The following is a 68,524-nucleotide window of genomic DNA, read 5'->3' as shown; positions in this document are numbered from 1 at the left end:
TGTTGACGTGGTGCTAGCTTATGCCCCTTTATTAGCAAGTAGAAAGTAGAATATGGTTTTTAATAATGAAAACCTTTTTTATACCTTTGAAAATCCATTAATTATTTATTTGAATTGTTTTTATGGATCAACCCTGTAAAAATCATGCTTGGAGCTTTATCTTTTGATTTTTTATTTTGATTTAACATAATGGAGTTCCATCCTACCCTTCTCAGACTCCAATATTACATTAGGTTGGTTATTAGCACAAAGCTCCTTGTCATTCTCAAATGAATGCAACTTTTCATTATTTGTGTTATCTCCTTATTGATTTAGGTTTGCGGTTCTTTACGAGTTCCATTAAATAGTATCAAAGGTTACCTCACTCATTCGATTGCTTGAAGTTTTTCTATTTCTCTTTATTTGTCGGTGCCTCTTCATTTGGACGACCAAGAGGCAATACACAATGCGAAAAATTTATCTTCTACAAGCTCACAAAGCACATCGAACTACATATTTTGTTGGAGTTATTCCTCACTGGACATCTTTTTTTTTTTTTAATCTCCCTTCACATCTTTTGGTCGCCAGTGTTTTTACCGATTTCATGTCGAATTCGATTTACATATCTCTTATTGACAAGTTGGGAGTGATGACTTCGTCCCCCTCCAACTTGAGGGGCATGTTGCGACAGATTTAGTGTGAATCATCAAGAAACTCTCTATCTTGATAGAGTTTTACAAAAACGAAATCTAGAAAGAAAAAATAGTCAAAGACAAAGAAAAACACTAAAAAGTTTTAAAGTCAAAGTTCGATACAACTAAAGGATGTTAATTCTTAGGCCATTTTATTATCGGGCGATGACCTTAATTAATAACGTCCATTTAACTACAAGGAATTAAGTTTAGGCTCTAATTTTTGGTAAAGAAATGCACTTGGCTAGCAAAACGCTAGTACGCATAGAAGCTTATTCACCCGTAAAACTGTGTAAGAAATTTTGTACTTATTTTTTGTTGTTCTAGTTATATTCTTCGTATATTCCTCATGTATGGCTATAGGAATAGATACATGTATAGTGAAGAGATGAAATATATATAGAAAACACTATATAAATTCTCTAATTTTTAATAATTATCCATAATGCAAATCTATAAAAATGAGCGCTGGTCATAAAAGGTGTCAATCCTTCTTCCATTTTATCAATTAGATACTTAGTTTTCGAAAGACTTAAGTACTTTCATATTATTCATTGTTAATAAATAAGATTTTTTTCTTAACTTTGTTTTGATCCAGTAGAGATATTGAATAGAATGCGATTTTTTTGTTTCCCACCATAGTTTAAAAAAATAAAAGTTTTCATTTTCCTTCAAATGTAAGTAAATAAATTCGAAATATATAAATGCGGTTAATCTCGCCGTGGCCCAAGCTATTATTATGAAAATTTGCTAATACAACCAGCTATCATTAAGAATTTTATATTTGGATCAAAAACAAGCAAGAGGTGAAATATCACAAAGAAAAAGCGTACCTAATAAAAATATAATTTTGGTAATTGGTACATGTTAAGACAAGTAAATAAAGGCATCAACAAATTTACTTGCAAATTTTCATGGGCAATGTTTGAATATATGTACTTCTTATCGTACTTGGTAGTTCAAACTTCGCATAAACGGATTTAAAGTTAGAGATTGTCATGCTAAACTTCATATTAAACTTTTGGATTATCAAGCTTAGTTTTATTAAAAATATCAATGTTGTGGATTGCCAGTAAAGTCTGACCTTATCAAACCAAACTTCAAATGCATATGCAGAAAATTTGCTTATACAATCAATACAAAATTTCATTTAAAATTTATAACATCATACGCGATTTGTTGCAACTTCTACTATCTACTAGAGAGGAAACCTTTTTGATGCATAAAGTGAATATGGACTCAATTATTAAGAGTGCCTTTAATTTTAAATGTCCCACCGACTAAATTATTTTGTGCAAATTTAAGGTACTCTTGATGATTGAGTCATGTTTACTTTGTGTCAAAAAGATTTCCTCTCATTTTTAAAAATTTCTTGCGTCCTAAAATACTTGTCACGATTACTTTTCACTTTAAGATGTCTTTTTTCATCATATTAATATAAAAAAAAAAAATTGCAAATTATAGTAATTTTCTTATAGTTTTTGAATAATTAAGTTTTAATTAAAATATATATTAAACTAATCCAATTTAATTTAGCTTCTAAAATTAGTTAAATTGACTCTCAAAAAGCGAAACATGACAAGTATTTTGAGAGTGAGGAAGTAATTTTTTGGCTCATGGAGATAAATTTATGATTCTCAGCCTTCTCATACTATTACTTTTTTGACTTAATACTACATCAAAGTTTAGTGGAATGCAGCTACTATAAAGTAGAGTCGATTCCTCAAATGGTCATTCAACTTAAGCAAATTATCTAATAAATTCATTTATCTATCTATTGTTCCTCGTATGGTCATTGAAGTTAATATATTTGTCTTACAAAGTAACAAGGGCTAAAAGTCACTTTAAAAATAAAAGAAAAAGGGTCAAAGTAGTCCTTAAGTTTGAATTTTCAATTAGAATAGTCCTTATTCTTTAACATAAATGTTACATCCCGTACTTTTGTACATTGGATTTGTCGTAAGTTAATCGACATAAGTTCAAGGACAAGGTTAGTTTTGAGGTTATAAATATTTATGCTATGCTTAAGTAAGTGTCGTGAAGGTTAGAGGTTAAACAAATCGAATAGTAAGTTTGATCAATATTATACCCGTACCTTCGGGCTATGATTCGAACCGCTCGCACCGGAGAATTTTGGTTATATTCAAGTATGCAAATAAAGAGATCGGTGTATAAAAAGATGAGGTCCCGAAATAGTTTAGGACTTAAAAAGTGTGACGATGGTGATTGAGAATAATATTTAGTGTATGTATAAAGAGGCTATGGACTAGAATTCTACCACATGATTATGATAATGAGCATATGAAGTGTGTTAAAAGTGGTTCATGTTTAAGGGAATTGAGATCAAAAAATTAATTATGTGTGTAATTAATTAATTAAGTGAGAGATTTATAGTGGAGGTCAAGGAATTAATTGAGATTATTGGATAATTATTAGTGTGGGCAGATTCCAAATGTGCAATGGAAATAATGGACAGCAAGGCATCTATACACGGACACGTAAAGGTGTGTAAATATGATGAGCATTAAGGGGTTCCCAAAGGATTGACACGCGTAAAGGCAAAAAGGGTCGTTTAGCTTGTCTCACACTTTGTTGTAGACTGCTCTCCAAAGGAAACCTTTGCAACATTTAGTCATTTTCATCTTAGCTACAGCAACGTGATTTCTTTTTAAGGAAGCAAAGTATATTCTTTCTCAAGGCCAATATTCGAGGTTTTTTCACTACTTCGATCTCGTTATTTCGTTTTATCTCGTTGTTGAATCCAAACTTTCTTCCAAATGAAGTAAGGTGGAAGGAGTAGCTCTTAGCATATAAGGTACTACTTCAGTACTACAACGGCAAAACAAAAAATATAGCCTCCCCAGTAACACAAATATCCTTTAGCATCACCAAAATCTGAAAAATGCTATAGCATCAGCATTGTTTGTTTTTTCCCCTTTTTTGTTGTAAACTTTAATAAACTGCAAAAATTGAAACTTATAAATCTACGTAGTCCTTATCGCTCTACCCCACAAAGATAGGGTTAACATCCTACCCTTTTTGACTTATGGAGTAGGGTTTAACATCCTACCCCTTTCAGCACCTCACTTGTGTCAATACACTATGTATGTAATATGTTGTTGTAGTGGTTATGGGTCTATAATGGTAATGCAAAGAATTTGTTAGCGAATTTAGGGTAACTTTTTTTCAATGAAGTGGAATTGGGAGAATTCTTCGCTATGTGACTCTCAAAACCGAAATTCTATTTCGTCTTTTCGATTTCTGTTCTATCGCATAATAATATAATTCGGACCACGTCAATATATATATGGTTTTTAATAATGAAAACCTTTTTTACCTTTTAAAATCAATTAATTATTTATTTGAATGATTTTTATGGGTCAACCCGGTAAAAATCATGTTTGGAGCTCTATCTTTTAATTTTTTTATTTTGATTTAACATAATGGAGTTTCACCCTACCCTTCTCGGACTCAAATATTGCACTGGGTTGGTTATTCGCACAAAGCTCCTTGTCACTCTCACATGAATGCAACTTTTCATTATTTGTGTTATCTCCTTATTGATTTAGGTTTGCGGTTATTTACGAGTTTCACTTACTTCCGATCTTATGACCTTTTGTTAAGGGTGTCAAGTGGGCCGGGCCGGGCCATTTTAAGGTGGGCCACAAGGGGTCGGGGCCGGGCCGGGCCGTAAGTTAGGGGGCCGGGCTTGGAGAGGGAAAAGGGTGTCCGCCCATCCCACCCCGGATAGGGGCTACACTCTCTGCCAACCGGATCGGGGGCGTTATAGTTAGTGGGCCGCTTTTTTTTTTTTTTTTTTTTAAAGTTCTAATACAAAAATAGACATTTACATTTACTAATAATAATAAAATTAACATTTACATCTAATGATAAAATTGCTAAATTAAAAAAAAAGTTTAGTCGTCGTCAAATTCAAAAAGCTAGCCGTTGTAAATTTAAAAAACTAGTCGTTGCTAATTTTATTTGAACCCCTAAATTTATGAATAACTTCACTTTGGTCATATTTCAAACTATAAATACCCCTTCATTTTCACACAATTTTTCCACAATTCTCTCTTTATCTAAATTTGTTATTCAACTAGTGTACATTACTTCACCTCCACCTTTTCCTCGAATTCGAAGATCAACTTCAAGTGCGGTGTGAATGCATTTTGAGCGAGTAAATGAGGAACATGTTAAATGTCAACATTGTGGTGACATATATCTCCACAAATGAGCGTCGGGTATTAGCCTATTAGGGGGTAGGGGGTGGAGGGGTACCGTGTGTTGCGTAGACACTTGTGAAAAGGCATGAAATTGAACTGAATGATTTATCAAAGGTATATTTGTTGAGATAAGTACTACCACAATCTAATACATACTATATACTGAAATGTATCAAAGGTATATTTGTTGAGAAAACAAGATTGTCTAGCTTTAAAATACAATTTTAAAGAAAACTAAAGTGCTCCGTAAAAAGAGACTCCAATTTATTTGGGATATAATGTTTTTAAAATACTTATTATTAGTAATAAATGTAGTACTTATCTGTTTTTTTTCTTTTTTTTTAATTTGAAGTGGGCCGGGCCGTGCCCCGGGCTATCAATCGAAGCTCTGTGGGCGGCTGGGTCGTCCACCTTGTCCGCCCCCCCTAATAAAGCCCACCTAGCCCAAATTTCACCCTTTAGCGGGTTTGGGCGGGTTTACCGGCCGGTTCAGTGGCCCTACCACTTGACACCCTTACCTTTTGTGACTCCGATTGTGATTGTTGTCATAATAGCCTGATACTCAGTGATTCATTAGTAGCGGAGTATTATATAAGATATAGAGGTTTTCACGATTTTTGAAAATAAAACATAACAGTCTTTAATACTTTTATCATTTCCAAATGCGCAAAATTATTCTATTCTATGCATTAAATAGTATCAATGGTTACCTCACTCATTCGATTGCTTGAAGATTTTTCTATTTCTCTTTTTGCTCGGTCCCGTCTCTTCATTTGGACGACCAAGAGGCGATACACAATGCGAAAAATTTATCTTCTACAAGCTCACAAACCACATCGAACTACATACTTTGTTGGAGTTATTCCTCACTGGACATCTTTTTTTTTTTTTTTTTAATCTCCCTTCACATCTTCTGGTCGCCAGTGTTTTTACCGATTTCATGTCGAATTCGATTTACATTTCTCTTATTGACAAGTTGGGAGTGATGACTTCGTCCCTCTCCAACTTGAGGGGGATGTTGGCAGCAGATTTAGTGTGAATCATCAAGAAACTCTCTATCTTGATAGAGTTTTACAAAAACGAAATCTAGAAAGAAAAAATAGTCAAAGACAAAGAAAAACACTAAAAAGTTTTAAAGTCAAAGTTCGATACAACTAAAGGATGTTAATTCTTCGGCCATTTTATTATCGAGCGATGACCTTAATTAATAACGTCCATTTAACTACAAGGAATTATGTTTAGGCTCTAATTTTTGGTAAAGAAATGCACTTGGCTAGCAAAACGCTAGTACGCATAGAAGCTTATTTACCCGTAAAACTGTGTAAGAAATTTTGTACTTATTTTTTGTTGTTCTAGTTATATTCTTTGTATATTCCTCATGTATGGCCATAGGAATAGATACATGTATAGTGAAGAGATGAAATACATATATAGAAAACACTATATAAATTCTCTAATTTTTAATAATTATCCATAATGCAAATCTATAAAAATGAGCGCTGGTCATAAAAGGTGTCAATCCTTCTTCCATTTTATCAATAAGATATTTAGTTTTCGAAAGACTTAAGTACTTTCATATTATTCATTGTTAATAAATAAGAGTTTTTTCTTAACTTTGTTTTGATCCAGAGAGATATTGAATAGAATGCCATTTTTTTGTTTCCCACCATAGTTTAAAAAATAAAAGCTTTCATTTTCCTTCAAATGTAAGTAAATAAATTCGAAATATATAAATGCGGTTAATCTACTTGTGGCCCAAGCTATTATTATGAAAATTTGCTAATACAACCAGCTATCATTAAAAATTTTATATTTGGATCAAAAACAAGCACCACAAAGAACAAGCGTATCTAATAAAAATGTAATTTTGGTAATTGGTACATGTTAAGACAAGTAAATAAAGGCATCAAACAAATTTACTTGCAAATTTTCATATGCAATGTTTGAATATATGTACTTCTTATCGTACTTGATAGTTCAAACTTCGCATAAACGGATTTAAAGTTTGAGATTGTCATGCTAAACTTCACATTAAACTTTTGGATTATCAAGCTTAATTTTATTAAAAATATCAATGTTGTGGATTGCCAGTGAAGTTTGACCTTATCAAACCAAACTTCAAATGCACATGCAGAAAATTTGCTTATACAATCAATACAAAATTTCATTTAAAATTTATAACATCATACGCGATTTGTTGCAACTTCTACTTCTCTACTAGAGAGGAAACCTTTTGATGCATAAAGTGAATATGGACTCAATTATTAAGAGTGCCTTTAATTTTAAATGTCCCACCGACTAAATTATTTTGTGCAAATTTAAGGTACTCTTGATGATTGAGTCATGTTCACTTTGTGTCAAAAAGATTTCCTCTCATTTTTAAAAATTTCTTGCGTCTTAAAATACTTGTCACGTTTACTTTTCACTTGAGGATGTCCTTTTTCATCATATTAATATAAAAAAAATGTTGCAAATTATAGTAATTTTCTTATAGTTTTTGAATAATTAAGTTTTAATTAAAATATATATTAAACTAATCCAATTTAATTTAGCTTCCAAAATTAATTAAATTGACTCTCAAAAAGGTGTACACGATGTATTTTGAAAGTGAGGAAGTAATTTTTTGGCTCATGGAGATAAATTTATGATTCTCAGCCTTATCATATTATTACTTTTTTGACTTAATACTACATCAAAGTTTAGTGGAAGGCAGCTACTATAAAGTAGAGTCGATTCCTCAAATGGTCACTCAACTTAAGCAAATTATCTAATAAATTCATTTATCTATCTATTGTTCCTCGTATTGTCATTGAAGTTAATATATTTGTCTTACAAAGTAACAAGGGCTAAAAGTCACTTTAAAAATAAAAGAAAAAGGGTCAAAGGAGTCCTTAAGTTTGAATTTTCAATTAGAATAGTCCTTATTCTTTAACATAAATGTTACATCCCGTATTTTTGTACATGGATTTGTCGTAAGTTAATCGACATAAGTTCAAGGACAAGGTTAATTTTGAGGTTATAAATATTTATGCTATGCTTAACAAGTGATAAGTAAGTGTCGTGAAAGTTTCAGGTTAAACAAATCGAATAGTATAAGTTTCATCAATATTATACCCTTATCTTCTGGCTATGGTTCGAACCGCTCGCACCGGAGAATTTTGGTCATATTCAAGTATGCAAATAAGGAGATCAGCGTATAAAAGGATGAGGTCCCGAAATAATTTATGACGTAACAAGTGTGACGACGGTGATTGAGAATAATATTTGGTGTATGTATAAAGAGGGTATGGACTAGAATTCTACCACATGATTATGATAATGAGTATATGAAATGTGTTAAAAGTGATTCATATTTAAATGAATTGAGATCAAGAAATTAATTATGTGTGTAGTTAATTAAGTGAGATTGTAGCAGAGACCTAGGAATTAATTGGGATTATTGGATAATTATTAGTATGGACAGATTCCAAACGTGCAATGGATAAATATAATGGACAGCAAGGCATCTATACAAGGACACATAAAGGTGTGTAGATATGATGAGTATTAAGGGGTTCCCAAAGGATTGACACGTGTTAAGGCAAAAAGGGTCAGTTATCTTGTCTCACACTTTGTTGTAGACTGCTCTCAAAAGGAAAACTTTGCAACATTTAGAGCCCGTTTGGATTGTCTTATAAGTTGCTGAAAACAGCTTATAAGTTGTTTTTAGCTTTTTTTAGTGTTTGATTGATCAGCTTAAAGCCATTTTGTGCTTAAACTAAGCTCAAAAAAATAATTGGGCCCGTTTGACTTAACTTATCTAAAGCAGCTTATAAGCCCAAAAAAAAAAAAAAGGGGGCTACCCCGACTTTTTTTTTTTGGCTCATAAGCTATTTTCAGCTTATAAGCTGCTTTTTTTAAGCCCATCTAAACAGGCTCTTAGTCATTTTCATCTTAGCTACAACAACGTGTCGTTCATAGCAGTAGCAACATGATTAAGGAAGCAAAGTATATTCTTTCTCAAGGACAATATTCGAGTTTTTCTCACTACTTCGATCTCGTTGTTTTCTTTTGTCGCGTTATTGAATCCGGGCTTTCTTCCAAATAAAGTAAGGTGGAAGGAGTATCTCTTGGCATATAAGGTAAGAATTCCCCTCTCCTAGATATATTTAAATTCGTCCAAGCCATAGCTAAATTTTGAGATGAGAACTGCGGAATTAATGGCGGGAAATCGTATAAGTTGTTGTTGTTCTTTGTGTGGACCGTGAGTTGGAGTGTATTCTTGAGTTATTGTGGCTGGAATTCTTGGAATATAGCTTATGTATGTTGTTGTTGATGTTTTGGTTCTTGATGTTGAGTTGAGAAAGTGATAAAAGTAGGGGAGATGCTGCCCGATTCTTTATAGAAACGAGTTATCATTTCATATACATCTTATACTAGTGTTCTCTAAGTTGATGGGTGTATTATCTGTCACGACCCAACCGGAGGGCCATGACGGACACGTGGAGCTAGTCTACCGAGTACCCTAAAACGTACATCTCATAGTCATATCTGAGTGGGCCGTGAAACTAACTCATAAATATCATAACTGAAAGGGGCACATGCCCAAAAGATACACACACACACACATCATCAACTGTGCCCATATATAAGCCGACAAGGCTATCAAAGGATATAACAAAAATATGAACTGATGAGGTTGTAGAACATCTAACTATATACATCTATCTACGAGCCTCTACATGGAATGCATAACATTATAAAAGACGGGACAGGACCCCGCCATGCCCATATATGTACACAAAAGAATAATACTAGCTAAATCACCGCTCCTGAACAAAAGGAGCGCTCATGTACAATCGCTGATGAAGCAGCCTAGGGATCTGGTCCGTCTCCCTGCCTACCTGCGGGCATGAACGCAGCATCCACAAATAAAAGGACGTCAGTACGAATAATCTACCGAGTATGTAAGGCATGAGCAACAGAATGACAAAAATATGGAAATAACATAAGATAAGAGATCAATCTGTACCTCTGAGTGCCTCTTAAGGCGGATGTCATGCATGCTTAGCTTTTTAAAATAAACATTTTATATATATATATATATATAGTGTGCACATCTACGTGCCTGCCCGACCGACTATAGCACAGCGCGGTGTGAGTACATACATATATATAAAGCATGCATGAGAGCCCAAATAAAAGCTATAAATCTATCAGAGTGACGTAAAGTCGGTAAACCTCTGATTGTCATTACGGAACTATCATCATGGGCATATCTCACCTTGAAGGAACAATACTATAAAATGAGATTAACATCAATGAATTAATTCAATAATCATATGATAAAGATCAATAATCATGAGACAAGTGTCAACCATATCATAAGAACATCAAGAACCATGAGTTTCTAGCATCTCTAGAAATAAGGACATTACATATATCATTGGTATGGGTTTGTATTGATAGGATCATGCTATAAGAAAGAAAGGGACAGTCTTAGCATACCTCATTGTCTCCTTACTACTCCTTGCCTATCCTCCTGAGTTTGCAAATCTACATTCAAGATGATTCACACTAAGTTTAGGTCATTGAAACGCTTATAAGATCAAACTAGACTATTAAGTGAGCTAACGAATTTTGGGCAACATATCCCCTATATCACTTACTTCCACCAAATTCCAAAACAACTCTCAAACTTCCTTAACAACATCAACAATACCATAATCAAAAGGTTACATTCAAATTATGCTCAATTCAACCCCAAAACTTCTTTTCATAATCAATCCATAATAACAACTTCAACACAATCCATTATACACTTGTATACAACACTTTCTTATCGTCATTATTATCCCTCATAGCAAGATTATACTCACAACATACTAATAATTATAGCTCAAGTTAATTTACAACTCAAAATATCATCAAATTCATATTTGAACTTTTCTTCCAATTTCTTCTCCTCAAATCTTAACATAATTACCAAATAAACTCATAAGCATGGAACTAAGGTGAAATCTTACCTCAAAATTCAAGGACACTTCAATTCCAAGGTTACTCCACCTTAAGAAATACTCACCCAAGCATCTTCAAGAAGAGGAGACAAGTGTAGACCTCACTTGGAAACCCTAACCACTTAAATCTTCACTTTGATCTTTGATTTAGGTTGGAATATGTTTGGAGAGATTTCTAGGGCTTTCTAAGACTTGGGGTTATGTTAAACTGAAATAAAATGAAGAGGGGGTCATAATTATATCATTCTGGAAACTCACCGCCTCAATATTTACGGCCACAAATTACTGGCCGTAATTCAAATTACGAGTCGTAATTTGGATCGTAAAATTTTATACAGATCGTAACTTTCACTCTGTTTCTCAGATTTGCAATCTGTAAATTGCATTAGAAAGATAACTTCTTGAACTTCAATTTTCATAGGTTATTCATTCTATAACTGCTCATATTCCAGGAGATATACGTCCCTCAAGTTGGACCAAAAATCCTGTCCAGAATTCTGCCAAAATTTTTCAAAGTTTTGACAAACTTAATTTCTTCGATTCACTTGATCTCAGTGTCATACCCTATTTTAACCGGGGTCAAAATAGTTTATAACATCCGGGTAATTCCGGGGTTATTTAAAGTTAAGGAGTCGCCACCTAATTATTTACGGTGAATTAGGGCACCTAAGGTTAATTAAAGTAATTATCTAAAGTTGATTTAAAAAGTCTGCGAAACTTAAGATTCTAGGTGAGGGTTCAACTAACTTAGAGGGAAGGTATTAGGCATCCTCTAAATTTCATTAATAATGGTTAATCCGACCAGACTTATGATTTAGTTAGGCTAAGTGTAAATGTAATATTATAGAAAATAAAATAGTTTGTAAATATTGTTAAGGTTATAGAAATATAGTGGTGCTATTAAAAATAAGACTTATAGAAAATTATAAGTAGAAGAAAGTGGGATTTATGCAGCGTTTTAATAAATATTTGACATAATTCAAGTGGCGAGTTATTAATTGGTTTTTGCATTTCTGGTAGTATAAACAAAATAGCTGATGAGAGTTTTCTTTATTTTTATTGACTATTCTTTAAGAATATGCATAATTGATTCAAAATTTAAAGAGTTATTTATAAAATATCTTTGATTTTATGTTTGCGTATTAATGATGTTTCGAAATTTCTAAGATAGTAAAAGCGAATCATGATTCTCTTGATCCAAAATATATAGTCATGTTGTTTGGGAAATCCATCATTCTAAAATAAATATTATAGATTATAAATCATTTTATCCTAAAAAAGAGGAATGAAGCCTATGGGGGGATAATTCTTTACGGTTTCTCTACCATCGTACTAACCTACTAATTACTAAGGTTCATCTAATCTAAGCAAATAAAACAACTAAAGTGTTAGTCATGTAATTGCAAATCAAATACATAAATAAAAAATGAAATAGAAGAGTAAAACCAAAATTGATTTAAATGGGCTCAGCCCATTTTAAAAGCTACTCTTTGTTCATCTTCTTGGGCTTCGGCCCGATGAAGTTTAATAGACGGCTATGACGTCGCTATTGGGCTTTGGCCCAATAAATCTACTTGTTGTGTATTGCCGCGGACGGGCTGATGGGAATGACGCGAGAGAGATTTCGTTGGGCTTTTAGCCCAACACCGAATGCGGAGGAAAACGAATCCCTTGGACTCGTATGCAATGATCATGCACAAAACAAAAGAAAAGGATTAGTATACACTCAACGAACAAGGTAAAACATGTAAAACATGAACTTAAAATGGATCAGTGATGATGTATATAAAACGCATATTTGTGTATATCTCGCATGTATTAAGGATTCAGCTACTGTATACTTATGACACAGGCAAACGAGGCAACACTCAAACATAGACGACCTTAACAGTGTGATATTGTACTCGTATATGTTTCCATTGAGTATTTCTTAATGCTGGAAAACACTCAACAAACAATGTTTGGAAAATGATAAGCTAAGCGCAAACCATATTGGAAAATGGTAAGCCAAAGTTGTCTAAGCATACGAACATTTAAATAGGAAGTAATATTAAAAATAACTGTAGGGAGAGAGATTTGAAAGATCAATTGACTTCAAAAATACGTTTAGGGAAGTATAGCCAATTCTTTGAATTATGTAGTTAGAAATGAGAAAGAGGATTGAGACTCAAAACATCAGGGAGAATTAAAACAGAATGTTCATTAAAGGGGTGGTACCTATCAAATTAGTGTCACTCAGTTCAGATCAGCAACCAGATAAGTTGCAATAGATATGTCAAACCGAGAATATTGCTTTCAAGTTTCTTTTCATGCAAACAGCAATCTTATTCAACTAATTTGGAACTTATCCGAATATCTAGTTAAGTCTAACCTTCATGAACTACTAATGCAATCAACAGTTAGGCATTTAAATTTCTCAAAAGTCGTGTGTTCGACAAACTACCGATAGGATGTGGCGGATGAGAATGCATGGACGATTCTGATTTGTGTCATTAAATACTTCGAAATTCAAACAAGTGTTTTAGATGCGAAATCCCTATATGCGTATCGAACCCTCAACCTTGACTTCTCAAATACCAATTTCCGAAATACTTCTAACACATGATAGAGACCATTGGAGATGGTATTAACTTCAGCATTCACAACAAGATAAGACAAGGTAAATAATGTAAGGAAAAGTACGGACTTGCATTTTGGCACGACGATTTCCACCAGGTTTGAAAACTAACCTCTAGCCATTTGGATTAATCCTAATTAGAATTTTTAACATCTTAAGTGAACAGGGCACCATACATCATATGTTTATGGACTCACACCAACAGAGACTAGCTCCACTAGATGGACAGACGTGAGATTCATGCCAGTAATTTTCTCGATTTTGAACCACAATATGAATAAAATGATCATTTATCTTAACACATTATGTTCACACTACCACTCACATTTAAGGTAAATGGAAAACTAAACTGTCACGCTTATATACCCAAAGTGTCATATACTTAAGTAAAGTAAACTGCTATCAGAAACATACAAGTGGATTTAAGCCAACACATTATCAGCAATAGTCATCCAGACATGAGCACATAGGTATTACTAAAGCTTACACTAAATTAAGCTAAGGTATGCATACTGTTGACCAGAAAAACTGAAACAAAACATGAATATATATGTATAAACACACACACATACACACACACTATTGACTACTGCTTTGCGGCTAAATTAATCAAGGTATAACCATATTGAGCTATAAAATGCCAGGATTAACTAAAAGCAAACGAACGGTAACTAGACGAAAAACATACATGCACTCACAAATGCTATTCAACTACTAAAAAAAAGCTGAAATTAAACAAACTAAAGGAAAATTATTCACCTTCTTTGAGTGCGACGAGCGAGGCTTCGAGTCTCGAATCTACACTCGACGGCGACAAACTCAAACTCGAAAAAAGTCTTTCGAACCGAAGATTTCGATAGAACCGAATATTCTTTTTTAAAGGAGGTTTGGTTTGATTTTTTGAATAATCTTAAAATGTAAGTAAAAATGACTCGAAAATAGTAGGAATTTGGACTGGTTCAAAATCTAAAGTAATGGAAGGATCAAAATGTTGAATGCGGTAAAATCCCCCTCTTTTCGGTACGAATGTTTAGCGATGTATTTATAGGCTAAGGCTAGGGTTTTTGCTCGAATTTTAGGCTGGATTTTGAAGTCAAATTTCGTTCCAAAATCAGAACGTTGGGCTTGATTCATGTGATTTGATTCGGTATTACCAAAAATGGACCCATTTTTCTGTTTCTTTGAGATTTGTTGTGTTTGTAGTGAGAAAACGATGATCCTTTCTCTGTCAACGACAGAGCAAAGCTGATCTAGGGGACGTTGTTATGCGAAAATAGGGAAGGCAAAATCTGTGGAGGCGAAATGGAGGTTGTATGCTAAATGAAAATGGGTGAGGGAGAGAGGCGAGAGGAGAGAGAGACGAGAAAGAGTGGAGGCTGCGTTCTGAAGAAGAGAAAGAGAAAGGATTAGGTTTGTTAAGGAGAGTGGGCTGGACCGGGTCGGGTAATGGTAACGGATGTGGGCTGATTGGTGCTGTTGGGCTGGGTAATATAAAGTAATGGGCTGATCCGTTTGAACTTGTAAGAAAGAATGGCTGGAATTGTTGAGCATTTTCTTCTCTATTTAATTATTTTGGGCTTCTAATTTAACAACTAGTACAATGAAGACAATTAATAATTAGTATGTACAAAATAAAGATTTAATAAAGTATAATTAACTTAACGAGTACAAATCCTAAAATGAAGCGATGACGAACCATTTAAAAATTGTGATAAAGTAATACTATTAATACTGATAGCAGAATAATGAAAATGAAAGTAATGACATTAGTAGTAGAAATAGTAGTGAAAATAAAAATACTTAGCTCGTCAATAAATTTAGAAACCCGAGGAAATAAATTGGAACAAAAGAGGGACAAAATTGGGTGTCAACACTCAGAACCTCTAAATACTTGTCTAACATTTGTTGAAAGTCTTCCTTAACCTTATAGGGGTAGCATAGCCTCCTTGAACTTAAGTTAGTTTGCTTACGATGCAATCGATGCGGTTTACGAGATGTAACATTATCATTGTTATAAGTCGAAGTGCTAATTGACGCGAGTTCGTTATTGAGTGCATATTTATGACAAGAGGTATGTTAAGGCTATCCCTTCCTTCTTTTGGCATGACCTGAATGTAAACGTAACGTAAACAATATCCATCCAAAGTGACTCTACTCATGAAAGCTAGAAATGTCTATGTCCTTCATTCTACTGAAAAGGTTTATTGATTCGTTTATATCTTGTATTATTGACTAATATTGAAAAGTATATTCATATGTTAGCTCTATAATGTAGTCGGAAGTCTAACGACCTTACGTCACTCCGAAGGAAGTTCTAAAGATTCTGAAGGATTCCCTAATCCTTATATACTTTTGTAAAAGTGAGTTATGACGTTATATACATATACATATACAGTACGTATACATGTTTGATTATTGCATCTTCATTTACCATCGAGCTACGGCCGGTCGGGCAATCATGGATTTACCATCGAGGTATGGTCGGTCGGGCCGTTATACATTTACCACCGAGCTACGGCTGGTTGGGCAGTTACGCATTCACCACCGAGCGACGGCTGGTTGGGCAGTTACGCATTTACTACCGACCGGTTGGGTAGTTACGCATTTACCACCGAGCGATGGCCGGTTAGGCAGTTACCACTGATCAGTTGGGCAATGCATGTCACGATAATGAGATAGTCAAAACTATGGCATTATATATATATATATATTGGATTGTACTTACTATACATGTTATGGATCTCAGCGGTTAGTCAGAGGTTACAGGTTGATTCTTATCCCTCTCATTGATAGTAGCTTATTGTTATGTTTCATTTCTGCCTTACATACTCGGTACATTATTTCGTACTGACGTCCCTTTGCCTAAAGACGCTGCGTCCATACCCGCAGGTTCAGACAGGTTGTCAAAAGGATTACACCAGTGGGATTTGCCGAGTACCAGCCAGCGTGGTAAGCTCCATGTCATTCGAAGTTACCAGGGTCAGAGTTTTTTATATATGCAGTATGGGTAGGCCGAGGCCCTGTCCCGACCATGTTACAGTTACACTTCTATAGAGGCTTGTAGACTTGTGTGGTCAGTTCAGTATGTCAGTATGGAGGTGTATATGTCTATTATGAGTTATTACTGCTTACAGAGACATATACTGGCCAAGTCGGCTAGGTACGCGTTGGGATGGTCCGATCTTGTTGAGTTAGTCTAAAGTACAAATGTTGCAGTATGAGGCCTCGTCAGCCCAAATATAATATTATGTTTTACAGATTGGCCTTCTGGGCCTCATTCGTCTTTCGAGACATAGAGGATACGAGTTACAATTTAGTTCCCTCGGCCCTAGTAAGGTGTCGAGTGCCAATCACGCCCTACCTAGGTTGGGGTGTGACAATAAAACGCTAACAACCTTTTAATGATACAAAATAGTACAATTTTAGTCCAACTTTAATTGTGGTATTAAAAGTAACGAAACACATAAAAAAATTGTGACTAGTAACTTTAGAAATGATTAAAAAAAAAAAAAACTTTTTCATTTTATTGCTACTAAAAAAAAAGAATATGAAATAGCTTATATGTACTCTATTTGTTTGGAAACTAAGGAGTTCAACAATAAAATATTTTTTTATATTTATTCATTTTATGAGTAATCTTTATTTTGACAAAATAGCTTAAATAGTTGCTAGTTTCTTCTACTGTAGAAATTATTGTCAGGACATTCATAACTAATAAGGAAGATGATGAATTCCTTCAAACCAAAAAACTAGGTCCTAATAAGAAAAAAAATCATGTATAAAGATTAATCATAAAGGATTTTAGTAAAGAAAAAAAACACAGATGTATATTGAAGGACATTGTCATAATAATATAAATTATTATTCATCACATAAAATGAGGAGATTCTATATCATCATTATGATGTACTAAACTTTTTTAAAGTTTTCAAATATTATTTTTGTCAATCTTGTAATATTATTTGACTGAAAATTATTTCCCCCTTTCAACCCTGCTAAAAAAATTAAATAGCTCTCGCAACTTCGAACAGTAGTTGTTCCTCCCTTTATCTCATTTAAAAATTTTAGTACCTATTTTACTCTCTACATTAACACTCTTCTTTTTTACTTTTAAACATTATGATTTGTTTCTTTCTTTTCTTAATCTGTATTATGAACTTACCTATATGATGAACATAATCTAATTTACGAACTAAGAAAGAGTTGGAGGACTATTATTGTCCGGTGTGAAAAAATAAGGGATGTTTTAACTCAAAGTTCAAACTTAAGGGACTACTTTGGCCCTTTATTATTTATTTAAAGTGACTTTTAATCCTTATTACTATGTAAGGCAAAAGCATAAACTTCAATGACCATATGAGGAACATAGAAAAGATAAATGACTTTATTAGGTAATTTTCTTAAGTTGAGTGACCATATAAGGAATTGACTCCTATAAAGTATAAACACAAAATTTGTGATTGGTACAACGAATTGAACATGGTCTTTTTTTAGAATATAATTGAGGTAAGTATTAATAAGTGAAGGTTTGTGAGAAACAGTTGGATCCCAATTCCCTATTTTCACTTTTACTTTTGGGTACAATATTTTGATTTCTAGTGCTGTGATGTGGACAGTTCTTTATGTTATTGAGGGATCAGATACTGTTGGAAATAATAACTCAAAATTGTAGGAAATCAAAATTGGTTAGGATTTGATATTTTAATCCATGTCCAATTAGGATTTATAGTCAAATTAGTATAGGAATAGGTTTTCATGTTTTGAGTTAAAGTAGGTTTTATACTATTATAAATAGGGCTGCTGCTATTTATTTTATGGCGTGGAGATTGTAGAGAGCATTCAGAGATTCATAGAATTTATCAATAGAATATTTTCCTTCAAATTGGTATCAGAGCTACTACGATCATGGTAAAGAATTAAAGAGCTTCCGCTGCTGGCGAGCGGCTATAACCCATATATGCCGCCCGTCAGGCCAATGATTTTGTTGGCACACGCTGGCCAATAATATAGGCATGAGTAATAATCATGCTGACAATGATTGAAAAAAATATTGCAGGTTTCAAGAGGTGCAAACAAATTTGCACAAGAGGAAGGAATTGTGGCAACTTTTAAATTTTAACTTTTCACATGACATGTGGCAACTTTTAAATTTTAACTTTTCACATGACATGTTTAAAATTACAAGACTAAAGGACATTTTGGTACATAATGATCAAATTATATCTGGTCTTGTTTCCACCTTTCCAGTCATTCTCGATACAATTTTTAAATATTGGATTTTCCGTTAAAGACTAAAGGATATTTTGGTACATTCTACATATATTTAATTTAAGGCCACAAGATTCAAAAGTCTTCTTTACTTTCTTAAACTCCGTCAAGTCACAACCAAACTAACAAATTGAAATGGAAGGAGTAACATTTGGATGACAGAATGTTTCGTCTACTGTGTAATAAATAAAACATACTGCAGAATAGTTAATAAAACCGTTATCAAGTCGTAGTTGATATTAGTCGTAGTTGATTTTATTTTGGATTACAATGACCAAATAATTACTGATATTAGCATAATTTATTATAATGTCTTCTCTGTATCGTGATAAGGAGAAAGGTCAGTAATGTCCTCTTAAATTTTTAGTATTATAAAGCTAGAATTTTATCATAGAAATATGCACAGATATGCGAGTGCTAGAAAATGTCTTACAAGTGTTTCAAGATTGACCACTTCCTTGTTTACTGAAGGTCAAGATATAGACTATGCTTGAGACTTCTTAGGAAGCAATGAGATAAATGGAGCACACAGGATATATGTTGTCAATATTGACCCTTTTCACTTCTATCCAAATGTTCAACAACAGAGGTTAGACCACAAAGTGAGATCTGAAAAGGGTAGAGTGTAAATTGATTATACAGTCAAATCTCTCTATAATTGACATTCGTTATAACAATATTTCACTATAACGACCTGATTTTCTTCGGAACCGTTTTTTATGTTATATTTTACTTCTATAATAACATTAATAACAAGCAATAAAGAATCGTTATCTCATTATAAATAGACACTTTTTGTAAAATTAAAATTTAAATTTTCAATTATAAATGCATATGTTCCTTAGATTTTAATGTATTAAGATACGCTTCAAATATTGTGTAATAATATTTTGTAAGAAATATATTATCTATAAAATAAATTATTAAAATATTTATGATAATCATCATTAATGTCATGTACATAGTAAATTTCAAGTACGAATATCTAAAAATCTTCAATTATACTATTAAGTTCTTGGACAGCCTTCAAGGGAAAAAAATCTTGTTAATTCCATTTTTAGAAGAAAGTTTGAACAAAAATCTTCATTAATTCGGACGTTATATTATTTTACTAAGATTTACCTTTATCCCTAAATTTATGAAACATTTATCTACAATTTTTAATTAATTCTTACATCAAACTTAAAAATTTAAATTTTCAATTAATTTTAAACGCATATGTTCCTTAGATTTTAATTCTTTTATCGGTATGGTATAACTAGTTATGAATTTCTTAGTCTTTATTAGTCTTTTCAATTTTTAATTAATGAAATATGAAAATCAATTAGGATTTTAAAATTAACAAGTATTTTTGGTTTCATTTATACTAGCATAAAAGGTAAAAAAAAATAAGTTTTATTTCTTCACTTTAAACTTCTCCGTCACAAACGAAATAAAATCTAAACATTGAAATATTTATATATATATATATATATTGTTGCACATCTTTATCTATTTTAAGAAATCTTTATAATTTTAAATTTTCGATCTTTATTATCAAACACCTAAGATGTACATTATAGAGAGGTTTGATTGTATTGTTAACCAAAAAAAAAATATTAGAAAAAATTGATTATAAAAGAAAATAAGGGATGATTTCAGGGATTGTCGCTTAGTAACACTAATCTCCCTTGAGGTTTATAATATTACACGCAATTTCCCTATTTTGACTTTGTAACAACTTATTTAAAATATTTATCATTAATGTAAGAAAAATCACTTTTTCCCTAATTGCCCTTACCACTATACACTTTCATTTAGTAATTATTAGACATCATTTATTTAATTGTTTGTTTTTTATTTTAAGTTAATTATTAGTGCTTAGACAAAAATAAAAGAAAGTGTATGTACGTTCCAATAGTATACTACTACTTTATCTTCTTCACTCGTCAGCTGCACTTCTGCGTCACAAACGAAAATAGGCAGCCAAATGATTTGGGCAAAAAAAAAAAAAAAAAAAAAAATAATGTCTTCTGTAAAGACATTAAAAATTAAAACGACTTGAGTTTTGAGACTCAAGAAGTCATTTTCTTAAAACAACCATTGTACCACTTTGCATGCTATGGTTCATATATATGTGTGTGTTGTGCTGCTTTTTATCATCTTTATCTGTTATTTTAGTCCAAAAAGTTGTTTTAAAATCTTTATAATTTTAAAAGATCAATTTTTTTTAAAAAAATTTCATCTTTATTAACAAGAATTAAGATGTACAGTTATTAATAGCTCATTCAAGAAAAAGAAAATAGTGTAATAAAATATTTCATATGACTAATGCCATCAAATACCTTTATTTTTTTTTTAATAAACGACACATAAAAATGACGGAGGGAGTATATTATGGAACAGAAAGTGTTGCCTTCAACAAAAACAAAACACGAAAAAGCAAGTTTGTGTGGGGAGCCACAGGATATATTTTATCCTCCGCTCACTTTTACTTTTATTACATTAAAAATAAATTTTACTTTTAAAATGTTTATTTTAAGATATCATTTTTAAGAAAAGACAAACTTTTTTTTTCTTGTTTTACCCTTAACACTAATTACTCATTTTCAAATTATTCTTCAAGTCTAATGAAACTATACACCAATTATTATGGGTATTATCGTAAATACATATTTCATTTATTAAATGTTAAAGTACTATCTTTTGACAATCACGGCATTTGGCATGGGAGTTGTGGGACCAGATATTTAAAGAGCAAATAGTAGTAAAAAACGAACTTTTTTTCTTGTTTTACGTTAATTAAATCATTTGTTAAAAAAATGAGCAAAATCTGAAATACCCTCAGTGAATGGAGGGAATACTATCTTTTGACAATCACGACTGGCATGAGAGTTGTGGGCCCGATAGCTTTAACTGCTCAACCCAATGGCCAAGAGAAATAGTTGCAAAAAACAAGCCTCTTTATGTAATTAAAATCAATGTGTTCTATCTTTCATTCGTGATGTACAATAGGCTGCAACATACAAAAGGAATTAAATATCTGAAACACCCTCATAGCAGTTGGTTAACTGTAAGGACAGATATGGTAATTATAAAAAAGATTTTGTTTTTTCTGACTATCAAAGGAAAAGTACAACACCCAAAGAGTATTTGTACAAGCTAATAATGCTAAAATGAAATCCTAAAATGCCCCTGACCAAAGTTAAAATGTGAGATAGTAATGTCTAAAATGTTCTTTTCAAAATGACGGAACAAAAGAAATTTATAATTTTAGATCATGTCATGACTTAAAATATGAGTCCAAAATACGGTATCTTACACTTGCCCCGATTAGCAAGTCAAAGTCGGATTCGGATCCGGGTCAAAATGTCGGGTTAGGATCCAGTGGGAACATCTTCATTTTCTTTCGGTACATCTTCAGCTCATATGAATTCAGCTGATTGAACTTTACAAAAAAAAAAAAAAAAAAAAATCAGGTGAAACATTGGGATCCAGAACAAAAAAAAATTCAGCTGATTGAAAAAGGAAAAAAAAAAAAAGAAAAAGGAAAAATGCATTACTGGGTTAGAGCATCTTCTTTAGATTTCACTGGAACAATTCCACAACCTCGAAGGTAATTTTTTTTTTAATTTCAATTTGTATGTAGATTATTTGAATTTGAAGCTAAATTGGATAATTGTTGTTACAGTGGACATACTGCTGTGAACATTGGGAAATCGAAAGTAGTGGTGTTTGGAGGATTAGTTGACAAGAAGTTCCTTAATGACATCACTGTCTATGATATTGGTATCTCATTCTCTGCTAATCAACTAATGTCTTAATTCTCTCTTTACTTGACTTAAACTTAGTCATTAATTAGGTTCCGTATTTGTTGGCAATCTAAACAGTTTGATTATGAGATAATGGTGAAAAATAACTACTCCCTTTGTCTAATTTATCTGATACACTTTACTTTTTAGTCTTTCTAAAAAGAATGATATATTTATGTAACTCAGAACTTCTCCTTTTACCCTAAATGAAATTATTTGCAAGCACACAAATATCTATGGCTTGTTTTAGACTACAAGTTTTAAAAGTACTCTGTTATTTCTTAAACTCCGTGCCTAGTTAAACTATATTGGGACGGAGGGAGTATTACTTTTTTCTTTTTTTCTTTTCGAGAGTTTCACACCCCAGCTATCGGTTATTATCTTTTCCTACCTGAACTATCACCGTCTATTTCCTTGTCCTACCTAACTATCACCATCTATGTGTTAAAGCACACCTAGTTGAGTAGATGGTGATAGTTCAGGTAGGAAAAGGAAATAGATGGTGATAGTTGGCCTAATCAGCTTCGAGGTGTGTTTTAATAAATAAATGATGATATATCGGGTAGGAGGTAGGAAAAGGGAACAATAGGTTGGGGCGTGAAACTCAAGAAAAAGTGATAGTTTTAGTGTGTTTTTGACCATTAACTCTTTGATTAACATTTGTATGTCAATATTGCAATAAGTGATATTTAGAGGACCTATAATTTGTTTTCCTTAAGAATTTGCATTTCAGTGTCGGAGCAATTGTGAGATTTCGGGACCTTTTTGATGAAATAAGTAGTTCCATTTATGGCATCAATGCAAAGAGTACAAAGGGTAATGATTACAAATGAGAGTGTGCTAGCTTCAATATGTTACATAATATGCTAGGACCAAGGAGCTAACAAAATCCAAAAAATTATCAAGGGTATTTACCGGGGATAGTGTACCAACTAAATAGACACAAAAGACATCAGCTAGTGTTTAATTATCTCTTTATGTGAGTCAAACTTAGTGTTTTAAGCACGTCATTTTGAGCAAAGTTGGGTTTCGTATTGTTGAGAGTCTTTTCAGTTTGATTAACATTTGTATGTCAGTATTGGAACGAGTGATTTTAGAGAACCTATAGATAGTTTCTTTACGAATTTGTATTTCAGTGTTGGAGTAAGTGTGAGATTTCGTCAATGAGGTTCCAAACTTAGAAGAACTAGCAGGGATACTCAGTTGGAGCATTGGCTCATTACCCACTACTTACCTTGGTCTGCCACTAGCCGAAACATATAGCCTTTGTTGGTAACTTTGTTTTCCAGATCAACTCTCACAGCCAATTATCAACCATCTCATTTCGTGCGCATGAGAGTGTAGCCTGCGCTTACAGAATATATCGTTCATTTGTGTTTCCCTACTTTCATTTGTCAACTGCCTGCTAATTCAATGTGCATCTATCCAGTCTTGAAAGTAGGTTTAGTAGGTCTTCAAGTTCCCAATCTTGTTCAGAGATTTCGGAAACCTTTAGTTAGTTTGATTAGAAATTTCTATTTCATTGTGAATAAGTGTGAGATCTAGGGAATGTCTAATTAGTTTGATTAGAGATTTGTTTGTCATGTTAGAATAAGTTTGAATTTCGGAGAACATTTAGTTAGTTTGGCTAGAGATTTGTATTTCAGTGTAGGAAAAACTTTAACTTTTAGAGAACCTGTAGTTTTACCGAACCACTAATATTTCTTTCTAAGATGAATTATCGAGTAATTGAATGAAATGGGCGTGAATGGAGCGGAACAGACGTGTAGAATATTCAAATGGTCAATCCCAGCCAGTGTGGGATTGAGGCCTCTTTGATTGATATTTCCTCTGGTGACATTATTTAGCTTCTGGAAGCCAATATGTTTTCTGTGCATTGGATCACGGTCAGTTGTTTTTATATTCTAAATTCAAATGTCATTAATGTTTCAGAAAACAAATTGTGGTTTCAGCCAGACTGCACGGGCAGTGGTTCTGATGGCCAAGTTGGTCCTAGCCCACGAGCATTCCATGTTGCTGTTGCAATGGACTGTCATATGTTCATCTTTGGCGGGAGATCCGGCAGTAGAAGGTATGCAAATGCTGTGTAATTCGTATGTTACGTATTATAACTGTGGCTTCTGAACTACCTCATCCAACAAAAGAAAGAAAAAATTGTGCCTCAATTCCTTTAACTGGATTTCTGTCCTATTTTTCAGGTTAGGTGATTTTTGGGTTCTGGATACTGGTAAAGTTTGCTTTCTACCATGGCTATGTAAAGAAAAATGCATGAATATTTATTTCTTCTTTTCACCATCAGATGTTTTTTATTAGTCAAAATAATCTCACTGATAGCACACCAAGTTGTATCACTAAACAGTGCAGGTTTACATCAAACCTCCAAACTAAGCTTCTATCTATACAGCTCTTTTTTTTTTTTTTACCCCTCCCCCCAGGTGCTCCCCCCTTTGCTCCCTTGGAGGTGGAGGGTGCTTACCATCTGAGAAACCCCCTCTTGTCGATCTATACAGTATTGGATAATTGTTTTGCCCTAAAAAGTACCAATGATAAAAAAGGAGTTAAGTCATACATGGATTTTCAACCCCTTCCCTTTCCTTCGAAATCAGCCAAAAGATGCATAGAGTATTGACCTTCCACAGCTTCTTCCTAGTGTCCGTCTTCCTTAGCTCCAGTGCACCAAAGTTTCCTCCACAGCTCTCAGTAGTGTCTATGTGGTATCAAACACAGAGTACGTTAGCTGCATAACTCTGAGTAAAGCTGCAATGAAGCAGTATACAATCCATATCCTCACAAATCACTGTTTGCTTTGCATAAACAACATCAACTAACTATTACCGACTTCTCGAGTTATCCATCGTTCGTTTGGCGTTCTAAGCCATATACCATGTGAAGAAAGTATTTTCTCCCTCTCATCTGACTTCAGACTTGATTCTTTTTGTAATCTCTGTGGTGCTAGATATATGGCAATGGTCAGAGCTGACAAGTTTTGGTGACTTACCTTCTGCAAGAGATTTTGCAGCTGCTTCAGCCATTGGAAACAGTAAAATTGTAATGTAAGGTTACATCTTACTTTTGCAGGTGCTTATATGTCCTATCCTATCCGTCTTTTATTATTGTTTGGCCTTTCCATGCATGCAGGTTTGGTGGCTGGGATGGTAAAAAGTGGTTGTCAGATGTCTATATCTTGGACACATGTACTGTTTTTGATAGTAACTCTAGTCTTTCACTCTCCTTTTTCTCTGTTAGAAAACAATTTATCCATAACAGGTGGAATTATTTTGAACAGTGACTCTCGAGTGGAGGGAGCTATCTATTTTGGGAACTTTACCTCCGCCTAGATGTGGCCATACTGCTACTATGGTTGAGAAAAGATTGCTTGTCTATGGTGGTAGAGGTAAATATGGATGATAATTATGATTATTTTGTCTTGGAAATATCAGTCTCCTCTCTGTAATTTGCTCTTCAGCTATTTTCATACATTGTAAAGGTTTTATGCTGCTTTGAAGATCTTGATGTCTAGTACGTATTAGATTGAGCAATAGATAAATTTGATAATGGATTATTTTGAACGGACGAGATCCCTAAATGTATGAAGAAGGTATTCTAACTAAAGCTGTATCTAAATTTTGTATGTGAAGTTCAACCCTTCACCTTTTACTGCACAAGTATCTCTGTCTTTTCCGGACACGCCATGCACAACCCTTTGTTCTTTCTGTCCTTTCTCCCCTTTTATTACACGCTGGATTAGAACAGTTTATATCGATTAATAACTTTCTTGAGTAAACTTAGTCTCACTTATTGCAGAAGGGAAAATTTCAAGGTCACCTAGTATGGTGCACCTCACCTAGTATGGTGCATGAAATTAAGGATTTACACTCACACCTCTATGCTACATGCTAAGCAAATCTGTAGGAATGAAGCTCATAAAATGTTACTAAAGTAAATGATAGCTCAGAGGAGTGGTCTAGAAAGATCATAGATATAGCCAGGAATATTTATACAAGCCACCAAGGCTGATGAGTCTCAGTTACTTGAGATTGGAAGCTCCTGAGTGAATCTCCAGCCTTTTGTAACCACAATATTGCACTACTAATGAATGCATTAATCACTCAGATAAATTTCCTTACATACAGGACATGAAAGCCCTTTGAACTATTGGTGAGTTCTTTGTCTTATAACTCAGTCATTGTAGCTATCATACTGAAACACAAGTTCATCGTACTTCATGATAAGCTCATACGTTGCCTTCTACTTGATAATTTACTAGAAGGATGCTTTCTGAGTCCAAAACAAGATGGCATTGAAGTCACCAAACTGTAGCATAGTATTTTAAGTATGTGGATGGTAACCATAGTTCAAGCACATAAACGTTTTCTTCTGTTTCTCGCGGCAAAAAGGTTCTAGTTTTGTCTGTTTGGTAAAAAACTGATAAAATCATTCATCTTACTGAACAAACAAGGGAATTTGTCCTCATCCACTTGTACGGTGAACTTAATCTCTAGTATGGTCCTTTTGTAATGATGACTTAAAAGCACCCACACTCTGCTTTCAACTATTTCTTTCTTTTTGACAAACATCCTAACTTAATTGTTCAGTTATTTGTATTGGAAGGTATGTTTATCACAATTACATATGTTATTGATGCTTTTACTTTCTTTTTTTCCTTCCTTTTTGTAGGCCAAGAATGCATTGATATCTTTAATTGGTTTTACTTTCATCTATATGTGTTCAGATACTTGAATTCCTTTCTGAATATTTGCTCTTTAACTTTACTTTTGGGTAGGAGGAGGAGGGCCAATCATGGCTGACTTGTGGGCTTTGAAGGGCCTGATTGAAGAAGGTACTTTTTACTTTTGCCTTGAAGCTTCAATTTTGATCATTAGAGTTCTTTTTTGAGCAGTGATGTTTCCTTTCTCGAAATTATCTTCGGGTTTGTATTTAAGAGACAATGGGATTTAACTTCATCATGTTGCTTCTTGAAAAATGGCATGGCATGTTAATTCAGTTAATAGTTCATGTGGTTGTGCTTATCCAGCCTTTCAGAAATAGGAACAAATTGTCCCAGAAAATATGAGTTTGGCTGCCCTTGACCAAATACGTTAGTTAGTTCAACTTAAATTTCTATTTCATTTACCGCTCTCGGATAGTTAGTTGACATTCTTTTGGCACACACATATTTATATACATGTATGCACATGGCATTTTGTACCAATTTGTCTCCCGTGGTTAGTTTAACATGGTTTTATCCTTCCACTTCCTTTATTTCTTGACTTCTCCCTTGAAGCTTCTATGACTCTTCTGCTTTAGCACTTAACTATATAAATATTTCTGATTTTCTGGAAGGAAGAGAATGAAAGCCCTGGATGGACCCAACTGAAGATTCCAGGTCAAGCTCCGACAGCGCGTTGTGGACATACAGTGACATCCGGAGGACTCTATGTAAGTCCATTTCATGGTGAAAATTACTTTATGCAAAATCTATATGATTTAATAGTTGATATAACTTATAAGGGCATAGGAATGAGTTAACGCTGTTCTTGGGGTGTTGATGTTTATCAGCTGCGAAGTGTTTTACATCTAACATCTATCTTGTCAAAACCCTTGAAAAACTGTTTGTAGTGAAGACATATGCAATTTTTACTGGTATACCTTTGGGTTTCTTGGGGAGTATAATATCATTAGCACATAATACTCCCTCGGGGAAAGGATCCTAACTTTTTGCTTAACCCATTCCCTGTCATCTGGTAGTAACAATATAGGAGCCGAAATCTTTTGTGGTAGATCCGTTGTTGCCACGTTGAAGAGTTCGAAAGAAATGGTGGGGAATAATCCCACATTGCATCTGGTGGACGGAGTGGAAGGAAAGCAATAACAGAAGCTTTGAAGATAGGTCCAATTCGATTCACTTAGTTAAATGGAATTGTAGTGTATCTTTTTACTTTTGGGGTAAAGAGAAAGATGTAGAGGAAATAGATCTTGTAGATTTCTTAGGCTTTCTGTAAGTATTCTATTTCTTGTTCTTATCTCTCTCTTTTTTTTTTTAAATTTTTTATTTTTTAAGTTGATGGTTGCAAGCATAACCTAAATGCTGAGGAATACAACATTACCAGTTTCCAAAAAAAAAAAAAAAAAGAAAAAGGAATAATGGTGGTGAATAATATAAGTTCTGTAACTACTTCCCCCTCCACTCTCCTGTTACTTCTTTTTTGAAGTTGTTTCCCAGAGTTGTTTGTGCATATTGATGCATATAAAATCTGGAGTTGTTTCTACATATCTCTTCACCTAGAGGGCATAAGTGCATGCAAGTTCGAGTGCTCAATAGTCCCTGAAGCCCAAATTGGTAAATGCAAAATTGTGTCTATATCAGTAGTAATAATCATTGTAAATTATGTTAAAATTCTAGATGAACTTCCCCAGGGTGGACTTAAATCTTTTTTTGTATAAGGAAATTTGACACACATAAGGACCAATGTCACAAATGGTTGTGTAAAAAATAGTTTGAAGAGATTTTGGGGGTGGACTTAAATCTCTATGCAATTTCTGTTGCATTATATTGTGCACCTATGGTTATTTAATGATTATTACAATGCCACTTTATATGTTTTAGTTAATGTAATAATCTCCACTTTCCACTTGATATTGTCCATCAATTTAGCCCACTCAAACCTTTCCCTCCTTCCAGCAACAATTTTTTTTTTTTTTAAATTGAAAAAGCATACTGACCTACACTTTCTCTGCAGCTCCTGTTATTTGGAGGGCACGGAACTGGTGGTTGGTTGAGTCGGTATGATGTTTACTACAATGATTGTGTTGTTTTAGATAGGGGTAAGCGTGGTTGATCAATACTTTTTACAATTGCTATCACGCTCCATATACTGATACAGGCGTTACGACTTGTTCTGCATTCCAGCTTTTGGTTTTGTTCTCATGGTGGAGCTTATCTTACATTTTCATTCCATCATACTCCCTCCGTCCCATAATAAGTGTCACCTTAGCTAAAATAAAAAATAAAAAATTCCCATAATAAGTGTCACCTTAGGAAACCAAGACATAAATTGGCTAGTTTTTTCCAACTCTACCCTTAGAAAGTTAAAGTAACATCTAAATGATGATTGGATGGTATTGTTGGATTCCCAATGTCAAAAGGATTACTACTCATGCATGCTCTAATCGAGAGAAAAAGTAATTTATTTTTATTGTATTGTATAAGGGTAATTTAGTAAACTTCACATTGCATTATTGGTTTCTTAATATGCATATTTTTGGCTAAGGTGACACTTATTAGGAATAATTACTTGATGTAGCTTCTTATAAGACCTGTTTATTGATAATAACTACCCTTTTAGTTATTTATATTTAGTAACTAATTTACTTTTCTAATTTACCATCTATAGGTATATCGTAAATTATACACATTACATATTAAACAAATCCCTTAATAATAGGCATTGACTATTATTAAAATTGGTTCCATAATTTTAGCTTCTCTTTCCTTCTTCAACCATGATTCTCCTTCTCTCTTCCACTAAATCCTAAACCCTAACTTCTTCTCAACAACGGCTATCATTGTTAACTTCTTCTTTTCCACTAAACCCTAAGCCCTTAATTATTTTTGTTTTCATTGATTAATATGTATGTAATTTGTGTATTTGAACCAGTGATGCATATGTTTGCATGTTTTTGTGTATTTGAACCAGTGATTAACTGTTTATCGAATACACATACATTCAATTTTGTATATGAGTGTTTTATGTACTAGCGTATTTGAAACAGTGACGTATTTTGTTGTATGTATTTGTGTATTTGAAATAATGATCAACTGCGAATAAAATACACAGTCATTTAAATTCGTTTATGAATGTTGCTATGTATTTGTGTATTTGAACCAGTGATGCATATGTTTGCATGTATTTGTGTATTTGAACCAATGAGTGACCTATTTTGTTTGTATGTATTTGTGTATTTGAAATAGTGATGAACTACGAATCAAATATACAGTCATTTAAATTTGTTTATGAATGTTTGAATGTATTTGTGTATTTGAATTTTTCAATAAAAACTTAAATAGAATTGTTTTTTAAGTGTTTTGAAGTTACAAATCATGTATTTTTTGAATTACCGGTTGAATGATGTAGTCTCTGTTTTTGTGTTTCCTTCATTATTAATGTTTTTGAATTTTGAATTTAGTTACAAAAGAAGGGAAGTGAGAAGGAAAAATCATGGTTGGAGAAAAATGGAAGCTAAAATTATGGAACAAAATTTACCTTACTAAAAGAAGGGAAGAGAGAAAGATATTAAAAAAAGATATTATTCTGTCTATTAATAAACACCACCGTTAATGCCTAAATTTAAGGGATCTAGTTATTGTTTACAGATTAGTTATGTATTTGAAGACCTTCAAATACACGCGTCCAAATACATAAACTAATGAAATGGTAGCTACATATCGTAATATTGAAAAGGGTAGCTACTAATGGTAAGAACCTATAATAAGGTAGTTATTTCTGTAAGTACTCTTTATCTACATTAAAATATCTGGCAACACTGAAGATTTAACGAGATTAACAAATCTCTCTACAATTCGTTGGTCTAGATTTTATATAAGATGGAGGCACATAGTTAAATGACCTGAAAACCATTCGTGATTTTTGTAAATAATCGGCAAGACTATTTTGTTCTAACCTTTTCTGTTTCCAGTGTCTGTACAGTGGAAACGCCTACCAACTACTAATGAACCGCCAGTTGCACGAGCATACCACTCAATGACCTCAGTTGGATCACGATATTTGTTGTTTGGAGGGTTTGATGGAAAATCAACTTACGGCGATCTGTGGTGGTTAGTTCCAGAAGGTATCAAGTCCCATTCAAAGTACATGGATTTGTCTAATCTCTCATTGTTAAGTGGAGTTCTTCTTTTTCCAAAAACTTGCACTAACATTTCAATCAACTTAATGTGATTACTCCCTTAACGTATTTTTGTGTTCTTCATTCATTTTTTCCTCTGTTGTTTATATCTTACCTGTGTGATAAGATGCTATTGATCTGTAATTTTGTTAGATCATTTGGAAATTGATATCATAAGCTTGTTTTTATCTTCTCAACTTCCAAGTCTTCCTTAGAATTTTCACATAGCCCTGTTTGAGTTGGTCAGTAGTGTATGCAAATATGTTAGGAAAAAAGCTTCCATTTAAGCAACTCTCACTCATTTAAATGGTCCCAGAGTTGTACCAGTTTAACAATGTAACACAATTTAACCTCAGATAGTGTTAGTTCTGAGAATGCATGTCTTCGAGAAGTGAAGAATGTTCTTTTGTCTTATAGAGTTGTGTACACAACAGTTCCTTTCTTTCAATTAACCTCTTGTGTGTATGCTTTTTCTGAATGTATGATCTTTAGATGATCCAATTGCTAAGCGCGTGACGGCTTCTCCTCCCGAGGCTATCCATGAAAACCAGGATTCTTCAATGACAAGTATGGAGAAGGTATAGGGCCCTGAATTTTCATTTTTCATTTCTCCCCTCTCACTTCAAGTGTTAAAATGTGTCCATGTTAGGACAATATAACATTACATCTTGTTCCTTTTCGCTGTTATATGGAATGGAGCCTTAACATCTCTGCTGGATGATGTATCAAAGAGTTGGATATCAGATTTGACTCGTGGACTGAACTGATCAGTGGAGTCTGTGCATAGAGTTAAACATTAAGCAGTGATTACTGAATGATAGCCATGAAAAAGAGCCGTTTATCCCTATTTAGAAAATTTGAATCACTTGCACTTCGAAGGTGCTTTTGTGCCAACATGAATTGGCACGGTCACTCACTCGAGACAGATGGTCATTTACCACTCCCTTGGGTAGTCCCAATATACTTTGGTGACACACTAAGGACTCATGCATCCAGTTTTTTGAGATTTTTAATGGCATAAGAAGTTGATAATCATATTTGTAAAGCTTTTAAGAGGTGTCAAACTTGTCCTTTTTCTTGAAAAAAGAAGGTAAAATATTATGGAACTCTACCCTTTGGCTCTGAGTTGGAGTTTTGATCAGAAAGAAAGACAGGTCGAGTTGGTGTGGTAGAGAGATTTTTACTTTTTGGCTTCTTTATATTTCAGGATTAATGGTGTGTTTGGCATGGGGGTGGGAACTAGTGCTGTAAGGCTTGCAGAGTGGCTGCATGCCACCATGAGTTTGATTGATGATAAGATGGCCTCTTTTCAAATTTGAAAAGAAATTTTATCTACTGTGTTAGTTCTGAACGTTCTCTTCTCAACCATGTATTCATTCTTTCATAATTAATCACATTTACTCATTTTACCAAAAAATGAGGTGTCACAATTTTTTACTAGAAACTATTTTCCTTTTTTATTTTTATTTTTTTGATAAGTACTAAAAACTATTTTCCTAGAGTGAAGCAATGAGAGTACGACCTTTTATGGGGAGTGTTACAAAATCAAGATAGTTGTTATGGTACAATAAAGATATCCACATTTTGAGGATGACAAATCTAACCTTATTCATCTGGGGAAGAATATAAACAGATATCGGTCAGCTTGATTTTCCACAGAATTTATCTGATAACCTCAACGTTGTGGCACCTCAGCTTGGACCACTTTCTCAAGCTTCACTGCGTTTATCTAGCCAAGTGATTGCCAGACGATACCGTCTATATGCATGGATGTGCATGCAGGCTTCTTTTTAAAAAAATAAAATTCTGTTGATTTTCTTGAGTATGTATATGTATGTCAGAGAGAGACAGAGAGAGGGGATGATTTAGTGGATGCCAGTCGTTGAGGGTGCCAATTTTACCATAGCTGTATCTGTCAACCTAGTATTCCTCTTTATTGTGATTATGCTTTGATAGATATTTAGATGAGTGTGTTGATACTGCTTGTATGACAGATAAAGCATCTATCCTGGTTTAAATCTCCCTTACTATTGATAGGAGAGGCAAATGCAAGAAGATGCTGTGTCAGAGTTGCAGAAAAGGATAGGAGTTTCAGTATCCATCTCCAAATCCAATGAGAAGAAAATTGTAGATGAGTTGGAAGATACAGAATTATTAGAATTGGCTTCTAAATTCATTGGAGAGGGAGCTCTCAGTAATAAGGAGGTTATGGTTTTTTTACTCAGTATATGTTATGCCATATGTAAATTCTTTGCAATTTCTTAATCTGGAATTGTTTGATTGCTGAAGGCTGTACAAGCACTTCGGGACCATTGGTCAAAGTCCTCACCGAAGTCAATTCAATTAAAAGAGCTTAGCGCATTACTTTGTGACTACCAGCGCATGATTACCCGCCTTCAAAAGTAAGATCCCTGTCTTGTACATTTTTGTTTTGTGTTTACATCTAGTTAAGTTCTGGTGTTCTTATGAGTGAAGAAGAATTTGCATCTGGAAAAGACGATCAAGTTTGACAACTTTTGTGAGTGGTGAAAGGAAGGAATTTCACTTAAGGCTTTTGCATTGGTTGTTTATAATACTTCCTCCATCTGGACTTGTGTGGGATTGTGGCATACTTTCCTTTTTAGTTTGTCCCAAGTAGAATGTCATACTTCCAAAAATTTAGCTTTGAATTTCCAATTTTACTTTTAAACTCCATACCCAGTCAAACACTGCCACATAAATTGAAACGGTGGGAGTAGTATTTTAGCACCGAACTGAGATGCTTCACCTGTGCATAAGTGTTGAAAAAATAAACCAGATTCATGTCAAGTACATAATTACTTAGTTCATGTATTAGTAAATTAATGAGGATATGATTTTGTTCATGAATTAGTAAAAATAAAAAGTCTAGGATTAAATTAAACCAAACATGTATTACACTAGGTGCATGCTAGAAAAGTTATATAAATACTTAGGTATTATAGCTATTTTATTTAAGCAAGTTGAGTAATTATTACATCACTTATCTTCAAAAAAAATATATGAGAGATTGAAAACTCTCCATGATTTTTGAAATTTTTGTGTGTCCTGCTGGCGTGAGACTAAACATTGTGGCGTTATGCCATAGGTTTTTGGATGTGATGATGAACTTTTAGAATCTCCTTTCAACGAGTGGAAAATAAGTGTATTGGCTTGGTGCTGACTTTATCAATGTTTGTCAGGATTAAGTTATTCATTGATTTCAAATAATATTTATATCATACTTGCTATCAAATCTTAGAACAATTTTGTTATTCAACTACTTAGTCCATTTTTTCCTTTGTGAATGTGTTGTTACCACACAAGTTTAAAGGAACAAATCTCCTCCCGAAAAGGAAAGGCAAAAGAAAATGGAGGGGGAGGGAGTACCTCGACTGAAATGTGGTTCACCTTCTTACTGTATAAATTCTGATCATTTGATGATGTAGGGAAAAACTTGAATCATTCTTGCAATCCATGAATCCTGGACCTCTGGGGAAAGAGACTTACAGATTCTATCATATCAGGAATGTTAGTCAGGTATGAGTTCTTCAAGGTTCTATTTGTTAGTCTTGATGTTATTTACATCTGAAAACTTGGTTGGTTCACTTCTTTATCATCTCTCATGACATTGCTCAAGTGTCCCTGGTGCTTAATATTCTGATTTGTTGAGGGCTGCACCTAGCTTCAGCACAGTCTAAGAACTTCGATCTTTTTTGCTCTTCTTAAAGCTTAAGTGAATTCGTATCAATGTGGTTCGTTACCATGTTTGCTCAAAATTAGTGACGTAACAATTCTGAAATTAACCTAGAAAGGCTCTGTGGTGTTGTATTCGTTATTACCACAAACCATGTCTTTAGTATTATCAACTCTGTTAGTGTAATGTTTACATAATCTGTCTCTAGTTTGTATAAACAATGTGTAGCTGTCTACCAAAATTTGTACATAACGTTATTTAAAACCTGTCCACTTTAAATGGTGAGTCTCGGTACTGCAAATCTTACGGAGTTGCAGCATCTGAATTTCACCAGAATTGGGTGTATTCTTTGAACCCGTCTCTATCCCTATATCTTCATCTCTCCTATCTCCTAAAAAAAAAAGAGCAGCCCCGTGCACCAAGCATCCCGTGTTAGCAGGGTCTGGGGAAGGGCTGCACCCCAAGGGGTGTGACGTAGACAGCCTAACCTAGTGCAAGCATTAGTGGATACTTCCATGGCTCGAACCCGTGACCTATAGGTCACACGGAGACATCTCTCCTCTCTCCTCTATTAAATATTCCCCCTTCGTCCTATCTTCCCCTGCTCACAGTTGTGAGCCCATAAGCCATCATACGTGAAAGTAATAACTATGCTTCAGTCCCTGTGATTATATGGTCATTGGGCCTCGACTCTAAAAGCTAGCTCATGAGGAGAGGATTGTTTAAGGAGATCACAATCCATTCTCTCAACCAATGGGGGACTTGACAGAACCAGACAAGTCGGGGTGGCTATATGAATCCTAGGTGAACTTGTTTTTCCGTTTAAATTCATCTCACGCCACCATAGCCCACAAGACATCATGCATTTGTTTATATCTACTGCTAATCTCTTTTTGCTAACTCCACTTTTATCACCTTTTTGTTTTAGTAGTAATGATTCTTTTAGTGTTTGCTCCTTTTGATGCGTCAGTTTTGAGTTAAATTTTATTTTGTGATCTCCAGTTGCGTATGGATGATATCTCACATCTGCTGGCTGAGTACAAACAAGTCCTCCTCGATATAGGAACAAGCTAAAAAGATCAAGTTCGATATCTTATATTTCATCATGAGCTTATCTTCATGATTAATTGTACTACTGTTTGTCCACCCTTATGAATTAGCTAGGACATGCAAAATCTTGAATGTATAAACTTCCTAGTTTTCTGGCAGTTTTCAAAAGTCTTTTTATAGTGACTTCTATACTTTTAACTGGTTGAGAATACATACTTTTGCATACAGCATTTCTGTCACTTGGAGCTGTGCAATTGACGCTTAAAATAGACATTTATTAAGATACTGAGATTTACAGCAGTGAAATAGACATGACGAAACTGCAAAAGAAACAAACTCTCACCTCACTCTTTTCTTTTCTTTCGTTTTTGCCTTACAAACAATCTCTCAGCAACGGCAAAAATCAAATCGAAGGAAGGAAAATTTATACATTATTTGAAGGGATATAAAGTCAAAGTTAAAATAAATTGGTCTGTATGATACATAGAAAATATGCGGATCATTCTATAATGTCAACAATGGCCAATTCTGGAGTTTAACGTTACTAGCGTTTGGGATTTAAAATTTTGCTCAGCTCCTCCAGTTTCCCCATTCTGAATTTCTCACTTTCCTTAACCAGCTAAAGATGACAACACAACAACCAAAGTCAATTTAGATTAGTGGTAATTTTTTAAAGGAATTAAAAAAAAAACAAGAATAAATGAATAAATAAAAGAATGGCTATTATGTATGAATCTTTACCTCTACAAGAGTGGATGTTAGCTGAGTTTTTTCATTGTTCTTTTCATTGAAAGCCTCTAATACTTCTCTGTATTCTTTCTCCTATTACCAGAGGAACATCATTACACAAAATTTACTTCAAATTACAAATACAATTGTGTATTCAATTAATAGCTTGTTCGGTCAAACTTTCAAAATATGTTATTGGTAAAAATATTTTTGTCGAAGTGCTTTTCATTTATGTTTGACTTGTCAATTTGAAAAATACTTTTGCCTATTATAGAAGTAATTTGTGCTTGACCAAAGGTTCCAAAATGATTCCGGGGAAAATTATCTTTTTTCGGCTTCTGAAAAATAACTTCTGCAACTACTCAAAACACTTTTTCCCCCGTAAAAGCTTGCCAAATAACTCTCTAAAATAAACATTTTGTTTTAAAGAAAAAACGCTTCCCAAAAGCTTGACCAAAACATTTTATAAATATGGAGCACTATGAGAAAGATAAGTTGGTACTAATATAGCTAGCAATAAAATAAGGAATTTAACTATATAAGAATAAGAATCATAACAAAAACTAAAAAACCAATAAGGAAGAAAGCAAAAACCTTCTTTTGACAGGTCTGTCCAAGTGACTTAATTTCACGGTTTACCACATCAATTTTCTTGCGTACCATTGCAACTTCCTTTCTCATTGGATCTGTCAACACTTCAAGCTCCTTCACAAAAATATCAAAATTTTCAAACATGAAGTAATATATCAGTTTAAGAAAGTTAAAACTATGAAAATTTCATTCTCACAATACCATAAATAAATTTCATAATACTCCTCCAATCTCAAATGTTGGTCGTTTACTCCTCCAATCTCAAATGTTGGTCGTTTTGACAAACTTAAATTGATTCATAATATATTTGACGTTTTAAAAAGAGTATTTATTATTTCTTTCCCTTCAAATTCACTCTTAATTAAGTGGAAGAACTTTTTAAGTTAGTTGATAGTTGTTCCCTGGTTGCAGCCTACAATGGATTCTAATTTGTTAAATCACATATTTATTGTTCTTTGTACATTTACATGGACAATTTTTGGGGGGAGAATCACTTGGCGCGAGACCTCCCGCTTGAGGTCAGGTGATAGTCAACAACTTAACAGAACATGCTGAAAAGCGGCTAATGATGAAGGAGCTTTTTTCTCTTTATAATACTTTTAAAAGAAGGGATGTCGAATTTCTGGACCCTATGTTGACATTTAAGATATATATAACTAAAGGGTAGTTTAAACAAATACTCTTATATTGAAGATAACCAAACGTACGTTCAAAAATCTTAAAAGACAGATAATATGAACCGTACCTCCCAGACACGAACCAAACGCTTGGTTTCTTCCTCAGCACGGCTAAGTTGAGACTCAACTCTTCCTTTCACCTCCAATTTTTTCCTCTCAATTTCTTCTTCTCTTGCTCGAAATGAAGCCAATGCCAATTTTGTCATCTCTTGATCTTCATCATTATTGTCCTGATCAGTCATTGATGTTCTTCCACTGCTCCCAACACTTTGAAGAGTACTCATATCTTCTTCAATTCAAATATTTCTCCTTACAATCTTGAATTTCCTTTCGCATTTTGACCCCTTTTATTTAGTGCTATATATTGCTTTTGCTTCAATATTTCTTACTTCTTTTCTTGACTTCAAAACAATTCCATGAAATGGTACACATATTTTTTTTTAAAAAAAAAAGAAAAAAAGAAAGGTGTTATACGACTAAGTTCTATAAGAAATTTTAAACACTGCCCAGATATGTATTTGCATATATAAATACCCTGATGGGAATGAGCTGTCTGTTTGCTAATAAGTTGTATTAATTAACAAATGCTAAAATAGGCTTTTGCTTGAAGGAAAGGGGTAGGCTTAGTGGTCTCTTATAGTTTGTTATTTTGACTCATTCGAGTGTTTGTTACTTCAAATACTTGATGGGGTGGTTTAGTATGAATTGACAAGTAATTCTGCGTCGGCTGGTAAAACTTTATTTGTACCTGATATTTATAAATAAATTAATAATAACACGACATGTGTTTTTTGTGTACTGTTTTATCACATGACTATGATTAATTAATGTGCATTTTTACCTTATTTATTACTTAACTATGGTAAAGTACGTTCGATGTAAACAGTGGAGCTCACAGAATTTTCGTAAGCCGTGTCAAAGTAATAACAAATGAATAAATTACTGTAACGATAAGCGGTGTTATTTTCTTTTTATATTATCACTATATTTTCATTTTGCTTATTATTTATATTTATATATAAATATTTAGTTAAAAAAAATCCTGTAACGACACTTGACGCAAGGTATATCTATCTCTAGGTCTAAACACCTAGTACAAATAAATTTTTATCTTTGTCAAGCACTCATATACTGTTTCGTTTTTCTTTTCTCTTGTTTCTTGTTTATTGTTAAATTGGTTGGTTCTGTTACCTACTTTATTTTTGTAAAGTGCTGATGTATCCTTTTTTCTCTTTTTATAGAAAGAAATTTAAAAATACTTTCTCTTTTCGGTTTATTAGTAGAAAAAGGGGCAATGATGCTCGACGAATAATGATTTCAAGAGAAAGAAACCTTTTGTACCAAAATATCATGAAAGAAAAGTTGGTTTATTATTTAATCACCTGATTTCGTTATTTGACAGTATTCTCTACGATTTCTTTTCAAAACATCGTAACTTTTTTGTTCCTTTAAGAGATAAGGGTCAAAAACACACCTTAACTATCACTTTTTTTTTTAGTTTCATACTTCAAAACATCGTAACTCGAAAAGATTGAAAACACACTTTAACTATCACTTTTATAAACTATCACTATCTAAACTATCAGTTTGCAAAACATCATGAAGTTATTCTTGAATGGCATGTGATCTACACTCTCCATTTTATATAAAAATGTTGCCAAATATTGACCACGTGGATAAATAATGTCACAATAGCACCTACATGGAAATTTAAAAAAAAAAAAAAACTATTTGTTTTAAAAAACAAACTGAAAAATAATATTTTTTGTAAAAAAATATCAACAATTATAGAAAATAAAAAAAAAAGTTTAAAAAATGGAAAAGTCATTTTAAAAAAAAAAAAAAAAACTGATTATTTAGTTTTCACATTAAAAAAAAAATCAACTTTTCCATTTTTTAAATCTTTTTTTTCTGATTTTTTTTAAAAAAATCCATATATATTTTTTAAAATGCTGATTTTTTTTTAAAAAAAAAATATACAGTTTTTTTTAAATATAAAAAAATATTATTTTTTAATTTCCATGTTGATGCCACCATAGCATTACTTATGCCATATGGAGAATTATTTTGAGAAAATTTAGAACTTGTCTTTTGGAGAGTGAGTTAACATATTTAGTTCGAAGTGTATTTTAGTAGATAGTGATAGTTTAGATAGTTTTCTCAACTTTATGATAGTTTAGGTATGAAACGTAAAAAAAAAAAGTGATAGTTAGGGCGTGTTTTTGACCCTTATCTCTTCCTTTAACTACAAAATTCAAACCATATATCAATGTGTTGGTTATGCAGCCTAATTAATGAAACTCTTAACATGGTTTTATATTGTCCATTTTGAATTACACTCGCACAATTTTTCTCAAAATAGCTCACACATTTAATTTATGTGTATCTTTACACTTTATATATAACTTTTTTTTTTTTTTTCACTTATCAATATAGGACTTTGTTGGCTTTACAAGTATACCAACATCTACAATATACTTCAATGTTAAAACCCTCAACATCCCAATTCGATGTCGTCGTCGTCGTCGTTGTCGTTGTGATTATTACTATTATTATATTATATTATTATTTTATGAAGTTCAATCCTCATTTTATTATGTAAAAAGTCAATCACAACTTACATGAGTCGCACCTATGGGGAAGTGTAAACATGTGATTGGTTATAAGAATTTCAATACTTTCGGGGGATTCGTAACTTGAACTAATCTTTTGTGTTAACATCTAAATTAACAAAATGACGTGAACTGTTTATGAATTGTGTCATTCCTTGCCTTATGCTACACTTTGCAACTTTCATGGGGTTTTCAGATCTTCCAATTATGAATCTGAATTTATCGAAACAATAGGCTCCATATATACGTTGAATGATTACACCAAAAAACATAAGAAGAAAAATATAAAAGGTTCAGATGGAAGTAACGTCTAAGACAACTTTCGACACTTTTAATTTTGAAAAACAACTTGGGAATGAAGGTCACCACGAGAAATCAAATTATTCGCATCGTGTGACCTTTTTTGATGTTACTTTCCAAGCTATGTCTTTGTAACTCGGTGAATTAAATAGAAATAAAATTCATAAATAGTCATTAGCCACTTTACAACTCATAACTGAAAAATAGTCATTGTCATGAAGTTTGAAATTTCAGACAACTCCATGTTAATGACGGTATATTTTTAATTATAAGGCTGAAAAGTGGCTAGGCCAGGCAACTGCTACATTTAATAGTGGCTAAAAAGGCCATTTGTGCAAAATGGCCCTGAGTATTAGGAAGAGCACAAAATTCCTTTTTTTTTTTTTTTTTTGCGCGGATTGGCCTTCTTTTGGGGTGGTCTTTAACTTTTGTCCCTCAAATTGGTGATCTTTAATATTTGCCCTTTGCTTAACTCCCAGAGGTCATGGGTTCGAACTTGGGCTCAATCAAAAAATAAAAAAAAAAAATGCAAGTCATAAGTTGGGATTCGCAAGGCATAAGTTCGACCCCAACTTGTGCCTTAAGCAAACTTTTAATCAAAATTAGGCCTCAAGGCCTAACTTTTGTCTGAAGTTAAGCCTTAAGGCAGAAGTTTGCAAAATTCCAAAGAATTTTTTTTTTTAAATCTTAAAGTAGAGTTTGAAATCCGTTCAACTTATGCCCTGCGAATCCCAATTTATGTCTTGCTATTTTTTTTTATTTTTTTTTTTGTAATTTTTTATTGAACGGAAATTCAAACTCGAAATCAAAAGACTTTTACCGAAGGGAAAAAAATTAAAGACCACTCAGAGAAGGACAATCCCCCAATTTGCCCAGAAAATTTGGTTAAAAATAGAGTTGGGTCTGTGGATAAGGCTGAGTTTTGGAATTTGGACAACTGTGAAAGCATAACAGGTTAGAAGTGGATGAAATGGAGGTTGTAGACAAAAGAAGTTGGGCAACAACACATTTCTACTATATAGAAGAGTGAGTAAAACTCACTCTTCGTCGTCCGTGTATTAAAAAATTTTGCCCCCACCCCATAAACACCCCATAAATTAAAAAAAAAAAATTCCCCCCCCCCCCCCCAAATATTAAATAGGCCCACAAAAATAAAAAATTGTAAAAAAAAAAAATATATATTTTGGGTCCCCCTAAAAAGTGGTATCATCACATCCATTTTCACGGGAAAAAAAAAATTAGGCATATTAACAAAATCAAGCAATATTAAAAAAAAAAATGAATCCCGTATTAAAAAAAAATAAACAATGTTAAAAAAAATTGTGGGCCTATATTAAACACCATGCGTATCGATAAAATACTAATATAATAAAGTTTTAAATACGGAGCACAAACTACAATGTTATATTAATCGTGCTTTGAACATAGTATCCCATATTGACAAAATCAAGCAATATATATATATAAAAAAAAGAGTTAATCTCATATTAAAAAAATAAACAATGTCAAAAAAAAAAAGTTCGGACTTTGTATTCTTAGCAAACACTAATATAATAAAGTTTTAGATACGAACACAATAAAATGAGTTAAACGAAAAATATTTACTAAAAATTTAAAAATAGAAGTTCTTCATGGCCCCATATTAAACACCACATTATTAAAAAAAAAAAAAAAAAAAAAAAAAGTGGAACCCACCACATCCAAACTCTTGAAAAAAAAATGTGGGCCAATATATATTAAACAACAACTAATATTAAAAAAAAAAAAAAAATGAATCCCATATTGAAAAAACAAACAATGTTAAAAAAAAGTGCTTAGAAAATCAAACAATTAAATCAATAATGATGGATTCGTTAAGATTACGAACCCATTAAATGGGAACTTGCATTATTATGAAACATACTTAAAATACTTATATATTAAAATAAGATAGAATTTAATTACTTTTCATTTTTCCTTACTCTAATAAATGTGAAAAGAGATTAATGTCATAAAAGAAAAAATAATATTAAATAGAGATCAAATAATTAATAAGGTAAATTAGTGAAATTCTAATTCTAATTGACGTTTCCTTAAAAAACATGTAAAAAACAACATGACAAGTAAAATGAGTTAAACAAAAAATATTTACTAAAAAATAGAAATTCTTCATTTAAATAGAAAATCAAATTTCTACTTCGTTTCATCTTAAACATATAAAATTAATATAATAATTTGAATTAGAATTATCCAAATCAAATTTTGATAAAAAAAATTATATGTATTACTTTACTATTACTACCGTATAGAAGAGAATTATAGAGGCAACATCGCCATCCGTATTCGGTCCTATTTTTTTACTTAAGAGTAAAAAAAAATCCTTTATAATACCAACTCTTCTAAAAAGTAGATAGAAATGCTTTATTATATTTATTATGTTTACTAAAATAAATATACTTAAAATATATATATTTAAAAAATAACATACAATTTAATTACTTTATTTTTATTTTTATTCTTACTCTAATAAATGTGAAAAGAGATTAATATCAAATGAAGATCAAATAATGAATAAGATAAATTAGTCAAATTATAATTCTAATTCGCGTTTCCTTAAAAAACCATGCAAAAGACAACATGACAAGTAAAATCGCCCGAGAATATTTACAAAAAATTAAAAAATAGCATTTCTTCGTTTAAATAAAAAATTAATTTCTACTTTGTTTCGTTTCAAACATGTAAAATTAATTTAATAATTTGAATTAGAATTATCCAAATCAAAATTTGATAAAAAATAATAAGTATTTTACACTTTTAAATTAATCGAATTAAAATTGAAAGTATCATTATGCTTAAATATTGCTATTATTTTATCTCAAAGAGAAGAAAATAGTTTTCTTTTAAACAAATCTTCTCTTTTAAAAAGTATTAATAAATTTTCGTAGCAAACACGAATAAAATAAAGTCTTAGATACGGAGGACAAACTACAATATTATATTAATCGTATTTTGATTTTTTTTATGTGTATATATATATATATATATATAATTACAACTAAAATATATTTTGTCCATGTTGGGCGTTTTTTTGGTTAACAAAAGAACAAAATTGTATTAATTTAATCAATATGGTGAAAGAGATGGAAAAGTGCATTATACTAAAAACTCTTTCCGGAAAAAATGGATTTGAAAATTGGTTATTTTAGAAAATTGGTATCATGCTCATTTTATGTTAATTTAATGCGTTAACCAAAATTAAAAATTTAAATTGTTACTGTCATCTCAATTTTTTGTTTCATATACTTATTTAACGTTTCATAAAATATGGTCGCTAATTTTTAATTGAAAGCTGAACTGATAACCGAAATTGGAAATTATATTCCTTTAGATTTAAAAAGGTTGTTCACTTACTAAATCAAGAAAGAATCAAACTTATTTTTTCAGTTTTGCTCTCATTAAGTGTTAAGTGACCAAATTTCAATACATATTTAATTAAGGATAATTTAGTCAAATTACATGTTTTTACATAGGAATTAATAGTTTTTTCTTAAGGGGTGTGTAAATGGTCAAGTGACACTTATTGAAAACGGATAGTTGAATACTTATTGAAAACGGATAGTTGAATAATATCCTGAAAAATTGATTTATCTTATAAATATATGTTTTCGGTAAGATTACGATAAATGAACTTGCATACATGAAACTGCCATCACGATTCCCGATGTAGTTGCATTTATATGAACTAAAACTGAATGCACGCCTATCAAGCAGTACACACATAAATTGAGCAATTTAACATGTTCACAAATGCAATTTATGATCAGCACAATTTTATATTTATCTCAAACCTGAACCAAGTATCTAACAATTCATACTCTCTCCGTTAACTTTTTAATAAATGAAGTATTTAACGAATTTGAAGTGAGTAATTGTCATTAAAAAAAAAAAATTGTTTTAAAAAATAATAAATGAAGTATTTAATGAATTTTTTTGAAAGTATTAATCTTTTAAAAAAGGAAAAAAGAAATTGTTAAAAAAAGTGATTTTTAAAAAATTTTTAAAATATTGATATATTCTAAAGGTGTACAGAGGGATTACAAAATATACTATTTTAGAGTAGTTATATTTCGCAATAAGTCAGAATAATGTGTTGTATATGGTGAACTAAACTTGCTTCCATGAACACTTGCCCACAAATTATCTGAGTGCATTATATTTTACTTTTTACTACCTGTAACATTTTTCACTTATAAAAATATTTTTTTTAATTTTTTTTTTTTTTTTTATTTTTTATATATATTTTTTTAAATATTAATTTTTTTTTTTGAGCCAAGTTGATTATCGTCAGTATTGGACCTATTGGTCTATGGAATTCTTTAACTATTAGGTGATTATTATTTTAGATTTGAAATCAGAGTCATTTTATGAGGTGTTACTAATTAAAAACTATTAAGTTGTTAACAAGTAGAGAATTGATTGTATGATAAGATTTTGACAGCCATATAGATCTGTCATCTAGGTTGAGATGACTTCTATAATGGATAAAGTATTTATCCTAGTATCAACTCTGTAGCCGCTATTTAATAGTGTTGGTTTCTTTATAATGAAGGCAAATGAATGAATAAGTTGTTTTCGGAGTTGCAGAAAATAACTAAATTTTTCATGTCAATTTTTAAAAAAGGCATAGATGAGGTAGAAGCTAAATTTATCAAATTGGCAATAAACAAGTGAATTCTTGCCTCATTTGAGCTTTGCTATGTATACATAGGGGTAAAGACACATGCACATCAACAAATATCCAATTTCCTAATTTACAAAATTTCAACGTTTTTTATATAGAAGCGGAGAAAGAGACTGTAAGAATCAAATCACATTTATTTCGTAGAAAACTCCCCATTAATATCAATATACTATGAGTTTGTGTTACAATTTTTTGGTCTTCAATAGTTGTATTAAGCATTCGCCAAGGTTGAGCCAAAGAAGAGGAGACGATTTTAAGAAGATAATTCCATGATCAAAAAGTCACAATTCGAGACGTAATGTTACGAATTCAATTTTTAATTCAGTTTAGACAGTAAAAAAGACATCAGACGAGTCACGAGATAATAGAACGGGTTCGTTGGTGTTAAAACTTTTTTTCCTTCAAAAACTATTTTATCCCTAATTTCTTTCTAATTTTACGATCAAAAGGACTTTAAGAAAAAAATACGTATTTCTTTTGCTTTATTAGTTAGCATTTGTGAGAAACTAGTGGCTACTTTGCTTCAAGTGAAATTATAAGGATTAAGATAAAACTTCCAAACTATAAAGCACTAAATGTTCTGTCATAGTGTTACACCTTTTGACGTTTAAAATTCACTTTGACCATAGATAACAATATATTTTATAAGGTTTAAAGGTTGGTTCAATTCGCAATAATATTTTAAGCTTTAGTTTGGACCAACTCTCTTTGTGGTCTATTCTGTTTCACTGGAAATGTCAAACTTTTCTTTATGTTTCCATCTTATTATGTGCATAATAGTTCTCGTACCTTTTGTCAATTTTGACTCTCCACATAATTAAACAAAATTAGGAAGGTTCCATGTCCGAGCTTGGTGTGTGTTGGTTGTTGCTGGGTTTTTTTTTTTTTTTTTTTTTTTTGGGGGGGGGGGGGGGGGGTGCAATAAAAAGTAAGATATATACGTAGAGATTGGATTAAATAACTACCAATATTGTTCATTTTATCCTTTTTCCTAAGTTAATAAATTAAAACTTTGGTATTATAAAAAAAATAAAAAATGAGGCTTTGGTAGGGTCTTTGGGAATAAAATTTGAGAAAATTTCAAGAAAGAGTTACACTAAATCATAGTTGTATGATCTTTAATGACAAAACTATTTCGATATTTGTTATGAGATTATATACCTGATAAAATTAGTTGAAGTGCGGGCACAAAAATACTACTGTAGCAACAAAAAAAAAAAAAAACACTTTTATCTAGACTTAACCAACTGAACAAGGTACGAGAATAATCAATCTCATCACTATATATCATATCTAGCTTCAACTTGGACAATAACCAGCATATTGGGAGAAATATTAGCTCATGAATGCCAATTCACTAATGATTATTTTTTATATTAGTCTTTCTACTCACTAAGCAAGTTGGTGTAATTAAACATAGGTAAAGGGCAGGAGTGGAGCTAGAGATCAAGGTACGGATTTCTACTCAAAGTTCGACCAAACTCAATAATTTTAATTTTGTATTTGTCTTAACAAAATCATTTAATATGTATAAATTATTAATTTATAACGTATGGAGTAACTTAAAATAGCAATAATTCTAAAACAGAAAGCTTTAAATTCTGCCAAAATCTGATAAAAGGGACCACTTGAGAAGTTAGAATAAAATAATTGATAAGGTAAAGTTTGGCTTGTTCTTACTAGAAAGAAGACGAAGATAAAAATGTGAGCTAGGCCGAAGTGAGATGTGGGAACTTTTTTGTTTTGTTTCTCTTCTTATGACACGTGTGTTTATCTTATTCGTTCTTTGACACATCATGATGGGATACATATTAACCATTAGGAATATCAAAATCTTCCATTAGATTCAAAATTCTTTGAAGACTTAAGAAGATCAATGAAAGAAACATGCATGAGAAGCTCACAACATACTACATTGGAAATTTAAGAAAGAAAATGATTACAATTTAAATAGCTAATTGGCTAGACAAAGCAATTTCCTTGCTTCACTTTTGTTTGGCTCAAGAGGTATCATTATAACTAGTTTATCTACTATTTATCTACGGTTTAGTTCATTAGTAATGAACATTTGATGTTTAAGCTCCTTCGTAGTTTTGCTAACATGATTGTGTAAGAAACACAAATTATTTAGTTGAGATGTCTATCTCATCATTAATTAAGTTGGAGTGTCTAATTTACCAATTTTATCAAGTTTAAAGGCCTATATACGTATTTAGCCTATAATATATTAATGATGTGTAAAGTGAATACCAAAGAGTGGTAGAAAAGAGAGTAAAGCATCATATCAAAATTAAGGGGTAAATAATTTAATGAATTTAGGAGTTGTTTCGTTTGAAGACAAAGTCATAAAGAACCTACATTAAAGAGATTTTAATATGAGGATTCATAATTACTGAATTGGTTTGTGCATTTACTTTTCTTGGCCAATGTTTGATTCTGTATTAAAAATAGATTATGTATAAGATCAAAGTTCACAAACTTAACTTTGTTTGAACAACAATAGAAAAATGAAATCAAGGTATTTAATTCCCTAAGTTATGCGAATAAAGTACAAGACTTGTAAAGAAAGTTATACGAAATTTTTATATATTGAATTTTGTACTGTAACTATTTTCCTAAATCTGATAATCTCAATGATATGAGAATTGTATAAAAGTAAAAGAAAGTCAAATCTCTTTTAAAAAATTCCAAAAAAAAAGTATCACATAAATTAAATCGAAAGAAGTAACATCTTTTTTTAGCTAAAATATGTTTCTCCGAAGAATATTTTCATGTCACACAAAATGAATTTGTACTTAGAAGTAAACATCAAAAATATATATTTTTTTAAAAAAAATTCTTTAAACAAACAGAAAAGTGTGCATCGATTTATGGGGCCCTTTCAAGTTTTTTCTGGTGGATCAAATTTTCGAATCAAATTTATCATTATCTTCCAATAATACCCTTCTCTCTATTTTCTTTTTTCTCAAAATATAAATATTCAAATTATTTAATTTTCTTATTTAATTTCTTTCCCCAAAAGACCAAACCCTAGAACACAAATAATACCATTTTCCCAAATCCAAGAAAAAGAAAATTCATTTAATTTCTTTGATAAAATCAAATCTAATTTGCGATCAACAACTTCACAAGCTTAATCATTGCATCAATTTCAATTTAAGGTCCTTAATTTCATTTTTATTTTTTGAATTTGTTAAACCTAATTATCTCAATTAATTAATATTTTTTTGGGTAATTTTTGATCATTTGTTGCAATTCATTTGTAAAGTTTGGATTTTTCTTTATTAATTTGTTGATTTTGTACATTATGTTGTGATTAGTGCCTACTATAGTTTGTTCCTTAAATTTTTAATTTAAAAATTTGATCAATGTGATTTCATCAAGTATTTTGAAAATTATTAGTTCTTTTTTTAAAAAAAAATTATTTCATGTTTTACTTTGAGTAATTTTTTTTTTTCTTGTTGTGGGGTTTTTTTTGTGGTTAATTTTTGGTGGCTTTGAGTAGAGTTTTTGTTAATCTGATGTAAAAAGAAAATCATGATATTTCTCTTTTATATATATATATCACTTTACATTTAGTCAAATATGTTGTGATTTAAATGCCATATCTGTTAATCTGTAGCTTTGAATCTCATATTATTTCTACTTAGACAAGTTTTTTTTTTGTTTTTGTTTTTGGTTCCTATGTGTAACTTTCTTGTTTTTCTTTGTGAAAATCAGGTTATTGGTTGTGGGGTTGAACAATCATAGGATATGAGGTTTAAAAAAGGAAGTAAAGTTGAGGTGATGAACAAGAAGGATTCACCTGTATCGTGGTGTCCTGCAGAGATCGTATCGGGTAATGGACATACCTACTCTGTAAGGTATGATTATTATCCGTCTACGGAAAAGAAAACGAGGGTCGAGAGGGTTTCGAGGAGGGATATTAGACCATGTCCCCTGATTCTAGAAGGCGTGGAGAATGGACAAAGTGGTCAGATTATCGAGGTGTTCGATAACTGTTGTTGGAAAACTGCTATTATTGTGAAGGTTATGAATAGTGACTGTTATTTGGTACACCTGACCGGGTGCTCTGAGGAGATTCGGGTTCATAGATCGAACATCAGAGTGCGACAATGTTGGCAAGACGAAAAATGGCACTTGATTGGAAAGGCAAGTCTTTAATCTGGCTCTCGTTTTCATGCTTATCCTAATGTCTTTATTTTTCGCCCTTCTTTGTTTTGAATGAATTTTGACTTTATTTGCAAGTAATTTAAATGGCAGAAGAAATTAAGCATACCATTCTTCCTCTTATCTTATCTATTGAATTTTATCAGATAGAAATTCTTAATGATGTCCGGGAATTTGTTTAGTTTTATAAGTTTTGATGTTTGGGAGTTTTTGCCCAGAGGCGGATCTAGGATTTTTTTTAACATGGGTGCACCACTAAAAAAGGAGAAAAAAGAAACTATCAAGTGGAAATTGATCCCTGTTCCTTTTAGGTAAATAACTTAGCTTTCAACCAAATGCACTATTTAGCCTTTTTGAAGCATGGTGCCAACAGATAATATTAGATCAATTTTAGGAAATATGTGCATAAAATACCTAGTTTGACGGAGAGACCATGGGTTCACGTGCACCATAAATTAGCGTATAGATCCGCCCCTGGTTTTGCCCTTTTAGACAAACCTCTGTTTGTCCGTTCTGATTATTGTTAGTTATTTTGTCATTGTTTAGGAAATGTCTTAGTGATGCATTTATTGACTCTATGTTGGTTTTCACTTACAGGGTTCTGGGACGTGTGCAAAACCTGACCACCTTCCTGCTCAAAAACCTTCTAAAAATGTGAGCAGAAATGGGTTTCATGTTAGAGATGGAGATTTGGCTGCTAAGGGAAACTTTAAAAGGCAGAAGTGTAATGCTAACTCTTTGGTGTTGCTTAAGAGGGTGTCAGACGAATCATCTAGAAACATTCAGGGAGATTTTAAGAGACGGAAAATAGTTCCGTCTGCCTTAGAGGGAAAGACACATGTTAATGTCAGGTGCAAAGGAAATATGATGGATAAAAAGAAGTATGTGAGTGCTTCGTTTAACAATTGGTCGGATGGATATTATGGATTGAACCCTACAAAAAGAAGTGCTGCCACTGGCTATTCCCCTGCAAGCATTGGAGAATCTAATGATTCTGATGCATGCTCCGTCGGTAGTTGTAGCATTAATCATGAGAGTCCAAATAAATTTTCTAACTTTTCCGAAGTTCATTGTCAACAAGTACCTGATCTTCTGTGCAGTGATGCAGAGTCTTTTCAAAGTTCAGCAGAAGCACATGAGGAGGAAAGCTCGAATGTAGCAGAAAGTATTCGTGAGTTGGAGTTGCACGCTTATAGATGCACTTTGGAGGCATTGTATGCTTCTGGTCCCTTGAGTTGGGAACAAGAAGCATTATTGACAAATCTCCGCATTGCACTCCATATTTCAAATGACGAACATTTAAGAGAGCTGAGGACTTTAATTTCTTCTGGAAATGGTATTCATGTCAGTTGATAATTAATTTCTCCATTTTGTTTTTTTTTTTTTTTAAATGGTAGGACCACATCCATGTTTTGACTTGAGTAGCTTTTGTAAAAGCATGAAGTAGGTGACACATTTGTTAATTCTCTCTTGGTCGTTAACCTCCACTTTGTAGACAGTTGGCCAATTTGTAACTATGTATCATGCCGTATATTCTTGGAAAGAAATCGACTCAATTATTCTTAAATTCATACTTCTTTGAACTTTGTAATGAATGACTGAAAAGTCTTGTGATGTTATTTCTGAAGGAGCTTGGGTATTTCTGTAACATCATTGAGCTGTAAATATCACTTTTTCCTGATGTGTAATCTAGTCAATGACATTCCTGCTATGGAAATGTCAAAGTCTAAATGTTACAACCGAAAATCTTTTTTCATTGGGCGGAAAAACAGATTGAAATGAAGCCAGTTAGTTCTTGCTGAATGCTTTTTTCTGAATTGGAAAAAACCAAGAGTGGATGCATACATAAGAAGACCTTTTTCTATGTATGATGCAAATAAAACAATTCTATTTTTCTATTTCTACTTCAGCAGCTGTTAATCAAGAACTGAATTTGGTGAACTCGTTGCACCTTGTTGTAACATACTTATGGATTTTATTTACTCATTTTTTTGATCTCCTCGCAATATGGAAGTATATGGATTTATTTTCTCTATTTTTTTTATTCACGGAACATGTGCATTTTCCAGGGCGACATTGGGATGCGTGCATCCTTTGCCTCCTAAAGTCCAAAGATGATGCTTGCATTTGCAGCACCTCTCCTGGCCATAGAGAGGACTCATGCAACGTCTGTCTCAGATAAGACAAATTCATGGCTTGTTATATTACTGTTTTACAGCTTCATGATTTGTTTTGTCTGGTTAACTTCAACATCTTTAGCCTGGTTTTGCCGAAGGAAGTGAATTTCTTAAGATGTTGAAACTATTGTGCATGATCTTATGATATATGTCTTTGTATTGCTAGCTATCTGATTGAAGTTGTGCTTATTTTTCCTCTAGAAGATCAATGAACTTTCTGTACATACAGAGGAAAGTATGTGGTGTCTTTCTATAGACATTAGTTCGAAAGATATCTATTTTTTGTTGGGTAGTACGGAGATGAAGGTGGTCAGAATTGATGCCCATAATGAAACTAGTAGTAATATTCATCACTTAGCACTTCTAAATTTTGTTGGATTGGTAGCCTTTGTACTAGCAGGAATTAAATCTACACTGCATGTGCAAAAGTGTATGCTCTTCATCCCTCCTGAAAAGTTACGGCTCTTTGGGCTAACAGCATATTCTAGCATTCCTTCTGCCTGTAAATTAACATTTGGAATTTTTTCTAGTATAGCGAGGGTAAAAATAAATCTGCTGTTTCCAGAGTCTTTGAGATATCGAGTTAGCTCAATATGATTCAAGAATAGATTTCTCTGTTGGAGGAAGGCTTTACTTCCGTGCTATAGTTTTATGATGTGGAATAGTAGTTATTTTTTATCAAAGATATTGGAGATTGTTAATGACCAGAAGTTGCTGCTCATCATTTGAACTTTCATGAAGAGGTTTTTGCTTGATTTAAGGCGTGTTTGGGATGACGGAAAATGGTTTTATGGAAAATGTTTTTCAGAAAATAAGTCATTTTCTGGTGTTTGGTTGCTAGAAAACATTTTCGACATTTTCCACCAACAAAGGGAAAACGACTTACCTCGCTTCAGTCATTTTCCAACTTTTAACTTCGTATCATTGCTCTAACCAATACATGGATGATAGATATTATTATCAATCTTTCATACTCGAGTGTTTTTCTTTGAGCCGGTCTATCGGAAACAACCTCTTTGCCTTCTCAAGGTAAGGGTAAGGTCTGCGACTCTGCGTACACACTACCCTCCTGAGACTCCACCTGTGGAATTACACTGGGTTTGTTGTTGTTTCATACTCGAGAGTTTCATGCAACACTATCCAGTCTGCTAATATTCTTAACAATCTTCAATATATGTCTTCCGAAAAACATTTTCCACTCACCTACCAAACACCAGAAGAAATAAGTCATTTTCGGAAAACATTTTCCAGAATTTTTCTCCATCGTATACGAAACACACCCTTAATGTAATCTTGCATTATATTATCTGTTCTTGACTTGAGTTGTGCTTCTTTTGGTCAATGAGTATACCTTGGCAGTTTCTGTCTCTGCATGGACTGAAGATACATGTTTCATCTGGATAAGAGATTCTGTGACAGGTTTCTATAGTTCTGTTGAAAGAATTTCCTTTTCCTTTTCCTTTTAGACTATTGTTTAGTGGTATTGTTTCACTTTTTTTTGCTATCAAGTGTTTCAGTAGCTGATGCAGAGTTGTAAATTCCTCCCATTTTCATGGCTCATACTTGAGGTAAAGAGTATGTAACTTGTATACTTTTCTAATTAACAGTGGTGGTACTCCTCATTTTTCATTTCCTTCTGCTCAATGGAAAGGCGGCCCCTGAGGTAGAGGCGGTTCCAAGACTTAAATTTGATGGACTCGACCTTTAAATTTATGGCAGCTTACACAAATAACAACATTTTAGAAGCTCTTAACGAATAGTAGCTACCTTTTACTTATTTACGGTTCGTAGCTACATTTAGGTAATTCACATGTATTTGAGTGTAGTTGGATACACTGTGAAGTTGTATCCAACCTTATCTGATGTCACGTGTATGTGACAGTATTTGAATACATGCAACCTTAATTTCTCTGAATACATATGTATTCAAAATGTTTGTATTTCACTATTGATATATCCTTTTGTTTTGGCTGTATTTGAATGTATTCGAGCTCCGATCAGCAAGTTCGCCATCGGCGTCGCAAAGTTGAATGTATTTGAGTCTATCCGGCCAGACAAATACACTCAGATTTGAAGAAAAACAATCAAATACATTTAAGAATTGAATGCAAATTAGTCAAATCCATCTAGTTTTGCCCAAAAATACAATCAAATACATCTACTTTCCCAAAAAAAATCTCCTTCAGAATATATAGATACTACATTCAAAAATGCAGAATACATTCATACACTCAAGTCGGGCCTCGAGATCGTTGGAAAATACACCAAATCTGATGGAATACAAATAGAAATATAATTTTAAGAGTACAGTGCTGGTTTTCCGTATATAGAAATCTCTACTGATTCAGAGCTATGGTTGGAAACAAGTGATGTAATCAATTTCAGCTCCGGCGTTAATGGAAAAGAGGTGGCAGAGGTTCGATTTGATCCGGGGGTTGCGGTGCTGGCAGTGGTGAAATTGGACGTTGCAGATGCTGTGGTTCAGTGGTTGGGATCGTGGAGAATTTGGGGTGGCAGTGACAGTTATGGGCAAAGACTTGTGAAATTGAGAGCTTCTATATAGTGTATTAGATATTAAACCCAAATTATCGCTATTTGTTGTAATTTTTCTAAACTGTAGCTATTTTGGGTAAATGCAGAGCAGAGTTTGCTCTGTCGTGATTGTTCCTTAAATTTACGGTCTCTGTCATGTAAAATTACTTCTGTGAAATGTTTGAGAAAAAAACCATGAACGAATGAGAATTACAGGCTGAATGAGCCTTTTTCATTATATTTTTGTGTTCTGTTACAAGTGGCTGCCAATTTTCCTCAAGTGGAGGTTGAGTAATTAATTTAGTAAGTCAACTATAGTCTTACTATAATTAAATAACTAATCCCTTCTTTGGCAACTAGAAACAAGATGACATACAATAATGAAAAGTAAACACAGGCTATTCTTTAATACCCGAGAGAGGGAAGGAGGGAGATAGAGAGTTAGAATTTGATATACTTCTTTATAGAGTTTAAGTTATGTATAACGTCAGTGTAATTTTTCTAAAGTATCAAGCAATCCAATGATATTTATAAACGATAAGTAACTCCTTAAAATGCGAGATATGTAATATTAAAATTAAGTTAGGAGTACTTGCTATAATTAATATAAGTAACTTAATGGCGTAAAATTTTTCTTGCCCCGGTAATATAGGTAACTTAAATTCTTTTTATATAGATTTATTGCATCACTTCTTGTTGTAAGACGTAAGACAGGCACTAATTTAAGAGGAGGAAGAAGGGGGCTATGAAAAATCATATCAGCAACAAGAAAGTGAAATTTGTAAAAGCAGAGTTAGAATAGCTTGGCCAAGCTAATATCCCAAAGACTGGTCCTCATATTCATACTATATTTTGTAACCAATAATGTTCAGAAAAATACTCGGCAATGTACTTAAAATAATCATCTATGATGAGTAACCCATTCTGATTGATCGGCTCACTTTACTTTTAAAAAAAAAAAAAAAAAAAAATTAACAATTTTCCCCAAAACATGCAACCAGGTGAACTAGATTATGTGCACTAAACTCTTTGATTCCAGCACAAATGCTTCAAAAGACAGTGATCATTGATCAAGATACGAGAGAACTTTAGGCCGATTTGCAGAATACTTTTGACTAGTCATCCAAACAGAATAAAATCAAACTAATGTAGTTTAATTCAGAAGGTTCTCTACTCAAAAGAAGAACCTAAGGCCTAATTAACCTCTCCAACAACTCATATAAGTTGCTCACCAGGTTTTATCAGTCCTAATCAAGCCAGATTGAGTATAAAGGAAAGGTGTTCTCAAGATGGCCAACCAGCATTTGCAGAAAGCGTATGCCCTTATTTCTAACGGAGCTTTATTTGGGACACTATCCTAGGGATATTTATGGACGCGAGGCCACCCTTAAGAAACACACTAAGCTTGTATAGAGATAATGGCACCTGATTTGGCATAGTGGCTGCATTTGCAACATGATCTTACCATGAATTCAGAACGTTATAGAGGTTTGATTTTGGGCACTCCTCAGAACGTTATAGATGACGGCTTCAAGGCAGCTTAGCCTGCAACAGCTAATATAATAACAGCGCAAGGGCACAACAGAAGTAACTGTAAACTTGAGTTTCTTAAAGAAGTATAAGGCTGGAAAAAAATATAATAAGAGAGTTTCTTATAAAGATTGCTTTCTCGAGTTTGAAGCTTCAAAATTTTTATCAAAAGAGTAAAATTCTAAAGGCAGAATTAGCACAGTTTGGTGAAGCTTAATGAGAAATATCCCAAAGGATAGTGCTTATCATATTCATGCTATATATCTTAACCGACAATGTTTAAAAAATATTCATCCTGTATAGTGAATAACCCATTCTGAACTGATGTTCTCATTACTTGAGAAAAAGAAATGACAAACAATTTATCCCCAAAACATGGAACTAACAAAACTAAATAAGTGAGCACAGCCACATTGGTCAATTCAAAAATAACTGTGCACTAAACTCTGTGATTCCAGCAATAATGCTTCGAAGACATGCATTTAAATAAATACGGGGTCAACTGATGTCAAAAACTACATGCACCAAATGAACCATTCTTGAAGAATAGATAACTGAAAATCCAATCTTCTAAAGGGCAAACTATGATTCTTTGATCCAACAACTCCTGATGGGCTAGCCCATACACCCACTGCATGAGTGGAATACTACTTAGTTAAGAAGAAAGGCCAACTTGAGAGCGAGACAAGCTGGGAAGGGGCTGAGACTGACGATTTGAAGACCAGTCAGAGACAACTAGACATCTCGCAGAGTGACTCTCAACGATGACGTTGAGACTGTTCGGAAAAAAAAAATTTTTTTTTGGCCTAACCATAAGTTTCATTCATGGAAAAATAAATACGACTCACTAGGCAATGAAATATAGACATAAAATAAGGTAAATAAACTCACTTGTGGCTTCATACTCATGTTTTTTTTTTTTTTTTTTTCAAAAAGGGGAAGGGTTATCGATTCCTCTTTAAGTGTTTCTGCAAAGGTTTTCTTGCTCCCTTAATTCCCTCCACATATAGGAGAGCAGCAGTTGGGTGTTTGCACAATAAAGTTTCGATGGAATGACTGTTGTTTAATTCGAGACAAGATATCTGAAAAGAAGATTCACCAGCAACCATACTAGATGGAAACTTGCCAACCACAAACCTCTGAAACATTCCACTGGAGTGATCATAAGAAGAAATAGGGGTGAAATTAGAATCATCACAAGCTTTAGGATTAAGCCAGCAGTATCTCACTTGTTGAAAGGTTACCACCAATGCTGCACCAGCTGCTCTATTACTACATCTAACCTGAAGTTCTTCAGGTAAGGTGATGGAATGTTTGATCCAGCACCACAACCTATTCAATTTCCTTAGCTTCCTTGGATGGGGACATCCTATCTCCATATTACCCTGAATTTCACTATTCTGGCTGTTGTTAAATCTGCAATACGCTCAACTACCAGATGTGCAGGTAGGGAGATAGTACAGAAATGGAGTCCTGTAAGGTCAAATGCCAGTACGTTCCGTGTATACTGATTGCTTTCATTTCACCAATATGGATACCCATTAATGCAGACATTGTGTACACAACACATCTGTCCTACTGAAAGGCTCCCATCTCCTCCTTGAAGATTAAGATGATGCGGCACCTTTATCCAAGCACCAATAGTCATGTCTTCCACTCTTCCTCCAACAAGGGTAAGAATATCTACGCGAACAAAAAGATCTAAAACACAACCAAGGCCGCTGAGCAGTTTCTAGGACCCAATGAAGGGATCAAATCCAAAATAGAATTGAGGCTATCATTATTACCGCGATAAAATGAGGGGAATGAAAGTGTCAATGTTTCAAAAGTGCAGGAGTTGCAGAAAGTAAGGTCACCAGCTGGGTATAGAAACAGAAGACTTCATTGATAACTTCTGTGAATCCAATTTCTGCAGATTCATATTCACGACCGAACTGTTTGATTAAAAGTGGGATATTATTGTTCCCGAGACCCAGACTTGCTTGTAACAAGCAGCTTGACATTGAACAACTGAAATTAGAAATGACGATGCCTAAGTTGCAAATGTGATGCAGATTTTTTATTTCAGAGATGATTGAACAACACTCTTTGAGACACACTTGCATCTGTACAGATATATTTTCTTTTTTGATTAAGTAATCTGTCCGGATACTTCAATGGCAGCCGCGATAGAAAAATAAACATGCACTAAACTCTTGATATTCCGTCACAAATGCTTCAAAGACATGCATATAGTAAATAAATATATGGGTCAACTAATGTCAAAAACTAAATGCACAAAAAGAACAATTCTTGAGGAATAGATAACTGAAAAATCAAATCTTCTAAGGGAAAACTATGATTCTTTGATCCGGATCCAACAACCCCTAAAAACACATAAGTTCCATTCATGGCAAAATAAATACAACGCACAATACACTAAAACATAGACATAAAAATAACTAAATAGCATTACTCCTACTAAAACAGTTAATCACTTCGCATCTAAGAAAGCTAGAAAAGTAGACTTTAAATATATATATATATATATATGACGATCTATTATTTTAATAAAAATGATTTAGGACGCTTTAGATCCTCAATCTTGTTGAGACGGCCCTGCTCGTCATACTCATATTCTTCTAACTCTTCTCCCCAGATACTACTCGAAGTATAAAGATATTCACTTCTTCGTCGGCGCATGGAAATTGGTAGTTTTTGACCTCTTCGTAGGAACTCGGAAATTGGTTGTTTTTGACTTCTTAGTGGGAGCGCAGAAATTGGTTGTTCGCACAATAAAGCTTCAAGGGAATGACTACTGCTGATTAATTCGACACAAGATATCTGAAAAGAAGATTTTTCACCCATAAAAGGTGGAAGCTTTCCAACCACAAACCTCTGAAACTTTCCAGTGGAGTGATCATAAGAATCAATAGGGATGAAATCAGAATCATCACCATTAGCTTTAGGATTAGCTAGCAGTATCTCACCTGTTGGAAGGTTACCGAAACTGCACCAGCTATTTCTATTGTTGCACCTTATGAGTTCTTCAGGTAAGGTGATGGAATGTTTGATCCAGCATCGCGGGTAGTTATTCAATTTCCAGAGATTCAATATCCTTAACTTGCTTGAACTAGTCCCCAGGCATCCCACAGCCAAACCTCCCTTGAAGTTGACAATTTTGGCGGTAGATAAATCATCAAGATGTGCAGGTAGGAAGATATCATAGAAAGAACCTGCACGAAGGTTAAATGCCAGTATTCTCGGCGTCTTACATTCAACCAACCAATACAGAATCCCAGAAATGGAAATACTTGGTTTGCACATCACATCTATATCTGGTAGATAATCAGCAGGCCATCTCTTTATCCAAGAACCTATAGTCAGGTTGTGTTTGTTCTTCACTCCTCCTAGGGTAAGAATCTCTCGATATAGAACAAGATCATGATTGCGAAGTAAACCAAGGCTGAGCAGCTTGTAGGTCCCATCGAAGGGAACAAATCCTAAAAAGAACTCAACTTTATGTGTGCGCCTGAAAAATTCAGGGAGGGGGATGTTCCTTGTTTCAGAAGTGTAGCAGTTGCAGAGAGTAAGGCTACCGGATGGGGGTGGAGTGTAGACACAAAATAGGCCATTGATAACTTGTGTGAATCCAATTTCTTGACCTCCTTCCAAGTCCAACAAAGGTGGAGGAGGAGGGGTACTGTTATTGTTATTATCAAGACAGAGCCTTGATAGGAACAAAGAGCGACAATTGGAGATGACGATGCCTAAGTTGCGAGCATGATGCACTTGTTTTATATCAGAGATGATTGAGCACCACGTCTTTGAGACACACTTGCATCTGCAGAGATACTTCAATGACAGCCGCAACAGAATCTCGATTACCACCCCTTCAGGTAACATCATTGATTATGCAGAACCACCGTTTCAATTATAGGCCAAGAGTGAAGGATATATAGGGCTGTTTGGCCACGAGATTTTTCCTTTTCTTTTTCAGCATAGTTTTTACCTTATTTCAAAATCAGTATTCAATTTGTGTTAGGGTTTTTTTCCCTGATTTTCTTATCATATTTGAGTTTTACTTTTCTCAAAAGTTATAGTATTACCATAATTGCTTGTACTTTTACTGAAAGGAAAATATTGTTCTCTTCCGTATTGGGTTACCTCGTGAATTTTCAGGTCGTCGTAAGCAAACTAACGTGAGTTCAGAGAGGCTATGATACTCCTATAAGGTCAAGAAAGACTTTTAATAAGTGTTAGATAAGTATTCAAAGGTTTCAGGACCAAGCAAATCAAAGAAATTGGGTTCGTTGAAAATTTGGAAAAACTTGGCAAAATTTTGGACAAAAATTTTGGTCCAACTTGAGAGGGGCATATCTCCTAGAATATAAGGAGTTACGGAATCCGGAATCCATAATTATGTAAATTGAAGTTCAGCAAGTCTTTCTTTCCAATGCAACTGACAGATCGCATTTATGTGAAGTACAGAGCAAAATACGGCCCGTACAATAAAGTGCGTCCCGCACTTTCTGGGCGCACTTTGCCAAAATTTCCAGAAAGTTGGATTTTTTTTTTACCTCGGGTGAACAGTAACCCATACTTTCAAAGTACGGGTGAACAGTAAAGTACGGGATGAACAGTGCCCGTACTTTGCCCGAAATTTCCAGAAAATTGAGGTCGGTGGAAAATTGTTCCTAAGCCTATAAATAGATATTTCCCACGAATTAGGCCTCATTTTTCACCTACAACAAATCCCTAAAACCTCTCTAAGCTTCCATTAACTCACCATATTAACACATATTCAAGAGAAATCAATGATTTAACACCGAGAATCAAGAGAATCAAGTGTGTGAATGCTCACTAGAGTTGATGGAAGCCAAGAATTCTCTTGGAATTGAAGTTGGGTTTTTTCTCAAGTAAAATATTTTCATCCAAAGTCCATTCCTACATCACCAAAGGTGAGTTTTGTATTCATTTCATGTTATTAAGAGTATTGAGAGGTTGAATGACTTAGATTGGGGAAGAAAGTAGAATATGAGGCTCAAATGTGGAAATAGTGATATTCTTGAATAGTAATTTAACTTGAATCATAATTCTTGATATGCCATGAGCATAATCATGCTATGAATGATACTAATGATGTTGAGGAAGTATTATATGAAAATGGATATGGTGTTGCATTGTAGTTATGGTTAAGGATGACTTCGAAAGGGAATTTTAAGAGTTGAATAATATTTAACTTGAAGAAGTTTATTGATTATGATATTGTGGGTGTTATTATTGGTGTTTGGGAGTTGTTTATTATATGGAGGAAGTTGTTGAAACAAAGGAGATGCTGCCCAATTTTCGTTAGCTTTTAGTCGTTTTAGTTGAGGCCTAAGTATGCTTCCAATTATCTAATTTTAGTATGAATTCTCTTGAATGTAGAATCGTGAGTTTGGAGGGGAAACGTTTAGTCGATAAAGTTAAAGTGACGTAAAGGTATGTAAGGCTAGTTCCTTTCTTTCAAAGGCATGACTCCTATACTATGATTCCTATATATTTCCATGACTTTCTCATATCCCAAAGTTGAAGGCTAAAGATTTCTAAGAGCTTCCTATGAGAAAGAGATGAGATAGGCTCTATGATAATGATGATGATTATGATGGTTTTATTCATAGAGATTCTAAAGCTTATGAAATGATGCTATGATGAGACTAATGATCCTATTACATGATTTTCCTGATATTACTCATTGTTGATAGTCTAACCTCATAATACTAGTTCCTTCAAGGTGAGCTATGGCGATCATGATTGTTCCATAAGCTAATCGGAGGTTACCGACCTTACGTTACTCCGATAGAGTTATAGCTTTTATTTGGGCTCTCATGCATGTTTTATGGTATGTATATGGTGATAATTACACAACGCCTAGTTGGCCGGCCAGACACCACTACGATGGGCGTAGTGGGCGGCTATGATGATAATTACACCGTGCCTATTTGGCCGGGCAGATACCACTAGTGGGCGGCATGAGATGTTTACCCCAGACGCGGGCTAATGATGATCACACCGTACCTATATGGTCGGGCAGTTTATATATATGTATACATGATATGATAATGTTTATATAAGAGTTAGCATGCATGATTCTGCCTTAAGAGGCAATCAGTTACAGGTTATCTCTTTATTTCATGCTCTCTCATTTCTTTATCATATTATTATACATGCCTTACATACTCATTACATTGCTCGTACTGACGTCCTTTCTTTTATGGACGCTGTGTTCATGCCCACAGGTAGACAGGGAGACGGACCGGATACTAGGAGCTCTATCAGCAGTCTTATAGGAGCACTCCACTTCTCCGGAGTTGCCGCTTGTTGGTATATTCTTTTGTGTACATATTTGGGGCATAGCGGGGTCCTCTCCCGTCCTTATGATTCCAGTATTCTAGTAGAGGCTCGTAGATACATGTGTGTGGGTAGTAGATGTCTCATGATCTTATTAGTGCATATTCTGTACATCATTTTGTAGCCTTGTGGGCCTATGTATATATATATGTATATATGTTTGGGAAATAAATGAAGGTTGTCTCGTAATGAGTTTGATGATGAGAACAGTGTATGTTCAGATTGAATGTGATGACAAATGAGTTAGGTGGTGCTTGGTAGGGTAGCTCCGGGTACCCGTCATGGCCCTCTAGTCGGGTCGTGACATCTATAAATTGAAGACATCCTTCCCACAACTAGAACATAAAAAAATATTCGCAATGTAGTCCTTTAGAGAGTTTTGCTTATGGGGGGATTTATTCTCTCAACAGTTTTAGAATATTTTTTTTATATTAGTATTACCGTGTGTAGGTCAATTGAGTCAAGGTTTTGCAATTATTAGCTTCCGCATGACGCCCTGATTATTTCGATTCTAACAATTTGGAGTTGGATTTTAAATCTGAAAAACTATTTCAAACCTGTTTTCCAACTGTATCTTCAACTCCAAGTTGAAAAATTGTTCCAAACGTGAGAAAAGTATTAGTAGGCGTTTGGCCATGACAACAAATATTTTTCATTTTTATTTGGAATTTTGAAGTTTGGAGTTGAAGATATAGTTGTGTTTGGTTATAGTTTCTGCAAAGAATGTTGGTTGTTTGAATGTACTAACAGTGGGGAAAAAAATGTGAAAACATGGTTTTAGGTGTTTTCTAAATTCTAAATACAATTTCAATTTGTATTTGGAATTTTCATAGTCGAAGGCTGATTTTCAAATAAAGTGAAAAATTCTCATGGCCAAATGGGTTAAATTCTCTATTTTGCAAAAAGTACAACTAAACACAACTACATCTTCAACTTCAACTTCATAAATTGCAAATAAGGATCTATGGACAAACGTCTACATGATACTTCAACAAAATACTACTCCCTCTATTTTAATTTGTTTGACAGACTTTCTTTGTAAATTTGAAATATTGAACATAGGCGGTTATGAAGGACACAAATTAGGGTAAAAGATTAGTAGGTAGTTAAGTGTTGTCCTACTTACCCTTTCATACTAGCAGTCGTAGTAGTATTCTTGTCCATCAATTTCTGTTATTTGTTGTTTTTGTATTTCAATTATCATATTAATTCGTGGTAGGTACGACTCTTTTTTTTCCAGACAATTTTATCATATTTTTTAGTATTTTCCGATTGCTTGTTTATACTGATTTGAGTTGCATGCCCTTGTGCTGATGGTCTACCAGAAACAGTCTCTCTACCTCCCAAGGTAGGGGTAAGTTTAGTGTGCATACACTCTACCCTCCCCGGACCCCGTGCATAGCGGGAGCTTAGTGCACCGGGCTGCCCTTTTTACACTCTACCCTCCCCAGACCCCACTTTGTGCAATTTTATATTATGACTAGTGAAGCAGCCCACGCTTCGCGCGGTCCTTATAAATTTAGTTGATATCGAAAAGTTAAAAGTTTATAACAAAATTTACAAAATACATATAAAATATAAAATATACATAAGCAAAATATATAAATCAAATGATCAAATGTATAAGAAAAAATACATATAAAAAGGAATAAAAGTGTCTCGTAGTTCTAGAGGAACAATCTTTTCATAGGCAAGAGAAGCTAAGCTTCATATTATAGGAAAACAGAATATGTAACATGAGTCTTCTAGCTTGCCTTACTATTTATATTTTGTCCACAAATAATTTATTATTAAAATTAATAACCACTATTTAGTTAATGTATCTAGAGGTAATTTTTATTCATAATAATAGATACATTTGGTCTCAAAAGAAATAGAGAATTTTAGTCCAAGAGAAAAAGATAATTTTAAAATAAAAAGTAGTAGCAATTAGAGGAAGATCTAAATAAGAAAAAAAGAATAACTTGTCATAGTTAAATAAAAACACAAAAAACTAATACCTTCATAGAAATCCCATATACAATAAGGAAAAATTGAAAGTCCATAAATTGATATAACAACATAATGAAAATTATGTTCGGGGAAATAGAAACGATTTTAAAGTTGAAAGTCCAGAAAATAATATAACGAATGAAAATAATGTTCAAGGAAATAAGAAATAATAGAATTTATCATCATATTTTTTTTTATATTACGTAAGATCAGAATTACCCTAATATAAAAAGATGTAGATTAAGTGATCACTATAATAATCTGCATTTGTAATTTTTTTCTTTAGTAAAATCATTCGTTATCCGATATCTGTTCACCAGGCTAATTTGTATTTCTGTGATTGTATCGCGGAAGACCCTTCAACGAAGGAGATGGATTTTATATATCCCGCACCCACCCGATTCCTTAATCGTAATAATCTACATCGATTGCCAAATAAGAAAGGAGTATACCGCTCCAAATTCTCCAACTTTGCACAAAAAAAAAAAAAAAGTAAGTACAAAACTTTCGAGCCTCTACATTTTCCCACAAAGCTATGAGCCACACCTTTTACAATAAAAAATTCTTAGCCCGTTGAAAGTATACAATATATTACATCAGACATAGCGTTCATAAGGCTACAAGAAATGCAGTATGTCAACAATTCAAGTTTTACTTAAACACAAGATATATTCGTATATATGCTCATGATTACTGAATTCCTTGAGCCAAAAGAATCAATTAATATTTTTAAAAAAAATAAGTTACAAAAGTACAAATCGGAATGACTGCCCTTTCACATCCAATTTCCCTTGAAGTTGAATTAGAATTAGTCAAATATATGGTCCTAAAAGAAACATTGTTCCCGTTGAAAAGCACCATCAATATAGAATGTATTCTCCGCGTACATCTCTACCTTTCTATCCTCCGTCGTAGAATCAATACTATCTATACAATTGAGAGGGAAAAAAACTGTAGAGATCAATGATTTAACACTGTCAGCCCATGTTTTTTTTTTTTTTTTCAGACACCAAATTTAACAATGATCTTTATTTTCTTGAGAATCTGCAAAGAGATTGGAGAAAGCGCCACCGTTATTTTTCTTGCTTGCATAGATTGTTATGGGGAGCTGACTAACACATATAGAAGGACAGATTAAAATTGAAAAAGGACAAAGAAAACAAATCATAACTAACAAATTCATTAATTACAAAGATGAAGATATTAGTGAGGAGAAAATTTTGATAACTGGATCCATGGATTTATGTGGGATTTCTCGTTTGAAAGAAGCCAATGAACACATCCTTCAGAAATTTATATACTATCTAATGAATAGTAATTGTGGACACTCTGTGATTTATTGAGGAAAAAAAAAGAAAGAAAAGGAAAACAAAAAGCATGCGTTTCCTAGTATTCTGAAGCGGTGGATGCAGAATGCAACATTTATTTTGCGACTTTATTACTGAGACGTGGGCTTTAGTTCCACATTTAATTAGTGAGGCTTTTTTCAGCCATTTAATTAATAGATTATGCATGAAAAAATCAAAAAAAAAAAAAAAAAAAAAAGAGAAAAAAGATAAATCCAAATCCTGGCTATAGAAAGATGCCACATAGGATTTGTCTATGCCTAGATATATATTATATATAGAAGATTTGTGATCTTTCCTTGTTCTTCAATTACGACTCATTAATTTTTTTCTTTTCCAGTTTGTGGTTTGGATTGTTCGTGTAACAATCACCTAATATCCAACCTCATATACGTGAAAAGGGAAAAAATTCCAACTACGGTTTTCTTTCAAGGAAAAGATTCTCATGCTTTGCATAAGTAAAATTTGGTTCCCATATGTGCCAGTTTGTATTAGTAACTACTTAAAATCAAACCAAGGTTGATTAAAGCAATAAACTCTTGTTACCTTACATGAATCTTGTATAAAAAATAATACGTAATACTACTAATAAATACACAGTAGTACTAATTGGATAATAAAACAATTCTTTTACTATAATTTAAAATATAACTACTGATATGATTTCAATTTTTAGTCAACGACACCGCAACCAACCAACAGAAGCAAGACACCGGCTGCAATAACACTAATATCACGACACAAAAGTGGTCTACTGAATTTGCTTGATCGGTCACCATGTTGCTGGGAATATGAAGTAGCAGTTGAAGGAGACCATCTTCACTTATCTTAGAAAGAGCAGTATTATTCTCAAAAAACGTCATTGTAAGCACCTCTTTTGTCGGATCTTCAGTTAAAGGAGTTGAAGGAGCAATAATAGGTGATACGAGTAGTGGAATGCAAAAGTAGGACTAGTATCATGATTATTGACACCACGACAAAAGATGAGGAAATCACTTGAGCCATTTAATTAGTCGTCTAAGGATCGTGGGTTAACTAGCAGACAATCACCCACAAAGTAAATAGAGAAAAAAATAACACGAGAGTTTTCCACAATGAAAGAGAAGAAGTGTACAATATTAATGAATCTCCAACTACCACCCCTATATATAGGTCTCGAGTAGTCCCAAACATATATGAAAAAGGTTTTCCAATCCTACAAGAATAATATATCTTGTGCTTTTGTAGGTTAGAAGACGTTTGTAGCCACGTTTTCAGACTTGTAAATCTAAATAAGATCAGGTTTGGTTTGTTCCCACCAACAAAAAGAATTTATGAGTTCTAGTTAATTTTGGGTACATCAGAGAAAAATATAGGTTCATATATTGGCTAATGTTTACATATGGCTGTTCACTTTCCTACTTGGAGACAATTTCGGTGCTAGCACAAATCATATATATATATATATATATGTTGAACAAAAAATATCCTCTAAATGTTAATAAATTTGTATGCCCTTAAAAATTTAAGTTAAGTCAGGATAAAATTGTAAAACCCCTAAAATATACTAGAGTCCTATAATTTATGAGTTTGGTTAGAGGGAGGAAACAAAAAGACGCACCCAAATTCGTATTCCTTAAAGTTGATTTCCATTAGGATTCATATTATTCTTATTGATTCCAAGTATTATTCAGTGTCATGGTTAAAAGACAATCCATAGAAACCCTATTTATAGGGTTAACATGAATGCATGCTACACGAGCAGAAATTAAAGCAATTCGGACGACGTGATAGTCAAGCTAGAGTGTCAATTGAGCCCCATCTATGAAAACAAGTGTGAAAGATAAAAAATTTATGTTATTGAATAATTGTTGGAATTCAAAGTAACTTAATTTCCTCAAGATCTATTTCAATGAAAGAAATCAACAAAGATGAAGACGATGAAGAGAAAAGGGGAAAAGAGAGATGTTCGAATGAGACTTCGTATACATCGAAGTCTGTTCAGATGTCTGAAAATGAGAAAAGGGCCAAAAGAGATATTGGGCCAAAAGTTATATTGGGCCCAAATGAATGATTCGGCGAATTGGCGAAGCCCAAACACACATCACACCGGAAAAAAACCACGAACATTTACATAACACCTATGCACATTTGGAAGCTTCCTAGCATAGTAAAAGAATATTCTTGTTAAACAAGTGACCAATCAAAATTGTACAAATTAGGACAGAATTTAGAATTTATTTATTTTCTTATTTCCTACATACTTGTATAAATAGACAATGCATTGTACAAATAAATCATCAGAGAAAATTTCCAAATATTCTTCTCAAATATTCTTTCATGGTATCAGAGCACTAATCAACCCTAATTTCCAGATCTGAGAAATTTTTCTATCAACCCAAATCACTATCAAAATGCCTGAAAACTCAACCATCTCGGTATGTTGTTACGAAAACTAATCGGGCGATTCACAAAATGTGGATTCTAATCATCCATACTATCTTCATGCTTCTGATGCACCTGGTATGGTGCTAGTCAACAATCCCTTTGATGGAAAAGGGTATCAAGGATGGAAGAGAT

The 68,524-nt window shown here is 33.1% G+C and overlaps 3 protein-coding genes across 5 annotated transcripts; 2 read left to right on the top strand and 1 right to left on the bottom strand.

Moving 5' to 3' along the window:
• The first annotated feature begins 22,261 nt into the window (after positions 1–22,261).
• LOC132059177 (protein GLUTELIN PRECURSOR ACCUMULATION 3) lies at positions 22,262–36,456 on the top strand. Of its 2 annotated transcripts, none has more exons than XM_059451705.1 (16): positions 22,262–22,373; positions 22,449–22,546; positions 24,502–24,640; positions 24,768–24,796; positions 25,526–25,622; positions 25,708–25,778; positions 25,856–25,963; positions 27,353–27,409; positions 27,917–28,008; positions 29,310–29,394; positions 31,267–31,419; positions 31,966–32,051; positions 33,511–33,678; positions 33,763–33,875; positions 34,920–35,010; positions 36,170–36,456. In XM_059451705.1, the coding sequence occupies exons 1-16, from the start codon at positions 22,312–22,314 to the stop codon at positions 36,239–36,241; spliced, it is 1,521 nt and encodes a 506-aa protein (XP_059307688.1). In that variant the 5' UTR covers positions 22,262–22,311; the 3' UTR covers positions 36,242–36,456. The 2 variants fall into 2 exon arrangements, with proteins under 2 accessions (XP_059307688.1, XP_059307689.1); XM_059451706.1 differs by having other exon boundaries at positions 22,284–22,373; positions 25,708–25,763.
• A 15-nt stretch (positions 36,457–36,471) lies between these two features.
• Positions 36,472–38,677, bottom strand: LOC132059178 (uncharacterized). The gene is made up of 4 exons (XM_059451707.1): positions 38,283–38,677; positions 37,541–37,651; positions 36,959–37,039; positions 36,472–36,836 (listed from the first exon to the last, which is right to left on the bottom strand). Exons 1-4 carry the CDS (start codon positions 38,496–38,498, stop codon positions 36,762–36,764), a joined length of 483 nt encoding a protein of 160 aa, XP_059307690.1. The 5' UTR covers positions 38,499–38,677; the 3' UTR covers positions 36,472–36,761.
• Positions 38,678–48,845: 10,168 nt separating this feature from the next.
• LOC132059175 (DUF724 domain-containing protein 6-like) lies at positions 48,846–54,168 on the top strand. 2 transcript variants are annotated; one of them, XM_059451704.1, is made up of 4 exons: positions 48,846–49,007; positions 49,567–49,998; positions 50,614–51,028; positions 51,117–54,168. In XM_059451704.1, exons 2-4 carry the CDS (start codon positions 49,600–49,602, stop codon positions 51,173–51,175), a joined length of 873 nt encoding a protein of 290 aa, XP_059307687.1. In that variant the 5' UTR covers positions 48,846–49,007; positions 49,567–49,599; the 3' UTR covers positions 51,176–54,168. The 2 variants fall into 2 exon arrangements, with proteins under 2 accessions (XP_059307687.1, XP_059307686.1); XM_059451703.1 differs by having other exon boundaries at positions 50,614–51,697.
• Positions 54,169–68,524: the final 14,356 nt, after the last annotated feature.

Source organism: Lycium ferocissimum, chromosome 6, assembly GCF_029784015.1.
Source record: "Lycium ferocissimum isolate CSIRO_LF1 chromosome 6, AGI_CSIRO_Lferr_CH_V1, whole genome shotgun sequence".
NCBI lineage: Eukaryota > Viridiplantae > Streptophyta > Magnoliopsida > Solanales > Solanaceae > Lycium > Lycium ferocissimum.
The sequence above is the reverse complement of the archived record's forward strand: the minus strand, read 5'-3'. Positions and strand labels throughout refer to the sequence as shown.

Excerpts from the sequence above, each read along its gene's own strand:
- LOC132059177 (XM_059451705.1), top strand. The coding sequence starts at position 22,312 with ATGCATTACTGGGTTAGAGCATCTTCTTTAGATTTCACTGGAACAATT. Across the intron at positions 33,876-34,919 it reads ATGATTACCCGCCTTCAAAA|GGAAAAACTTGAATCATTCT; the intron begins GTAAGATCCCTG and ends TTGATGATGTAG. Across the intron at positions 35,011-36,169 it reads ATATCAGGAATGTTAGTCAG|TTGCGTATGGATGATATCTC; the intron begins GTATGAGTTCTT and ends TGTGATCTCCAG.
- LOC132059178 (XM_059451707.1), bottom strand. The coding sequence starts at position 38,498 with ATGAGTACTCTTCAAAGTGTTGGGAGCAGTGGAAGAACATCAATGACT. Across the intron at positions 37,040-37,540 it reads GACAGACCTGTCAAAAGAAG|GAGAAAGAATACAGAGAAGT; the intron begins GTTTTTGCTTTC and ends CTCTGGTAATAG. Across the intron at positions 36,837-36,958 it reads TAACATCCACTCTTGTAGAG|CTGGTTAAGGAAAGTGAGAA; the intron begins GTAAAGATTCAT and ends TGTCATCTTTAG.
- LOC132059175 (XM_059451703.1), top strand. The coding sequence starts at position 49,600 with ATGAGGTTTAAAAAAGGAAGTAAAGTTGAGGTGATGAACAAGAAGGAT. Across the intron at positions 49,999-50,613 it reads AATGGCACTTGATTGGAAAG|GGTTCTGGGACGTGTGCAAA; the intron begins GCAAGTCTTTAA and ends TTTCACTTACAG.